We start from the raw sequence: 70,314 nt of genomic DNA on the forward strand, positions 1-70,314 counted from the left end.
TGGAATCAGTGGAAAGAAGCTATTGAAAAAGAGATTGCCTCGCTTTATAAAAGAGAAGTATTCTCGGAAGTGATGTTAACACCTAAAGGCACCTTCCCAGTAGGATACAAATGAGTTTTCGTTCGTAAGCGAAACGAAAACAACGAAGTGGTGAGATATAAAGCAAGGTTAGTAGCACAAGGCTTTACGCAAAAGCCCGACATTGATTATAATGAAACATACTCTCCAGTAATGAGTGACATAACATTTCAATACTTAATTTCACTGGCAGTACAAAATCGTCTATCTTTGCAGTTGATGGACGTAGTAACCGCATATTTATATGGGTCACTGGATTCGGAAATTTATATGAAAGTTCCAGATGGAATAAATATACCGAATCCATCAGCAAATCGTAACATGTATTGTGTAAAATTGAAAAAGTCACTATATGGCTTAAAACAATCAGGGCGAATGTGGTACAATCGCTTAAGTGAATTCCTTTCTCTTAAAGGATACACTAATAATGATGATTGTCCATGTGTGTTCATTAAGAAGTCCTCCACTGGATTTTGTATCATTTCAGTATATGTTGATGACCTCAATATTATTGGAAGCGAAAAAGATATAAATGAAGCACGTCATCATTTAAAGACGGAATTTGAGATGAAGGATTTGGGTCAAACCAAATTTTGTTTAGGTATTCAACTTGAATATTTACCTTCAGGAATTTTTATATATCAATCGGCATATATCCAGAAAGTATTAGAGAAATTCAATATGGATAAAGCATATCCAGTCAAAACTCCTATGGTTGTAAGGTCTCTCGATATGAATAAAGATCCTTTTCGACCAAAGGATGAAGGAGAAGAAATTTTGGGATCTGAATTTCCATATCTCAGTGCTATTGGAGCACTCATGTATCTTGCAAATAATTCCCGGCCGGACATTGCATTTGCAGTGAATTTACTTGCGAGATATAGTGCAGCTCCTACAAAACGCCATTGGACTGGAATTAAGAATATTTTTAGATATCTTAATGGCACGAGAGATCTTGGTCTTTTCTATAGTAGAAGTCAAGACCCTACTTTAATTGGATATACTGATGTTGGTTATTTATCTGATCCCCATAATGTCAGATCACAAACCGGTTTTGTATTTTTACAGGGTGGAACTGCTATCTCTTGGAAATCATCCAAACAAACTTTGGTAGCTACCTCCACTAATCATTCTGAAATTATTGCATTATATGAAGCCTCTAAGGAGTGTACTTGGCTTCGCAGAATGATAAACCACATAACGCAGTCATGTGGCATTGGTTCAATTAACTCACCAACCATTATCTATGAAGATAATGTTGCATGTGTTGTTCAGATGGAAACTGGTTATATAAAAAGTAATATTACAAAACATATTGCTCCAAAATTGTTTTACCCTCATGAGTTACAAAAGGATGGGGAAATAACCATTTTGCAAACTAAGTCATGTGATAATCTTGGTGACTTATTTACAAAGTCATTACCATATTCCACATTTTCGAAATATGTTAAAGGAATAGGTATGAGACGACTTAGAGATTTGCAGGAATCAGGGGGAGTATCACTCTCCAAAATATAACCTAGTTGACATTATATTATACTCTTTTCTTTCTATGGATTTTTCCCTCGATGAGGTTTTACCATATAAAGTTTTTAATGAGGTAATATCAACATAGGACATATGTCATATCATCTATTTTTCCCACAGGGTTTTTACAAGATAATAATAGACATAATAGATTAGAGATTGTTAGTTTATATATTCCAAGTTGATCTTAATAAAATGGATTCGATCAAGGGGGAGTGTTAAGAGTTAATTCAACGGTGATCTCATCCTTATGAAAAGGCACCTGTTCAGGAAAAGGTACAACCGTTCGGCGCCAGGGTGCATGAAGCAAAGGACTCCGGGAAATAGAGATAGTTAGTGATTAGGTGTCTGTTAGAAAATGTGTCTATTAGTGAAAAGTTGTGACTCTTCCTCTCTCTCTGTAATCCACGAAGGGGTACAAAGACACCCTTCACTGTGTATAAATATGTACAAGATCAATGGAAAGTACTACGAGTTTTCACAGAACCGTTTACATTTAATAGTCTTCTCGCGCGATGAGACTGCTTCCTGGCTGGTACAGGATGCACGTGTGAGAGGAGTATCCATTCTATTTATTTTAGAACTTAGAGATTATTGTTTTTAATTTATTTTCGAACGAATCGGAACGAAGTGATATGAATATTTGTTTTGTTATGTAAGTCGAGCACTTATTTTATTTGTTGGAGCCAGAATCTTGGAACGGAGTACCTGCCCAGTGGTTCATTTCGGGCTGATGTACTTCATTTCCGGATGATGTGTGTCAGGTACCACATGGACTCCGATTCTACTCACTCCGTTTCAAATTATAATTCAAGTTATAAGAAAGATTAAGGCCCCGTTTCAATCTCATGAGCTAAACTTTAGCTTCGTGCTAAACTTTAGCTATATGAATTGAAGTGCTAAAGTTTAGTTTCAATTATCACCATTAGCTCTCATGTTTAGATTATAAATGGCTAAAAGTAGCTAAAAAATAGCTGCTAAAGTTTATCTCGCGAGATTGGAACAGGGCCTAAGTTATTCTAATTTATTCAGAGTTAAAAGCATCTCTCTAAATATCTCGTCTCGCAGGATTTTTTTTATAGAATTAGTTAGTAAAGCTTGATATGCTTTACTTTCACTCTAAAAATCAGAAATAACATACAACAATGTAGATTAGAACGGAGAAAATTAGAACTCATTTATATATAATTTATATTAGAATGGAACGGAACGAGTAGCAAAGAGCACATGGGTGGGGTCTGTACGGCTGTACGTATCGGGATTTGTTATTCCTTTATCACTTGTATCCAAGCCTACACTACCACGTGCAGACAATACCATGCCCCGTCCAGGACTTCCGTTTCAGGAGTACACTGGATTCGTTCACAGCGCCGGTGCCACGGCGACGGCGGAGACCATGCTGTCGACGCCGCATACGTTGCTTCCGCGGCACAGGCGGTAGTACCCTTGCTCACCCCACTGCTTTCCCCACGAGTTCTTGATGATCCAGTAGGGGCGGTAGCCCAGCCGCAGCGCCGCGAAGCCGCGCGCGCCGTAGCCGACGAGGAGCACGCCGTGGTTGACCCACGCGCGCGGGCAGATGAGAGGGCACGACACCCCGCCCACGTACGTCTGCATGAACGCCGCGTTGAGCCCCACCGCGAGGGGCCCGCGGCGGACGAGCGCCGCGCGGATCTGGGCCTCGTCGCCGGCCGGCACGGCGGTGAAGTTGGCCACGCGGACGGCGACCTGGGTCGGGTCGAAGCGGCAGGGCCCCGCCGCGCCCGTGTACGGGTACGCGCTCTGCTCCATCAGGCCGCCGGACTCCATCAGGTACGAGTACGCGTTCGTCATCAGCCCGCCGGCGCAGCCGTTGTTGCACTCGTTCTGCGCCACCGCGCTGCACTGGAATGGAACATACAAACCAAACCAAAACAAACCAGCATGCTTCAATCCTTCCACGGACTGGAACAATTCATTCGCGAAGAGAGAAGACGCCGAGAGGCTAGTGACGTGATGCTACGGCACGCACCGTGTGGTCGCAGTCGACCAGCTGCTGCTCGCTGAGGTCGACGAGCTCCCCCGTGGCGAGGAAGTTGGCGCCCTCCACCGCGCCCGTCGTGCTGAACGCCCAGCACGACCCGCACGCGCCCTGCGTCTTGACGCCCGTGACGGCGCCCTTGTCGCGCCAGTCGAAGCTGGCCGGCAGACGGGCCACCTCCTCCTTCGAGGCCGGCGGGGCGGCCGGCACGCCACTCATGAGCCGCTGGACGTCCCCGCCGGCGCGCAGGCCCGTGAGGCGCGCCTCGAACTCCTCCCGCGTGAGGTCGGAGAAGGGCGTGACCCCGTGGCGCGCCGTCGGGTCCAGCGCCTGGTGCGCCGCCGCGCGGGCCAGGTTGGCCGCGAACACGCGCAGCCGACGCGCATACTCCTTGGGCCCGGAGTACCGCCGCCCGTGCCGCCTCACGAACGCTGCGAACTGCGCCTCCGGGAGCAGACCCGGGCCCGCGCCGGCGCGGGTACCTTGCGTCGTCACCTGCCGGATGAATTTGTCGTCGGCGGACGCGCCGGCGAGTAGTGGGAGCAGTAAGAGGAGGACGGCAAGCTGGAGCGCCATGGTTGCGGGATTCTTCGGTGGTCGGTCTGAGGCAGGCATGCGTCGTCAATAAGCGAAGGGAGGAGAGCGAAGTGGCAGCCATGCAGGCGGGAGAGGTGGACGCCTGTCTCCTCGCGGAACGGCGGGCGGCGGCGCACGGCGTCGAGCGACACGTGCGCCGGTGCGCGTGCGCTGTTTCTTTGTCTCTTTGGGTTGGGCGTTTGATAAATTGATATAGAGCAACGAGTGTCGGAACGGCGAGAGCTCATCCATATACGAGTTTAATTAGAGCAACTTCAGCAGTTCTCTAAAATACTTCCTAAATCAATAATTTAGATAGTTAATATAAAAACTATTCTCTAACAGTTCTCTAAATAAACTTTCTAAATTTAACAACATGTCATCTAACCTCATTTTCTCTCTACATTTGACAACCATTTAACAACTCCCTAAACAAAAATATTGACTGCATTATATAGTTTTTGTGACTTATTTTTTATGTGGATAGATACAAAACAAAATTACAACCTATATTTAGAGAACTATTGGATAACTCACATTTTTTACTCCAAAAGTCATTTAACTTCTTAAATATGTGATTTAGAGAACTAAAATTTACGTAACTATTAGAGTTGCTCTTAGTAAGGTCACTTAAAGTACTCTAAATAGACTGAAAGCTTCTACACATACTAAGAGCATCTTCAACAGACTAGCTAAATAGCTTGTCAAGCTAAATTTTAGCTACTTAATAACATAATAGCTCTCCAACAGAGTAGCTATTTAACTTGCTAAGCTATCTGGCTCTCTAAATTAACTCTCTCACTAGCCAAATTTGGCTAGCAACTCTCGCTAGCCAAGCTAAATTGCATTTTGGAGAGTCTGTTGGAATGAGATGTTATATATATAGTTTAATATTTATGAAGAGACAAATAAAGAGTCAAAAATAAAGAGTCTCTTGGAGATGCTCGAATGAAATACATATGCCTAAAGCTCTGTTCCTCGAATGTTTGTCGTCCTCTATTTTATTTTTTAACTAAAGCGCGAAAAATAAATAAAAAGACCGGACAGAATATTACACTAGAACTATTTAACTAGCAAAACTACACAAGCTAAATTAGAGAGCTACCACAACTTAATTATATTGAAACAAAAGTACTTAGCTACACAAGCTAACTAGCACAAGAAAATGCAACTAATAAACTATACAAATATCTAGTTACAAGAGCAACACCATAAGCACATCATATGAATAAAAAATACAAGTTTAATGCTTGATTTACGGGTATCTCATGAGATTTTTGTCATTATGGAAAGTGGCACGAAGGGCTTTGCCAGAACAGAAAAAAGAAAGAGAGGTGTCGGCATAATGGAAATGAAATAGTGTCAGTGTCTTGCTCGAATGGAGATTGTTCACCATTAACAAAGCTAAAACAATATTTTACCTTTCTAGTCTCCTCTATTTTTAATTTTGTGATGCTTTTGAATCTAAGTTCTTGGGACTTTTGGATTTGATAGAAGCATGTAAGGGTGTGTTTGGTATGACTACCCCACTTCAAAAGCACCTCCACTTTAAAACTCTGGGTGGGTGGAGTAACTTTGCTCCTAGATTTTAATTGTGTTCTCATATTGAGTAGCAGTGGCGGATAAATAACTCTAAACTCTACGTGCAGATTGCGTTTTTAGAGTTTTTGGAGCAGCAAAAGAGGTACTCCAAAAAGTTGTACTGTAGGTCTAAAAATATCTTAGAGTTTCCAATTCTAGAGTTAGGTTGTTTAGCTGACTTTTAAAGTTCTGCTCTAGAGTCATGTCAAACATGTCCTAAGAATCATTGCCACCAAATAGAGAAAACCTCGGTTTAAAACTATCTTTTTTTATGTGTGGTTGAAGCGTTAATCTTTTAAAGCTTAAATGTTGTGAACGTCAATAAAATTACATGTCAAGGTATGTGCGTAAAATTTCAGCTTAATTGAAGTTTGTTTAGGTTGATTTTATCTTTTAGGGCTTTGGTTTGGGTTGCTAGCAGTCGGCAGAGCGACGATGCCGATCAAGCAACAATGACAGGGAGGAGCAATAATGCTCGTGCAGCAGCGTGCTCTCTCCTGGGCTGCTCTCCGTTTTGAGTGATTTTCGACTTTAGGGTGTTTGTTTTACGATCTATTTGTTTCTTTATGATCTTATATACATAACAAACTTTTCCAAAAATATCAAATCACCAATTGGTTTTGGTGTTTTAGTTTGGACTCTTTTAATTTATGCTGAAGTAGAGGTATCATTTTTTGGATTTTAATCTGGAGCATCCATGCACTTGTTTTTGATCGATTTGAGTGCTTAGCCGTTGTCGTCGGTCACCACCAAGAATATTCAGGCATTTGCTGGCTGATGAACATCTCATTTGAGAGTTATATAGTTTTAAAAGATTGGAGAATGATTTAGCAAGCAAGCTAAAATTACATTGTGCGAAGAAATTTTATTGGCTCTTATTCATTCCATCTGGTCACCTCATCCATCTTTCAATGGGACAACACCGCGTGTGAATTAAGCCGCAGGTTATTCATCAGCCTTCCAGGACGACAGGGGAGGTGTCTCTGAATCCTTCCAAGTGTTGAGGAAGTCATGGTAGCGATCGCCCTGGACGCCCGCCGACGCGTAAGACTCGAGCTCAGCCATGTCCTGAGGCGTGAGCTCCACCGAAAGCGCCGCCACGTTGCTGTTGAAGTTCTCGACCTTCGTCGTCCCGGGTATGGGGCACACGTCGGCTCCCTGGTGGTGTACCCAGGCCAACGCCAGCTGCGACGGCGTGCACCCCTTCCTCGCCGCCATCGCGTTGACTCTCTCGAATATCACGGCGTTCTTCTCCAGGTTCTCCGGCTGGAATCTGGGCAGCTCCTGAGAATGGTGTTCAGTGTGAAAGGTTAAATCTGTGCTGTGCTGTGGTGCTTACTACTAGAGCTAAAACGGTGCTTGTAGAGAGAGAGAGAGAGAGAGAGAGAGAGAGAGAGAGAGAGAGAGATATGTTAAACCTTGCGGAAATCTTGATCGGACAACTTGTCGACCATCGTAGGACCACTCGACAAGAACCCTCTGCCCAGTGGACTGTAGGCTACTATCCCAATGCCAAGCTCCCTAAGATTTGCCAGAGCACATATGTAAGTAAGTAGATGAACATTGTACTGTAGATACAGCTATGGCTATGGCCATGGAAAGAGAAGACCTGCAGGTCGGGATTATGTCAGCTTCAACATCCCTTGACCAGAGCGACCACTCCAGCTGGACAGCGGAGATTGGGTGAACTGCGTGCGCTCTCCTGATCGTCGACGCCGACGCCTCGGACAGGCCGATGTATTTGATCTTGCCCTCCGCAACTAATTTCTTCAGTTCACCTACCTGTGGCCCGCAGCGCAGCGGATGGATGGATGTCAAAAGCAAGCTTATTACTCATCTGCAGGCTAGGTAAAATTGCACGAAAAGGCAAACGAACTCACCGTGACCTCGATGGGCACCCTGTTGTCGATGCGGTGCTGGTAGTAGAGGTCGATGCAGCCGACGCCGAGGCGCTGGAGGCTGCCCTCGCACGCCGCGCGCACGTACGCGGGATCGCCGCGGATCTCCCAGGCGCCGTCGTCGGCGTCCGCGCGTATGCCGAACTTGGTCGCCAGCTGCACCTTCTCCCGCACCCCGCCTGCCGCCCGGAGCGCCCTGCCGAGGAGGAGCTCGTTGGTGTGGGGGCCGTACACGTCGGAGGTGTCGAGGAGGGTGACGCCGGCGGCGACGGCGTGGTGGATGAGCGCGATCATGTCCGGCTCCGGCTTGGGAGGGCCGTAGTAGGCGGACATGCCCATGCAGCCGAGGCCCTGCGCCGAGACCTCCAGCCCCTGGGAGCCCAGCTTCACGCGCGGCACCACCATGGGAGCAGCGGCCATGCTCTCTCTGTCTCTTGAGTCTTGACCACCTGGGGGCTGGGGAGCTGGAGGTTCTACTTGACTGCTTGAGTGTTGAGTGAAGCGGGGCCTCAGCTCAGTAGCTTTTATATTGCAAGATCGTAGGCCAAAGCCCAAAGGCACGTATGTCACCAGGCGGCTTGCGGCTCCCATGATTGCAGCTATACACTATTGATCAATATCCACCATTAGTGGGGTTGTTGGCAAATAGCCGCCCTTAGCTTGTCCTCATTATTATCACTAATAGATGCATTTTAGATAATGGAAGCTTTATTAATCTTAGACAATTACATCAAGATGATACAATTAAACTATGATTACTTTTGGCTTCTACATCATAATATGTACACAGCCTAAAAAAGAAAAAGAAAAAAGAAAGAGAGAAAAAAAAACATCATTTCAAAAGGAGCTAGCCGCCCTCACAGCAAAGTTTTCAAGACATCCATTCTGCTGCTGCAAACTACAACCACCAGCACACGACGGCTTTCGTTTTGAAAGATGAGATTTCAGTGACATGGTACAATTTCGCCGATGACACACTTCCAGCCTCCAACTTATATGCAGCTGCAGGCGACAATTTCCTGCTTCCACACCTCTGAGGACCCCTTCCCAGTAACCTTCTTCGCTGGTGAGGAGGCTTCCCAGAATTCAGCTCCACTCCACCGATGCTGAGATGGAGGTCCCAGGTCCAAACTCCTAAGCACCTGCAAGTTCAGTTACAAAACACATCGGCCTGCTCTGGAATTCTGCAATGCAAATGAATTATGACTCTCTCTTGAATTCTTCTTCGTGGACTCAGACCGGGATGTCATCAGGAGCAGAAAACTTATGATATAAACAGGTGGACAGAAACATGAATCCTCATGATTAATTTCAAGGAAACAAAAGCATCCTTAACTTTGCAGCACAAACACGATCAATCTCCTGGTCGCTTCAAGGAAACACACGACCCATATCAAAAGAAACACACTTAATGCAAAAACAGACAAGGTCACTTTCGAGGAAAATATAACCCAACTTATAAAGAGAGATCAATATAGAAACACAAACTGCATGATTGGTTGGATGTACCTCCCTAGCATGACTCTCTGCATGCGTCGACTAGCTCTGAGAGCATGTTTGGTTACCTGTATGTACTCGGTTAGACATGCATGCGCAGATGCAACTCACGTATTTGCGGTAGCTTTTTGCATGCATGCGCGGATACGGGCAAGAGTCACGTAGGGGGCGTTTGGTTGCCTTCTCCGGTGGTGCAGCTGCATCTACACATGCAAAAAGTAGTGTTTGTTTGGTTCGTTGTATCGCACGAGACAGGCTAGCACGGAACTTAAAGCGCCGCGAGCCAGGCCCGGCAGAAACGCATCGCGCGGCCGCACGCGCGCGGCCAGGCTCCGCTCAGCCAGCTCTTTACTCGTGCACGCATATCGAGACACGTTTTTAATTGGTTTTTTCATTATATCGTCTAATTAAAAGATTTAATCACCGAACCGATTTCATATCCGCGTTCCTGACATTTTTGCGAACGAAACTAGACCACTCATACTATATATATTTCAAATAAAAAAATTACGTGATTAAGATTAATATATAATTAGTGTATATTAACATGTAATTAGTATCTATTAAGCAATTTACCATATAATAGGTAGGTGCCCGTGCGATGCCACGGAACATAAATTGCGAACCTCCAATGGACTTCATTTGAGACAAGTGATGCCCAAAAAAATGGGGGTAAATTGACACAGCTATCACTTGCATTACTTGCCCTATGCGCGGAAGAATCTGACACAGCTATCACCCATGAAGATTTTCGGTTAACTTGTGGAACCGGACTTCATTTGAGACAAGACAACAATACCAGTGTTGAGCTTGCCACTCGGCCATGGCACACGCGAGAACACGGGATGATCAAGTAAGAACTGAACAGAATGCACTAATACAAAAGGCTGGCTTGCGTTCGCTTCCTTGCTCCACAGGAAGCATAGCTGATATACAAATCGAGAAGCAATTTATGTTCTGTGGCATCGCACGGGCACCTACTTAGTCAACACTTAAGTTCACTGTTTTTTTAAAAATAATAAAGTTCACCAATCAGATTGGTGGGATTTAGAATTGCGGGATTGAATACAGACATTAAGTTCTTTCAGCGCAGCAGGAACTCCCTGAATCCAAGCATGTATACCAATTCTTGGCCCTCCGCACAAGAATCTGCAAGAGGTCCCCAAGAGGTTAGGTTTTATATATCACAAGAGGTGCAAGTTAGATCTAGGGCACATCAAGAGGTGCAGGTTAGATTCCAATACCTTCTAAAAATGCATCTGAAGATAAAATGCATCTGAAGATAAAACAAACCACAATGTATTGCATAATCCACTTGTATTGTGTGGTGATGAAACTAAATGTAAAAATATACTAAACAAAAAGGTGACAAGGTATGTACCTTTTCATCAATTGTTTTGTGTCCTTACAAAGATTTGGGAGTAGAGAACAGACGAAGTGCATCATTAAGTGTCTGAACATCATTTAGGAATTATATCATGATGGAGCAGTAGGCAGGGTTGAACAGTAGCTGATGCTTTGTTACCTGCTAGATATATATTCATCAGTATGCAACACTGGAAAGTGGAAAGACAGGATAAACAACACAAGTGGGCAGACTCAAGCATAAGTTTCACTCTATCCCTATGGTGAGTATGATCAGGGCATTTCATTGAGCATAAAAAGTAGCTTCGATGTGAACGTTTATAGCATAAATCTGAAAGCCTTTTTGTCAAGCTTCTTTTTCAAACTCAATATATATTGGTCTGGCCATAAGCAGATAATAACAATAAGCAGATAATATCATGTTCATTTACATAGAGAAGCTGCAAAATGTAACTTGCACGCCTTGCCATTTTACGACCGGATCATTTTACTGGATAATCAGACAAACGTTTCATAATTAACATATGAACAAAATTACAAAAAATGATATGGCTGAAACGAAACCTCTCAGTCAAGATTTAACAATTAATAAGGGTTTGTAATTTCAGGCTTTTAATCTGTTTAGTGATATAATGATATCTAGTAAGTGTGTGTACCTTGGAAAATCCTGGTCCAACAATAGGATCCTTGTACCAATAGAACATTCCTCCTTGAATATCCAGGCATAAATTGAGAGAAACAAAAATATATGCACATGGTCTACAGACCTCAGGGCACTTCAGTGTTCTTCCCATGGATTGTATTGCTTTATAGAACTTCTTGTGAACCTGAATTCGGATCAACCTTATGTTGCTTTACTGGATGAATTGAACAATTCAAAAATAGAAATGTTGTAACGCTTTCCATATATCTATTGTTTTAAGTAAAGATTTAGAAACTACTGGATTTTTTTAAAATATATATATATATATTAAAGACATGAAAGGATGAGAAGAAGTTTGAGCTTGACATCACATATTCAACGTTCTCCCAACACACATACAACACAGGCTCTGCTTCAGTAGAAATAGAGTTCAGTAGTCGTTTAAGCAAACTGACTAACCAACACAGGATCTGCTTCAGTAGAAAAGCAAAGAGCACACGACCCAAACAAATGGTACCATCGAAGCGATGATACAAAACAATGAGCAGCAGCGAGCCTCAACCTGACAATAGCTTCTTGTCAGGGGATTGAAGCGCGACGAAGCCGAGCTTGGGCTTGGAGTACTTCCTGTACACCGCCTTCTGCTTGCTTTCCAGAGCCAGGGTATGGAAGCTGATAAGCCGCCTAGCGCATTCCCTGCGGTTACGGTTAAAAGCATCATCCTCAGCAACCAACAAGTTACTCCTAGCCAAAGAATTGAAAAGTAATCTACATTGTTTTCAGCACACAGGATTGTTGTGAAATACCTGCAGAGATCGTCAAGCAGCTCTTACGGCGGCAGCTGCCCCCTCGATGAAGACCGGTTCAGTCCCCCGCCACCCGCCATCGTCATCCACCGGCCAGCGCGCCTTCTAAGCGCCTGTTTGTTTGAGATAAGAGTTTGGTTGTGAGCAGTTAGTTCGGAGAAGTTCGTAGGCAGTCGCGGACGATGATGGAGAGGTTGAGCGCCTTAACGACGCGGTCGGAGAAGTCGGGGACGAGGCAGACGAGCGGGGGCCGCGCGAGGGGCGAGTCCCGACTCCCGAGATCCGAAGAGCAAGCATGAGGGAGAGGGGAGGGTGCCGGGATGGAGATCGCGGGGGTGCGGCTGAGGTCGACGCCACGACAACGGCGAGGGTGCAGGGAGGTAATCGCGATCTGCGGGGGCCGGCTGCGGCTCGTGCGGAGGAGGGGGGGGGGCAGGAGGCGGCGGGACGATGGGGTGCTCGCACGGTTGGACGATGGGGGCGGGGCGATGCGTGGGGGTGAGAGTGCGCGCATCGGACGCATCAGACGGCTGAGAGACTCTAAAGTGTATTGGACGGTTGAGATCGTCAGAAGGCAGAACAAGCAGAGGCAGCCTACCCCTTAGAGCCTTAATAGGTAGTATAGATTTTAGCTAGGCGTAAGGTGCACGTGGGAATGAGAATGAGATTTACGGGGAGGGGGTAATGAGAATGGCAGAACATGGAATGGCAGCCGGGAATGAGAATTGGCAGAACACGGAATGGCAGCAAGGAATGGGAATGGGCTTTGCGGGGAGGGGGGAATGAGAAAGACAGTGCGGGGAGGGGGAATGAGAATGACAGAACACAGAATGGCAACCCATGTTTGCCATGTTTCCACTTCGATTCCTAGATCAATAAATACAATGCTAGATTGCTAGTGCTATGAAATTATACTAAATCAAGAGAGAGATGAAAACCTCATACTACAACATAATACAATGGATGTAGGTATCACTCATCGCTATGCTCCTCAACAAAAATCAGCTGGTAGCTGCCGCAGTTAGCTTGTACTTAAGGTATGCTCTGATAAAGGGATCTAGCTCTCCATCCATTACGCCAGTGATGTCCGACGTCTCACACCCTGTCCTGACATCCTTGACGAGCTTGTAGGGGTGGAAGACGTAGTTGCGTATCTGCTGCCCCCACTCTGCCTTCACAATGTCTCCACGGATCTGCTTGATTTCTGATGCACGCTGCTCCAGGGCGATCACCAGCAGCTTCGCTTTGAGCCGGCTGAGGGCCTTTATTTTGTTGGCCAGCTGGCTCCTCTCCTCTGCAAAGTTGGACATTAAAAACAAATGCCAGATTTATCTCATATTACCTGCAGTTACTTTGACTTCTTGATTTCAATTTTCAAAGATATTTCAGACATCCTGGCTACACAAAGTTGTAAATAGCTTTTCTGCAAGAGTGGCAATCCAGCATTGGTAAAAGCTAAGATTTTACCTATCAACTATGGTCACGATTCAGGGGTAGGAAGTTCTGGTACTTTCAGGAGGGCATCAATTAGTTTTTCACATCTTTTGCTTACCACCAATTCATTTACTACTTTTTTTTGCTTTTTTTGTAATCGATTGCCTAAGATCCAATGTACATAGAGAAGACTGAGTATGTGTTGTTCACCACAATGCAAATGCAAACTGGTGTGAAATTATACCTGAGCAGCGAACTGCAATTCCAGTTGGAATATGAACCATGCGAACAGCCGTTTCCACCTTGTTCACGTTCTGGCCTCCTTTACCTCCAGCTCTTGTGAAGCTTATCTCCAGGTCCTCTTCAGGTATGTCCACAGCCATGGATTCCTCTGGTAGAAGAGGCATAACCTCAACACCAGCAAAGCTTGTCTGCATAAAGTAGCACATATAGCAGAAAACTGAAAATTAGAAAGGTACAATATCTTTAACTTAGACAAAATGTTGATAAATTTACAGAATTAGAACAGTGCAATGCAAATATTACCTGCCGAAGCCCTTTAGCATTAAATGGTGATTGACGAACAATCCTGTGTGTCCCTTTCTCGCCAGAGAGATAGCCATAAGCATATCTCCCCTCTAGTTCAACAGTTGCTGATTTTATACCGGCCTGTTCACCAGGTGATTTCTCAACTACTCGTGTCTTATAACGCTGCTTCTCTCCCCATCTTACATACATCCTTAGTAACATGTCAGCCCAATCCTGCATAGATCAAACAATTTTTTTAGTAGGATACAAGCACACAGAGTAAGCAAACAAATGCTTTTAAATGAAAATTTTGGTCATCGACATTCTTTCATGAGGTCAGTACATAACTATATTTTTTCACAACCATGCCAGACAGATCCATATAATTAATAGGTGAGTGCCCGTGCGTTGCAACGGAACCGCTACATTGCAGCCATATACGTGTGTTGCTATGGTTTCTATATATCACATATGTCGATCTTGTTTAAATGGGTGTTGTGGAAAACTGGCAATCATTTTTAAGTAGCAATATACTATATGTTACCATGAAGCACTGGTTTCGTACAACAATAACGAAATGTTATTGTTAAGTAGCAATACCCATAAATTAGCACTAAGATGAACGACAATTGCTCAACTCGGTTTTATCCTGTGAAATAGAATACAACAAAATTACCATTCTAAGCAAACAAAGCTTCAGAGTCCACAATAATATCATCAGTTCACTACTACAGGTGCCATAAGGTAGAAAGCAATAAAGGCTAACACAAAGTTTCAAATCACATGCACTGCATGATAAAAATAAGTTACCGCAAAAACAGATGGTACAAGCATTGTGCCATTGTAGACCTTATATTGGGATAAGAACACAGACTCCTATCTCATCTCATAAGTTAAAGGCTTCATACCGCGAGATAGGAGCAGAGCCCACAAGGGACGCCTTTGCCACTATCTCTTCGGTCACCACCCCTCCGCGGTGGGCGTGAAGACGACATTTGGAAAAGAAATTCAAAACCCGCAATCTGCTCCACAACTAAACACCTAAATAGAAGGGATCTTGTAGCTCCACAATCAGCTAATATGTGCAAGCAGGTTCTTTTGGAAAAGAAATTCAAAACCCAAGAATAACATAGGTTGTTTGCTTAGTACCTCCATCCGGTTTTGACTTTTGTCACAACCAACAAAATGAAGACCATCAATTTCAAGCATGGGAACAAAACAGGGATTGACCTATAATAAATAAATAAATAAATAAAGAAAAGAAACAAGTAATAAGTTCCAAGCATATTATTACAATGCACATAAAAAATAATAACTAATAGGATGTTTATAAACAAAGATTGATGACAAACCCCATATCTATGATGATAACGCTCATCTACATGTGGAGAACTTATGTACCTAAAAGTTCCAATCAATAGTCTACCGGCTGCAGCAGCTTCCCGAGCGAGGTCCGCTCCGCCGTGTCAAGACCACAACCATGGATGCACACATTAACTTTCTATGATTCATTCTTCTGCAGACTCGAAACGTTATCAGTTCCAGCAAAACACTGAAAGAAAGATAGATGTAGCTTTGGCCAACGACAACTCTTGAGGCTCTAGGATAAAGTTCAAGCAATCTCATAAGCAGTACTTGAGCAGTATACAACAACACAAATGCCATGCAACGGAGACAAAAATTAGTCTGCATATACATCCTTATGCTAGTGAAAGACTGATTATCACCTCAACATTAGCATAGTTGATGTGAGAAACCAATATTGATCTAAGCAGCAGCAAGCAAGCTAACAAATCTTGATTGTGTTTGATAGAACAAAAACCTTATTACTATTTTTAAATTTGTTTTCATTCAGTAATCACTTAACCAAAGGACGAATAAAGCTTCAGCACAAATTTTCCTCTCTCAATTTTCATTTTTACCAATTTGTAAAAGGTTGCAGGAACCAGCAGTGTAAATTAACAAGCCACTATAAAGGCATACAAAAGAACTAAATATGGTAACAAGTTAAAGTGTGCAATATCGATGGGGAGATAGCTTAATGTTGTGCAGCTTACATCTGAGAACCCGACCACTCTGCAGTTCCAATCTGCAAAAATAGCTTTACATTATACTCTATATTCAGATAGCACATGAAGTAAAAGCACAGGGCCATAAGAAGATGAGAATGTTGGTATTTTCCTATCAGTCAAAGCAAACATCCTATCAAATATTTCCCTACCAAGCAAAGCAAACATCCTATCAAATCTTTCTCTAATAGGCAAATCAAATATCCTACACATTCCTACATTAGGTTTCAATTACAGAAAAATAATTTGGAGCATCAATTGTGTGAAATATAGTTGTGAGCTCGTTTTTCAAATATCATGATTGTCAACTACAACAGAATGGTTTGTCTAGTTCACCTGTTTGTAACTTACATCAAAGTTCTATTTTCTCTACAGTAGAGTTCGACAAAAAGATTAGAAGATCACTATAAGAAAACAGATAACAAGCACATAGAAAAGTTATATGGACTTAACCATAACTGTTTTGTAGTCATGGTTTCCTAATACACCGCATGCATACATATGCCATGACTACACTATTTTTCTAAAACAAAACAATTAACACAGTTTAGCAAATAAAGGAAACTGTACCTTGAAGGTGCTTCGGTTCTTGATCATCGGATCATCACTAACAAAGCTTCGCAATTGACCTACTATTTAAGGATTTATCTTTTGCAGGTCACATATAGATGGAGATTGCCGCACAAGCGGCGTTAAATTATCTATGCACCAGTTAGGAAGTAGCAGTAACAAGCTTATTGACTCCAGTCTAAAATGTAGGGAAAAAGAAACGATTAGCGACTGGTTGAGGGTCAACAACACATCATTGTATCATCATAAATAAAAAAAATGTGGAGCTCACCTGGAGCTTCTTGATAGCTGAGCCATCCTTGTTAAACTATAACTCATTAGCTGCTTTTACTCTTAAGTTCACCTTCCTTTGAAGGCGCACATTCTTCCCTATTGGAGAAGCCATAAGGCCGACCGTAGAAGTGGTGTGTGCGGTTAGACACATAAATTAGTCGATAAAAAACATATATTACCATCGATTTCAATATCTCATAATTGTGGCATTGACTTGACTGCCAAACAATATAGAAACAGATGAATTCAATATAATTGTGGCTTCAAAAAACATCCACTAAAGGTAGCTTTTAAGAGTATGATAAAACCAAATGGTCAAGGCATAATAATAAGTTTATTCAATGGTTATATCTAACAACAATCGAATTCATCTTAAGAGTATGATAAAACCAAATGGTCAAGACATAACAATAATAACTTTTAAGAGTACGCTGCATGTAAAAATCTAGTGATGCAGTGAATATAACTCACTGCAGGCCACATGTCTCACTACAGATGAAGGCAAACAAAAAAGAAAATTACACCAAGAGAATAAATAATCAAGCATACAAAAATAAAAATAAAGAGACATTAGGGTTTAACTCTCTGCATTGTGATTTAAGTCTGTGATACTTTTAAGTGCTGATCTGAATATAATTCTCTGCAATGTGATTTAAGTCTGTTATACTTTTAAGCGCTGATCTGAGTATAACACTAATCAGGAAAAACTTGTTCTAAATATACCACTGGTCTGAGTATACCACTAATCAAGAAAAACTTGTGTGATACTGCTATGAGTTCGAATGAAGAGACGAGAAAATTACCTGGGAGAGCGCCGAGAAGCCATAGATCGAACAGATGCACGTAAACAGCTAGCAAGAAATGGGAAGTAATCAGTAAAAATGCATTTAAGTCATGGAATGAGTCACTTAAAAGATTTAGTGCTACTGCTATGAGTACATCGCAAGAAAAAATTTAGTGCTGATTTGAATATAACTCACTGCAATGTGATTTAAGTCTCAGATTTTTGAACAGGGCTAGAGTAACTATTCTAGTATTAAATATGCTTACTAATTCACAATTGCACGACACAAATATCAGTAGAATATATATAAAAGGTTTACGTTATTGTTTTTCCCCTTTTAAATTCGAGAGCATGTTTAACTCACATGAAAGAATGAAGGTTTATCTGAGTGAAAAAATTACCTAAGAACATAAATATCAGCTGGTTCATCTATATCCAGCCATTCTTCAATATCCAATTCATTGGGTTGACATACGTCTCAATGTTCCATGTTCCTACACAGATCATGTATTATCAAGACTTTGCGGATTAAATGATAGAACATCACTCCAAACTACAAACTACAGAATAATAAGTAGCATGCTTTTACATATTTCAGCTGGCCAACAAGTAGCAGCTGAGTCTGATTGCTGCTACTGGCATGTCACCACCATATCAGGAATTCCGGATTCAGGAGTAAGTGAGTAGCAGGAATGCGAATTCAGTCCAAAGAAATTATGGGAGAAGAAACGATGTTATTAGACCGACTAAATCTGTATGCATGGTGTCTGTACCAGAGCTCTCTAACGTCAACATACTGGGCACGAAGGATCTCTGATTTCTGCCTTCTATGCCTGCATGGTGCAACCTTCATTTGACTCTCTGAGTGGCAAAGTAGACTACATTAGCATACGTACAGGGCGGCACGTAGGCCAATGAACGACGACCACAATCTAAAAGACACTCCATCCCGTGAGGGAGTTATTATACCAGTCAGGGAGGATACCGCATTACCATTGCTATCAAATGATCAACTACCTTTAACTCTACTATAGTCAGGTGCCCGTATATTGTTACTTCACATCATGCTTGTTAAGACGCATAATTGCATCCATGTTTGCTAGTAGAAACTTCTCCATTTTGAAGTATAGTGAATGGTAGTTGCAATTCTTTAGTATTCGTCAAAATAAATATGCCATGAATTTTTAGATCGAGGGGTTTGTAGACTCACTCATCTTGGTCAATACCAGAGCCATTCATTGCTGGTGTGTGTCACTCTTGGATTGCGCCGACCCATAGATGAAGAAATCTGAGAGTGATATTTTCCTGTGGCGGGAGGCGAGGAACCGGCCACCGTTCCGAGAGGAGGTGACCTTGTTGCTGCGGCTGTCATGGCGTGCTGACGATGAGTAGTGGCACAGGTCCGTCTACGAGGTGGAGCACGTCATGTTATCCTGGAAGGAACATGGCGACATTTGGATTGCAACGACGGGTCGCTCACGAATTTGCAAAGCGATAGGATGGCAGGTCGAGCAATAAGTTGAATATAACTCACTGCATTGTGATTTAAGTCTCAGGTTTTTGAACAGGGCTAGAGTAACTATTCTAGTATTAAATATGCTTACTAATTCATAATTGCACGACTTAAGCATGAGTGTGGACGCCTACGTTAGGGTCTTAAGGAGTAGTAAAGACTTACCTCGACAAAGACAAATTATAATTGTGAGCAGTAGCTCCCCGGATGATAGGCGCACAACACCTGCATGAGGTTTCAGGACTGTACCTGATAGAAATGTATAACGCTGCTATCTAGAGCAGGTGCTAACCTGATAGGGAGTGAGCTGGACAGGAAACTGAAGTTTGTTGAAGCCGGTCACTACTGAGTACTGATGACAGGTATATCATCTCGAAGAATAACAAGGACCAACATGTTTGCCACTACTGAAGCTAGCATATCCTCTGGTCCACTTCAAAGTACCGATGGCTCGCCTTTTCTGCTGAATTATTGCTGCCCGAAGACCCCTGCTTCTTTTTATAGCAATAGCAAAGCAGGGGGAGGCATGACAACACAAACTTCAGAAAACCCTATCTAAACAGAGCAATGGAGAGAGTACCTGGGGTGGAAGAGCAGAAGTCAGCAGACCAAGTTAACCAAGCTGGTCTAGCTGATGAGAGTACCACAGTACCGTGGCTGAAGTTGGGTCTTGATGCGCCAAAAAGTGAAGAAGTCAAGCCTCAAGAGGTGAAACCAGTGGGCACTCCACATAGGACTTTCTCCTGCAACTACTGCATGAGAAAGTTTTTCAGTTTGCAGGCTCTCGGTGGGCACCAGAATGCGCACAAGAGGGGAGGTGTGCAGCAAGAAAGACATACAGACTTCAGATGATGATGGGCCTTCCTCCATCCGCTTCCTTTCTCCATCCTTCGAGAGTGAACTCGCACTCCACGATTCTGAAGGGTCATGGTGAAAGAGCTGCGGTTCCCGTAGCAAGATTCGACGGAGGCCGAATGAGTGGCTGGATGCCTTTTGCAGTTGAAGAACCTGGAGGGTTAGTATGGCCAGGAAGCTTCACAGCAAGTTCAGATGAGTCCAAGAAGCAAATGGAGAAAAATCTTGACCTAACCCTACGTTTGTAAATTAAACTGTAATAAGAAGTAGGTCATCATATGTAAGCATTTTATGATTCGACCAGACGAGGGAAGGCCTGCAGGAGAACCACTCGGGGCTCGACCGGCGGTCACTCGCGGTCTCGCGCAGTCGGCCGTAATTTCACAGCAAAAAAACACAACGGAAGCCAACAAATTTCCCTGCCTCCGCAGCATTTGAGATTGAGAAAAGCCCTAGGTGGAAATTTTGTCAATCAGACTGAAGAACCCTAATTATGTGGCTGCTCTACTGCGGGGCACGAGGAGCAGAGGGGAACCCAGGGAGGTGGAGGCGCCCGCGGGTGTGTGGATGAGGATCTGTCGTCGCGGTTGGGGAAGGTCCTGCGTTGCGCGAGCGTGGGCGAGGAGCAGAGCGCATCGAGCGGCACCACACCGCACCCAACCTCATCCCTGTCACCGTCGGTTGCGCTAGGAGGAGTGGGAGATGAGGAGGTGAGAGGAGGCGGCAACCATGTCACGGTGGAGGCTGGTCGGGGAGGCGAGGACGCGTGGTTGTGGGCGGCTGGGGAGGTGGAGCAGAGGCGGAGGGAGAGGCGGTGAGGGCGCCGAGCGCAGAGACGCCTACGTTAGGGAAGGAGTTGGAGCGGGAGGGGAGTGGAGGAGGTGGTGGAAGTGGTCGCGACGCGCACGGCCCGCAAGCAGAGGCGACGGACGAACGGTGATGATTTGACGCATATAGATGGACGGTGTAGATTGGCTGAAGGCAGAACAGGGGAGGCAGCCTACCCCTTAGAGCCTTAATAGGTAGTATAGATTAGTGTCTATTAATAGATTTTTTAAATTTTTTTAACTCATGCACCATGTACTCATGCAAGCAACCAAACAACATCTCTTGTGAACCAGACTGGCCACATACACACAACCAAACACGCTATACTGCATGCACTCAGCCAGTCCAGTCTGAGCCAGGCTCACTAGATACGAGCCAGGCTCACCCATACAAGTAACCAAACGCCCCCGTATCTGCTGGGTCAGGCTCATGCGAGCACACCTACACAGACACAGTCATCTAATTACACGGAAACTGAATCATTTGTGATCAACACCCTCGACAAACTGATTAAAGACTAAAAACCACAAATTCAAAAGGCCCTGCAAATGCCTGAAAACATTTTACTCAACAGGACATGTCTTTTCAGACATAAACAGCTCACGTTCACACCAGTTAGCTTCTATCCGGAGATTAGATCGCCACCACGTGCCTGGTAAAAAAAACTCCTTGGCCACCCGTACCAAAAGTTAATATCCCTTCACAACCCATCCCTGCAAATCCGCATGCCAGAGGATAGCTCATTTCGAGAGCCAATAGTGCCGGAGAATTAGAGACACATTTCAACATAGTTACTATCACTACCGGAATCGCGTTCTTTGCCGAGTGTCTAAGACACTCGGCAAAGGCTATTTTACACTCGGCAAAAACTTTGCCGAGTGCAACACTCAGCAAATATTTCATCGGCAAAGGGTTCTTTGCCGAGTACTTTTTTTCGGACACTCGGCAAAGACTTTGCCGGGTGTCAAAAAAAGCAAATTAAGAATCAAAAAAATTTAAAAAAAACAGCAAAACATTTTTTAAAATTCTAGGAACAACTCTCCAACCCTACCTATTACCTTACCCGTTGCCTTATCATTTTTCACTATTATTTTGAATCAAACTTATATGTTTTGTAAATGGTGAGATTCGAAACTCGCAACCTCTCTCTCGTGCATTCCCTCCTATACCACTACACTACTACACCAATTATGTCTATATTACGTTTTCATTCCACATGTACTATAACAAATCGAGAGTAATTTGATTATTTAAGGCACTAAATGAGTTCATTTGAAAATGTGACTAACTATAAAGTTGCATAACTTTTTGAGATCTACAAGTTTTATTTTAATAGTTTCTACATCCGAGACCGTTTACAAAATTTGAATTTTAAATTTGAAAACTTCACACGAATTTTTCAATGATAAGATGGTTTCAAATCAAAAAAAATTGTAAAATACAAAGTTTCATTACATTTCAAGACCTACAACTTTTATTTTGGTGGTTTTTCCATCCGAGACAGTTTGAAAAATTCAAATTTCAAAATTCAAACATAGTTTTGCATAACAAGATGATTTCAAACCAAAACATTGTGAACTACAAAGTTTCATAACTCTTCAATACCTACAACTTTCATGTTGGTGGTTTTTTCTTTCGAAGTCGTTTTCAAAATTCAAATTTTAAATTTTTAAAATTTAGACCTAGTTTTCGTTGACAATATGACTTCAAATGAAAAAGTTGTCAACTATAAACTTCTATAACTTCTCAAGATCTACAAAGTTTATTTTGGTTGTTTGGTCATTTGTTTATCTCACATGATGATTTTAACAATATGCACAAATTCTATGTCTCTCTAGTAGTTTCATAAACTACGAGAGAGATATAGGTTTTATGAACAAATTTATTTTTATTTTGTCATATGAAGAAATGATCAATATATAAATTGTACATCATGATGAGTTATACAAATTTGTAGTTGAAAACTTTTTCATTTGAATTAATTTACTACTTTAAAATGTGATTTTTAAATTGTCTTTGCCTAGTGTTGGAGAAAAAACACTCGGCAAAGGGCTCTTTGCCGAGTGTTGTATTTGTGACACTCGGCAAAGAGCCCCTTGCCGAGTGTCAAAAAAAGACAATCAGCAAAGAAACTCTTTGCCGAGTGTCAAAAATAAAACACTCGGCAAAGGGCCTCTTCGCCGAGTGTTTTCTTTTACCGAGGGTTTTTGCGTGGCACTCGGCAAAGAGCTTCTTTGCCGAGTGCCCGAAATAAAACACTCGGCAAAGAATATGACACTCGGCAAAGAGCCAAATTCCGGTAGTGTATAGATAAGGTTTTCGATGATTTTCTTGTTATCGGCCCCGTAGCGCCGACTTGAGTACACAAACAATCCTTGATCTAGTATCCAATAGATCTTTTGTCATGATTTGGAAAATGATGCACTAATAAAATTATAAGATATTCCTCATATATTGTGGCAGACGTCATTCTGATCAAAAGAAATGGTGCTGTTAAACACACCCTCAATGATGGCTTGACCAGGCATGTCATACATATGCTAATGACACACTTATTGTCACCGATGCATTCCTGTTCTAGAGCATCTTTAATAGTTATGTAAAGTTTAGCTCTCTAAAACACCGATTTAATAAGTTGTTAAATAACTTTAGGAGTAAAAAACATGAGTTCTTCAATAGTTCTCTAAATATTGATTATAGTTTTGTTTTGTATCTATGCACATAAAAACAAATAGGTTGCAAATATCAACAATCACCTTCATTACCTACATGATGCAATCAACACTTTTGTTCATGAAGTTGCTAATTGGTTGCCAAATGTAGAGAGAAAATGGAGTTAGATGAGAAGCTGCTAAATTTAGGAAGTTAATTTAGAGAACTGTTGAAGATGAGTTTTTATGTTAACTACCTAAATCATTGATTTAGGAAGTATTTTAGATAACTATTGGAGTTGCTCTTAAATCCTAGTCCCTATTCACGTCGATCCTACCCAGGCTGCCAGCTTCACGGTGCAAGCTGGGAGAGGCATGAGAGGCGGTGGTTTACCCTGTGGCGTATGTAAACTGTTCGAGTCCGCAAACTTAGCGGATACTATGATAGCACCGAAGGTTGCCAATTCGTCAATTCAATCTATAATTTCGTATGCATGGACGTTGATAAGATCCTTAGCACCTTAGGATGGCATAGGCTTAACGTTAATGGCGAGGTTTAAAAGAGGAAAGACTTTAACATATCTGGGACTCCCTCTCTCCCCACGAAACTGAAAAATCAACTCATTCTCCCCTCTGATTTCCAAGACTGACAAATACCTGTCGTCCGGGTGGAGTGGAGTGCAATGCTTCTGAATCCCGCTGACCGTAAAGAGTTGGTTAATACGGTCCTAAGTAAGTTCCCAGCTTATTTATGCCACGTTTGCAACCAAGATTTCCCAAGGGGGCTATCGCTACTGTGGACTCCCGTCGCCGCTCCTCCTTTTGGGCAGGTTTTGACAGTGTCCGTCAGTCAGGTGCTCGCTTCAGGGATCGACCACCACCTTCAGTGTCCGTCAGTCAGGTGCTCGCTTCTGAAAAACCAACGCTGCAAGAGAGGAACTTGCCACCCTCCATCGCTCCATGCACGCACGCCATCAACCTTTCAAGTCAGAACGATTCGAGGGTGAGCCCTCTCATCGACACGAATGGGAACCTGAGCTTCAATATATGCTCTATAATCCTTATCAACCCCCTAGCCCTAGGGTGAAGTTGTTTGTATGGATCCTCCTCGAACTATTTTCTCTATAAAGAAAAGCAAATTATGATACAGAATATATACGAGGCTTTACCCAATCTGATCCGCTTTTATCGCTAGCACGTCTCTATCCTTAGGCTATCCACAACCGTTTCTCCTAAATTTTCCTCCTAAATGTTACTATACAGTCACGTCAGCAAGATTCCCCCCCTATATTCACTCGTCCCGCAACCGTTCCCCCTAAATTTTCCCCTATTTATCCCTCTACTCATTACATATACATTTTCATATAACTAACATAACCAACTTCATTTTGTATTAATTTTATTTATTTTCACACGTCCGGCATTTTGCGCTCGTTTTAAATAAATAAATAAAATATTTATTTGTTTGTTTTGAAATACGGAAAATATGTAATACAACATTTAAGTTAAAAATTAATTTCGTAATTGGATAGTTTACTTCTCAATTGTGGTCCGTCATAACTTTTACAAATATTTGTACGCAATATATGTAACATGCTTATGGTGCAATCATACTCGTTCAGTCGTACACAGGAAGTCACGGTTGTCTTCGAACGAAAGCCATGGTTGGCTTACGTTGAAAGTCATGGTTGGCTTTCAACGTAAGCCACTTGCTTCTCCCTGAAGCCACATTGCTCTCGTCTATATATATGCATTGTTTCTTTTCACATATGTACCCACATACAAGAGTACTTCCACAAGTTAGTCGTTGCTCGAAATGTCTCACAGGCATAGGAACATGATTCTGATTCGAGTGATAGTGACGACGAAACACTTCTGCTTGTCAACCTTCTGACCCTGAACATTGAGGCTAGACGCCATCACCGACGACGCTCCGGTTTACCTCGCCGCGTCATTCGCAGGGATCATTTTGCTGGAGAAAACCTTATCCACCATCACTACTTCGCGCCGAACCCGGTGTATCCACCGCACGTGTTTCGTAGAAGGTACGCACATCATGTTATTATAATAGGTTATGATATTTCCATAGTATTCACCACGATCCTATGTTCATTTCTTTAGGTTTCGCATGAGTAGGCCTCTGTTTCTTCGCATTTTACAAGGACTTCAACAGCAGGATACTTACTTTACACAAAGGGTTGACGCAACAGGCATGCCAGGACTCGGTCCCCTACAAAAAGTATGTGCGGCAATGCGGGTACTTGCATATGGGTTACCTTCTGATGCGGTAGACGAGTACATTCAAATAGGGGAGTCTACAGCTAGGGATTGCCTTCATCATTTTTGTCGCGCAATCATAGCATATTTTAGTGCCTGATATCTACGGACTCCTAATGAAGCTGACATAACCCGCATCATGCACAGTAGCGAGTCAAGGGGTTTTCCTGGAATGTTGGGTTCCATAGATTGCATGCATTGGGAGTGGCGGAACTGTCCTACGTCCTGGTGTGGTCAGTTTTGTGGCAGAAATGGTAGAGCGTCCATGATACTTGAAGCGGTAGCAACATATGATTGGATTTGGCATGCATTTTTTTGGCATGCCAGGGACAAACAATGACGTAAACGTGCTGCACCGATCACCATTATTTGACCCCTTGACAACCGGACGAATGCCACCAGTCAATTACACAGTAAATGGTCATGCTTACAACTTCGGATATTACTTAGCTGATGGTATTTACCCCAACTGGCCTACTTTCGTCAAAGCTATCAGACACCCATATGAGGAAAAGAAAGTTTATTTCACACAGATGCAAGAAAGTTGCCGAAAGGATATTGAGCGTGCATTTGGAGTTCTTCAAGCCCGGTGGGCGGTGCTGCGTGGTCCAGCATATGGTTGGGATCGTAATCGTTTAACTGAGATTATCACAACTTGCATCATCATGCACAATATGATTGTGGAAGACGAAGGGCCTTTTGCTGCTAATATTGATTTCGGAGATAACACTTCAGGCATTGAAGCATCTCAATTAATTGGAGAAGGAAGGGCCTAATGGGTCATTAACCACTTTGATCTTTGTCGCCAAGATAGATCGTGCTCACTCCAAAATGATCTTGTCGAGCATTTGTGGGCTCGACGTGGAAGCATTTAAACTTGTCGTTTCATTGCTACTTAGTTCCAACTTGAAATAAGTAAATGTAATTTGGACTCTCATGTCGTACTTATGGGTCTTCACATTCATAACCTCAATTATATGAATCATGTTTGGCCTCCCTACATCATTATGATGTACATACATAAATATTTTCAACCATGTCCACCATATCATTCTAATGCAGTACATACATAAGATTGTGTACCAATTCACCATAACATTCGCATTGAGTACAAACATCATAAATTGTTCAAAGTAATCCATGACATACAAATGCATCAAATAATCTTGTAACATGTTTGGACGGGCCGACAGATTTATTTTCTATTACAACACGAAACGACATAACAGACAACAATTATGTCCTTCACGACTTATGGTTCCAACTTAAGTACAATGTTCTCAACAAACATGTAACATAATGAACTTAGATAAAAATTGTGAAGTGCTTTTGTGCACCAGGTCCGCGGCTTGCACCAGGTCGACGGCATGTGACAGCACGTTATAAGTTACTCAAAACTAAAAATAAACTGCTGCAGCCGCTTTTTTTGTTCCTTCATCATAATCCATACTTCTGGATCAACATCTCCTTCATTTGTTGAACACATCATATGTAATCTTGTCGGGGACCATAATTAGGGGTACCCTCAAGACGCCTAATTCTCAGCTGGTAACCCCCATCAGCATAAAGCTGCAAAGGCCTGATGGGTGCGATTAAGTCAGGGATCAGTCCGTTCGAGCGACTCGATCATGCCTCGCCCGAGCCTAGCCTCGGACAAGGGTAGCCGACCCCGGAGGAACTCCGTCTCGCCCGAGGCCCCCCTCCAACGGCGGACACATCTCCGGCTCGCCCGAGGCCCTGCCTTCGCTAAGAAGCAACCCTGACTAAATCGCCGCACCGACCGACCGAATCGCAGGAGCATTTAACGCAAAGGTGGCCTGACACCTTTATCCTGACACATGCCCCCCGGCAGAGCCGAAGTGACCGCCGTCACTTTGCCGCTTCACTGACCGGCCTGACAGAAGGACAGCGCCGCCTGCGCCACTCCGACTGCAGCGCCACTTGACAGAGTGAGTCTGACAGGCAGTCAGGTCCCGCCAAAGGCACCATAGGAAGCTCCGCTCCGCCCGACCCCAGGGCTCGGACTCGGGCTCAGAAGACGGCGAACTCCGCTCCGCCCGACCCCAGGGCTCGGACTCGGGCTCAGCCCCAGAAGACGACGAACTCCGCTTCGCCCGACCCCAGGGCTCGGACTCCGCCCTGGCCTCTGTCGAACGACCTCCGCCTCGCCCGACCCAGAGGCTCGGACTCGGCCTCGGCCACGGAAGACAGACTTGACCTCGGCTTCGGAGGAGCCTCCACGACGCCCAACCTAGGGCGCAGGCCAGCCACGTCAACAGGAAGCGCCATCATCACCCTACCCCGAGCTGACTCGGGCCGCAGAGAACAAGACTGGTGTCCCATCTGGCTAGCTCCGCCAGATAGGCAATGATGGCGCCCCGCATGCTCTGTGACGACGGCGGCTCTCAGCTCTCTTATGGAAGCAGGAGGACGTCAGCAAGGACTCAACCGCTCCGACAGCTGTCCCTCCGCCAGGCTCCGTCGCTCCTCCGACGGCCACGACATCACACCAGCTGGGTGCCAAGATCTCTCCGGCTGCCACATCGGCATGTACTTAGGGCGCTAGCTCTCCTCCGCTAGACACGTAGCACTCTGCTACACCCCCATTGTACACCTGGATCCACTCCTTACGCCTATAAAAGGAAGGACCAGGGCCCTCTTAGAGAGGGTTGGCCGCGCGAGGACGAGGACGGGACAGGCGCTCTCTTGGGGCTGCTCGCTTCCCTCACCCGCGTGGACGCTTGTAACCCCCTACTGCAAGCGCACCCGACCTGGGCGCGGGACGAACACGAAGGCCACGGGATTTCCACCTCTCTCACGCCCGTCTCCGGCCACCTCGCTTCCCCCCTTCGCGCTCGCCCACGCGCTCGACCCATCTGGGCTGGGGCACGCAGCGACATTCACTCGTCGGCTTAGGGACCCCTCGGTCTCGAAACGCCGACAGTTGGCGCGCCAGGTAGGGGCCTGCTGCGTGTTGACGAACAGCTTCCCGTCAAGCTCCAGATGGGCAGTCTCCAGCAACCTCTCCGGCCCGGGACGGTGCTCCGTTTCGGGAGTCTTGAGTTCATGTCCTTCGACGGCAGCTACGACATGATACTCCTTCCACCGCCGCGTGACAACGACAATGGCGGCTGACAGCCCGCCCGCCGGCGGCGGGATCAACGACGTCTTCCCCGCGTGGTGGAAGAGAAACATTCGAGCTCGCCCCGTCCTCTCCCCCGCCATCGGAGGTGGAGGCAGGGCGACCAAGGCCAAGCAGGAGGCTGCGCCTCGTCGGCTGTCGAGCGAGTCGACGTCCCCAGCGCTCCAACGGGGGGCGCGCCGGGCGTCGACCTCGCGTTTGAGACGAAGGCGAGCGCCAACTCCCCGCGACACGCCAATCCCAAGCAAGTGGACGACGCCAGTGCGCTCACGGAGAGCTTGCAGGACGTCGCCCTCGTACCTGAGACGGCGGTGCAATCAGTCCCCGACGTGACTATGTCGCTGCTCGCCGACCGAAAGGTACCCACCGATTCCCATCCTACGTCATTTCGACTCAGCCTCAACCCGTCTAGCGACCTTGCTTTGGCGGGCGCTCTCGTAGAGGCGAGTGCAACCCCTCTGGGGTTTCGCATGCGGTCGCCTTGGGACCGGCTGACGGACGTCTCGACCTACGGGCCCTCTGGGTCCGAGGAAGATGACGACCCCAACATCTGTTGGGATTTCTCTGGATTTGGCGACCCCAGTGCCATGCGGGACTTCATGACCGTATGTGACTACTGCCTCTCCGATTGTTCCGACGGTAGTCGCAGCCTCGACGACGAGGACTGCGGCCCAAGCCGCGAATGTTTCCACGTCGAGCTAGGGGATCCCTCCGAAGGCAATCATCTCGGCATGCCGGAGGACGGTGATCTCCCTAGGCCGGTGCCTCGCGCTGACATCCCGCGGGAGCTAGCTGTGGTCCCTGTTCCGGCGGGGGGTCACGACCCACAGCTCGAGCAGGTCCGCGGGGCGCAGGCCAGGCTCGACGAGGGAGCAGGAGCGCTTGAGCCGATCCGCCAGGACGTCGGGCAGGTATGGGTGGGCCAACCCCCGGCCGGAGAAATACGTCACCTGCCCCAGGGTCTCCAGCACCGCGTCGCCGATGGTGTCAGGCTTAGGCCACCACCCGCATCCAGTGGGGTCGGTCAGAACCTGGCTGCAGCAGCGATGCTTCTCCGCGCGATGCCGGAGCCATCAACCACCGAGGGTCGGCGAATCCAGGGAGAGCTCAAGAATCTCCTGGAAGGCGCTGCGGTCCGACGGGCCGAGAGCTCTGCCTCCCGAAGGCAAGGATACCCCTCGGAACCTCATGCCGCGACTTCCCGATTCATGCGGGAAGCCTCGGTCTACACCGGGCGCACGCGCAACACCGCGCCTGCGGCCCCGGGCCACCTCGGCAACGAGCACCATCATCGTGACCGTCGGGCCCACCTCGATGAGAGGGTGCGTCGAGGTTACCACCCCAGGCGTGGGGGACGCTACGACAGCGGGGAGGATGGGAGTCCCTCGCCCGAACCACCCGGTCCGCAGGCCTTCAGTCGGGCCATCCGACGGGCACCATTCCCGACCCGGTTCCGGCCCTCGACTACTATCACAAAGTACTCGAGGGAAACGAGACCGGAACTGTAGCTCGCGGACTACCGCCTGGCCTGCCAACTGGGTGGAACGGACGACGACAACCTCATCATCCGCAACCTCCCCCTGTTCCTCTCCGACACCGCTCGCGCCTGGTTGGAGCACCTGCCTCCGGGGCAGATCTCCAACTGGGATGACTTGGTCCAAGCCTTCGCCGGCAATTTCCAGGGCACGTACGTGCGCCCCGGGAATTCCTGGGACCTCCGAAGCTGCCGGCAGCAGCCGGGAGAGTCTCTCCGGGACTACATCCGGCGATTCTCGAAGCAGCGCACCGAGCTGCCCAACATCACCGACTCGGATGTCATCGGCGCGTTCCTTGCCGGCACCACCTGTCGTGACCTGGTGAGTAAGTTGGGTCGCAAGACCCCCACCAGGGCGAGCGAGCTGATGGACATCGCCACCAAGTTCGCCTCTGGCCAGGAGGCGGTCGAGGCTATCTTCCGAAAGGACAAGCAGCCCCAGGGCCGCCCATCGGAAGATGCTCCCAAGGCGTCTACTCCGTGCGGCGCCAAGAAGAAAGGCAAGAAGAAGTCGCAAGCGAAACGCGACGCCGCCGACGCGGACCTTGTCGCCGCCGCCGAGTACAAGAACCCTCGGAAGCCCCCCGGAGGTGCCAACCTCTTCGACAAGATGCTCAAGGAGCCGTGCCCCTATCATCAGGGGCCCGTCAAGCACACCCTTGAGGAGTGCGTCATGCTTCGGCGCCACTTCCACAGGGCCGAGCCACCCGCGGAGGGTGGCAGGGCCCGCGACGACGACAAGAAGGAAGATCACCAAGCAGGAGAGTTCCCCGAGGTCCGCGACTGCTTCATGATCTACGGTGGGCATGCGGCGAACGCCTCGGCTCGGCATCGCAAGCAAGAGCGCCGGGAGGTCTGCTCGGTGAAGGTGGCGGCGCCAGTCTACCTAGACTGGTCCGACAAGCCCATCACCTTCGACCAAGCTGACCACCCCGACCACGTGCCGAGCCCGGGGAAATACCCGCTCGTCGTCGACCCCATCGTCGGCGACGTCAGACTCACCAAGGTCCTGATGGACGGGGGCAGCTGCCTCAACATCATCTACGCCGAGACCCTCAGGCTCCTGCGCGTCGATCTGTCCTCCGTCTGAGCAGGCGTTGCGCCCTTCCACGGGATCATTCCCGGGAAGCGCGTCCAGCCCCTCGGACGACTCGACCTTCCCGTCTGCTTCGGAACACCCTCCAACTTCCGAAGGGAGACTCTGACGTTCGAGGTGGTCGGGTTCCGAGGAACCTACCACGCGGTACTGGGGAGGCCATGCTACGCGAAGTTTATGGCCGTCCCCAACTACACCTACCTGAAGCTCAAGATGCTGGGCCCCAACGGGGTCATCACCGTCGGCCCCACGTACAAACACGCGTTCGAATGCGACGTGGAGTGCGTGGAGTACGCCGAGGCCCTCGTCGAGTCCGAGGCCCTCATCGCCGACCTGGAAAACCTCTCCAAAGAGGTGCCCGACGTGAAGCGCCATGCCGGCAACTTCGAGCCAGTGGAGACGGTCAAGGCCGTCCCTCTCGACCCCAGTGGCGACACCTCCAAGCAGATTCGGATCGGTTCCGGGCTCGACCCCAAATAGGAAGCAGTGCTCGTCGACTTTCTCCGCGCAAACGCCGACGTCTTTGCGTGGAGTCCCTCGGGCATGCCCGGCATACCGAGGGATGTCGCCGAGCACTCGCTGGATATTCGGGCCGGAGCCCGACCCGTCAAGCAGCCTTTGCGCCGATTCGACGAGGAGAAGCGCAGAGCGATAGGCGAGGAGATCCACAAGCTAATGGCAGCAGGGTTCATCAAAGAGGTATTCCATCCCGAATGGCTTGCCAACCCTGTGCTTGTGAGAAAGAAAGGGGGGAAATGGCGGATGTGTGTAGACTACACTGGTCTCAACAAAGCATGTCTGAAGGTTCCCTACCCTCTGCCTCGCATCGATCAAATCGTGGATTCCACTGCTGGGTGCGAAACCCTGTCTTTCCTCGATGCCTACTCAGGGTATCACCAAATCAGGATGAAAGAGTCCGACCAGCTCGCGACTTCTTTCATCACGCCCTTTGGCATGTACTGCTATGTCACCATGCCGTTCGGTTTGAGGAATGTGGGCGCGACGTACCAGCGGTGCATGAACCATGTGTTCGGCGAACACATCGGTCGCACGGTCGAGGCCTACGTCGATGACATTGTAGTCAAGACAAGGAAAGCTTCCGACCTCCTCTCTGACCTTGAAGTGACATTCCGATGCCTCAAAGCGAAAGGCGTCAAGCTCAATCCCGAGAAGTGTGTCTTCGCGGTGCCCCGGGGCATGCTCTTGGGGTTCATCGTCTCCGAGCGGGGCATCGAAGCCAACCCGGAGAAGATCGCAGCCATCACCAGCATGGGGCCCATCAAGGACTTAAAAGGTGTACAGAGGGTCATGGGATGTCTCGCGGCCCTGAGCCGCTTCATCTCACGCCTCGGCGAAAGAGGTCTGCCTCTGTACCGCCTCTTAAGGAAGACCGAGTGCTTCGCTTGGACCCCTGAGACCGAGGAAGCTCTCGGGAACCTGAAGGCGCTCCTCACAAAGGCACCTATCTTGGTGCCTCCAGCTGATGGAGAAGCCCTCTTGGTCTACGTCACCGCGACCACTCAGGTGGTTAGCGCCGCGATTGTGGTCGAGAGGCAAGAAGAGGGGCATGCATTGCCCGTTCAGAGGCCAGTTTACTTCGTCAGCGAGGTACTCTCCGAGACCAAGATCCGCTACCCACAAGTCCAGAAGCTGCTGTATGCAGTGATCCTGACGAGGCGGAAGTTGCGACACTACTTCGAGTCGCATCCGGTAACTGTGGTGTCATCCTTCCCCCTGGGGGAGATCATCCAGTGCCGAGAGGCCTCGGGCAGGATTGCAAAGTGGGCGATGGAAATCATGGGCGAGACAATCTCGTTCACCCCTCGGAAGGCCATCAAGTCCCAGGTATTGGCGGACTTCGTAGCCGAATGGGTCGACACCCAGCTACCGACGGCTCCGATCCAACCGGAGCTCTGGACCATGTTTTTCGACGGGTCGCTGATGAAGACGGGAGCCGGCGCGGGCCTACTCTTCATCTCGCCCCTCGGGAAACACCTACGCTATGTGCTACGCCTCCATTTCCCGGCGTCCAACAATGTGGCTGAGTACGAGGCTCTGGTCAACGGGTTGCGGATCGCCATCGAGCTAGGGGTCAGGCGCCTCGACGTCCGCGGTGACTCGCAGCTCGTCATCGACCAAGTCATGAAGAACTCCCACTGCCGCGACCCAAAGATGGAGGCCTACTGCGATGAGGTTCGGCGCCTGGAAGACAAGTTCCACGGGCTCGAGCTTAACCACATCGCTCGGCGCTACAACGAGACTACGGACGAGCTGGCAAAAATAGCCTCGGGGCGAACAACGGTTCCCCCAAACGTCTTCTCCCGGGATCTGCATCAACCCTCCGTCAAGATCGACGACTCGCCCGAGCCCGAGGTACCCTCGGCACAGCCCGAGGCACCCTCAGCTCGGCCCGAGGCGCCCTCAGCTCGGCCCGAGGCGCCCTCGGTTCAGCCCGAGGTACCCTCGGCCTCCGAGGGCGAGGCACTGCACGTCGAGGAGGAGCGGAGCGGGGCCACGCCTGATCGAAATTGGCAGACCCCGTACCTGCAATATCTCCGCCAAGGAGAGCTACCCCTCGACCGAGCCGAGGCTCGGCGGGTAGCGCGACGCGCCAAGTCGTTCGTCTTGCTGGGCGATGAGAAGGAGCTCTACCACCGCAGCCCCTCGGGCATCCTCCAGCGATGCATCTCCATCGCCGAAGGTCAGGAACTCCTGCGAGAGATACACTCGGGGGCTTGCGGCCATCACGCAGCGCCTCGAGCCCTTGTCGGGAATGCTTTCCGGCAAGGCTTCTACTGGCCAACGGCGGTGGCTGACGCCACTAGAATTGTCCGCACCTGCGAAGGGTGCCAATTCTATGCGAAGCAGACCCACCTGCCCGCTCAGGCTCTGCAGACGATACCCATCACCTGGCCCTTTGTTGTGTGGGGTCTGGACCTCGTCGGCCCCTTGCAGAAGGCGCCCGGGAGCTACACGCACCTGCTGGTCGCCATCGACAAATTCTCCAAGTGGGTCGAGGTCCGACCTCTGAACAGCATCAGGTCCGAGCAGGCGGTGACGTTCTTCACCAACATCATCCATCGCTTCGGGGTCCCGAACTCCATCATCACCGACAACGGTACCCAGTTCACCGGCAGAAAATTCTTGGACTTCTGCGAGGATCACCACATCCGGGTGGACTGGGCCGCCGTGGCTCATCCCATGTCGAATGGGCAAGTAGAGCGTGCCAACGGCATGATTCTACAAGGGCTCAAGCCTCGGATTTACAACGACCTCAACAAGTTCGGCAAACGATGGATGAAGGAACTCCCCTTGGTGGTCTGGAGCCTGAGGACAACGCCGAGCCGAGCCACGGGTTTCACGCCGTTCTTCCTAGTCTACGGGGCCGAGGCCGTCTTGCCCACTGACCTGGAATACGGCTCCCCGAGGACGAGGGCCTACAGCGATCAAAGCAACCAAGTTAGCCGAGAAGACTCGCTAGACCAGCTGGAAGAAGCTCGGGACAAGGCCTTACTACACTCGGCGCGGTACCAGCAGTCCCTGCGACGCTACCACGCCGGAGGGGTCCGGCCCCGAGACCTCCAGGTGGGCGACCTAGTGCTTCGGCTGCGGCAAGACGCCCGAGGGAGGCACAAGCTCACGCCCCCCTGGGAGGGGCCCTTCGTCATCGCCAAAGTTCTGAAGCCCGAAACGTACAAGCTGGCCAACAGTCAAGGTGAGGTCTACGGCAACGCTTGGAACATCCAACAGCTACGTCGCTTCTACCCTTAAGATGTTTTCAAAGTTGTTCATATACCTCGCACCCACGCAAAGTTTAGTCATCAAGGAAGGGTCGGCCTCGCCTCGGCAAAGCCCGACCCTGCCTCGGGGGCTAAAAGGGGGGGAACCCCCTCTGCGTCGAAATTTTCCTCGAAAAAAGATTTCTTCTGCCAGAATATCTTTCGTGCTTTCTGACTACTTCGAAAAGTGGATCCTGAAAACGACGGAGTACACGTAAGCAGCCAAGGCTGACCGAGCCGAGGGACTCCTACGCCTCCGGGATACGGATACCTCACTCATCACCTTCTGCGATAAGTAACTCGCGCTCGGATAAAGTGATTCCGCGGACCGAACAAGTCTTCACGTTCGGAAGCTCTTCTGCCGAAGCGATCCTTCGAGCCTTCTCGACTGAGTCGGTGACAGGGCCTCATGGACGGGTGAAAGTACGCGTAAGCGGCAAGGCCGACCGAGCCGAGGGACTCCCACGCCTCCGGGATACGGATACCTCACTCATCACCTTCCGCGAGAAGCAACTCTCGCTCGCACAAACATCCCTGTTACCGACAAAAAAGTCCAGATACTCGAAATAAGAGGAAAAGAGACGCAGCTTTACAACGCAGCAAGGGTGTGTGTTCTGGCCTCGGCGGCCGCGGAAGGCACACGCTACAAGATAATCTGATCCTGCAGGCTCGGGCCTTGACGCTGGAAGGGGGCGGCAGCACCCTCGGCATCGACGACAACTTCGGCGAGGTTCGACCTAGCCTCGAATGGCGACGCGGTCCGAAGACCTCCACTCCGAAGGACGACGTCATCGCCACGCCCGGACCATCGCTGCCAGGGTCTTCTCCGGGAATCCGGTCCGAGTAGGCGGCTCGGCCGGTCACCTCTGGGGCCTCGGCCAACCATCTTCCAAGGGCGCCAGCCCGACCCGAGGCCTCGGCTGGTCAACTCCGGCGTCGGTCCCGCTAGCGGACAACCCGGCTAGGCTCCGACCAACCAGGTTTTCATTTTCGAGCCAACTCCGCCTCTGTTCATGCTGATATCGCTACCCCTGGCCTCGGCTCGTCGAAGAGCGGCCAAGGGGTCCCTTTAACTAAGCTAGAGGAGCCTCAGACAACAAGGCCGACCGAGCCGAGGGACTCCTACGCCTCCGGGATACGGATACCTCACTCGTCACCTTGACACGGGGTGACTCATGCTTGGTGAAGCGGTTCAGATAATCAACAGGCGAGTCTTAGTGCTCGAAAATGAGGAAAAAACACGACTCCGTGCCAAAATTACATACATGTTCAGGCCTCGACAGCCATAATGAACAAAAACACTGGCATTCAAAGTGCCATTACAAACGGAACTCCGGTTCCCCATCCGCAGGTACGAACAACCCCACTCCATGGGGGAAGGCCTGCGGAGCAACAGAAGACCGACGAACGTCGCGCCGTCACCTGCTCCAGCAGCGGCGACGACGACGACTTCTGCTCCGGGGGGCCGAACAGCGGCAGCACTGACCTCAGGGCGGGTGCTGCTGCTAGGAGGCCCCCGCCCATGCCCAAACTTGTGAGGCAAGGACGGGCAGAAGGCCGTAGAGTTGGAGGTCGGTCCGTGGGCGGCCCTGGCTATCTCGTCGGCGGAGGAACCTCTTCCAGCTGCCGTGGCAGACGCCGGCGCCGCGAGCGGCTCCGAAGCCACTCGCGTCCGAAAGCCAGGCACGCTGCAGCTGCCAGTGCCACGGACAACAACCGCCCTTCCCCCCCAATCACTGAGGGAAGGAGCGGGCCGCCGCCCACGCAGGGGCCGACCCCAACTCGGCACTCTCCCCTCCCCAGCCCTGGTGATGAAAATCCTTGAGGCTGAGGGAGGGGTAGAGGCTGCAGCCCGGCTCGCTTTCCCCCACCATCAAGCTGGAGGTCACCATCTTGGGTGACCACCGGTGGAGGGGTGCAGCCGGGCTGCATGATGAAAATCCTTGAAGCCGAACGATGGCTGAGAGGTACCAACTCCCACGGAGTTGCGTTCCTCCAACGATGAGGCGAAAAGACGGCGGGTACCCCCCATCCGGGGGCTTGGAAGGTGGAGAGACGCGATGCATAATGGAGCGAGAAGACGTGGTCGCCTTCCGAAAGGGGTCACCCTCCTTTTAAAGGCAACTCTCCCTACTTGCACCCCCAACCGTCACGGGCTGAGTCTTCTCCAACACGCTCCAAGGCCCTCCCCTGCGGCGCGGGGGCTGGGTCCCGCATGTCATGCAAGCCGGTTCAGAGCAGAAGAAGCCAAACCGTCGCGCGTGGTGCACACGACCGCCCGGCGGTTACAAGTGACCCTCCACTTTTGCCCAGACCAACGGGCGAAAGAGGCGGGCAGCCATGCAGGCGGCATGCAACCGCGCCAAGTGGACGCGCTTCTCCGACTCCCAACGCGCCCAGCTTGGAGGCCCAGGCCCACGCGTCATGCAACCGGCGCGCCGGGTGCCGCATGCAAGCAACTGCACCGCCACTTGCGCCACCGTCGCGTCTCCTGGATTGCGGAACCAATACCGTGACTTGAGGCGACCCAGCGCACGACCCAGTAGCGCCAGCCTGGCGCGGCGGTCAATGCGACCGAAAGTGGGCCGGCAGTAATGACGATGGCAGGCGAGCGGGAGCAGCGGTCACGTCGTCAGCCAAGCTCACGTCCCATCCGGGGGCAGCAAGAGAACCTCCTCTCACGGCGTGAAGACAACGCGCCCGTGATCCGTTCCTCGAACGGCTCGCGCACGCGCGACGGCCGCCCCGCCAACCACTCGCCCCGTCGCATTAACTCCGCGGCAGGACAGGCGGCGTTTCTGGCAGGAAGAGCGGGCGACGCTTCGCCTCCGCCGTAATAACCGCGCCAAAAAAGGTACGCCACGTCGTTCGATTTTGTATCCTTTTCATTTTTTCCTCTTTCTCTATCTCTTGCAACAGGGACCGGGAAAGGGGGATACCCCAAAAAGGGTCCTTCCCCGTGAAGGAACCGGGCTCCGAGCCTCCCTACTGATCAGAGGTTCGAAGGCTGGCCCCCCGAGGGGTTCAACAGCCGCCTCAGATCGCGTGGGCCCTACACCCACTACTGGTCAGAGGTTCGAAGGCCGGCCCCCCGAAGGGTTCCACGGCCGCCTCAGGCTACTCGGGCTCCGCGCCCATTACTGATCAGGGGTTCGAAGGCTGGCCCCCGAAGGGTTCACAGCCGCCTCAGACGCCGAGCGAGGGATGACCAGGGGTACGTTCGATACATAACCAAGGCTCGGGCTGCGCTCCCGAGGTACCCTAGGACATTTCCGAGACCAGTGGGAGCGATCTTGTAACGGAATCCCATCAGAGGGAGGCATCGAGCCCTCGGACCCCGTCGCCAGGGGACCGGGTCCGGCAGATCACCCGCAGGTACTTTTGGGCGTGCCTCTGGGCCCCTAGCCGACCCCTAACGAACGGGGCACGGACGTCCACTCGGATTACCCGCTTGCAGCTCACCGGAGACACCATGTTCGGCGCCCATCGAGGGCAACATGGCGCTTTCCCCCCTCCTCCTTGCGGAAAGGCGACGCAGGGGCGTATGTAAAAAGCCGAGTCTGTCCCTGATCGCCCTCTCGCCCTGTGCGGAGGCTCGGGGGCTGCTCTCGCAAACCTGGCTCCGGCCGAACCGTTGACAGCGTCAACATACCAGCCCGAGAACTTGGGCCCCGACCGTGCACCTGGGCTACGGCCAGTTCACATGAGGGAACAACCAGACCAGCCGGGGCATTACGCGAGGCATTAAGACCTCGAAGGAGTGAAACCACTCCTCCGAGGCCTCGGGGGCTACACCCGGCGGGTGCGCTCGCGTGCACCCCCCGGAACAAAATGCAACCGAGAAAGGCTGGTCCCCTTGCAAAAAAGTGCGACGAAAGCCTCCAAGCGAGTGCTAACACTCCCTTCGAGGCTCGGGGGCTACTGTCGGGGACCATAATTAGGGGTACCCTCAAGACGCCTAATTCTCAGCTGGTAACCCCCATCAGCATAAAGCTGCAAAGGCCTGATGGGTGCGATTAAGTCAGGGATCAGTCCATTCGAGCGACTCGATCATGCCTCGCCCGAGCCTAGCCTCGGACAAGGGTAGCCGACCCCGGAGGAACTCCGTCTCGCCCGAGGCCCCACTCCAACGGCGGACACATCTCCGGCTCGCCCGAGGCCCTGCCTTCGCTAAGAAGCAACCCTGACTAAATCGCCGCACCGACCGACTGAATCGCAGGAGCATTTAACGCAAAGGTGGCCTGACACCTTTATCCTGACACACGCCCCCCGGCAGAGCCGAAGTGACCACCGTCACTTCGCCGCTTCACTGACCGGCCTGACAGAAGGACAGCGCCGCCTGCGCCACTCCGACTGCAGCGCCACTTGACAGAGTGAGACTGACAGGCAGTCAGGTCCCGCCAAAGGCACCATAGGAAGCTCCGCTCCGCCCGACCCCAGGGCTCGGACTCGGGCTAAGTCCCGGAAGACGGCGAACTCCGCTCCGCCCGACCCCAGGGCTCGGACACGGGCTAAGTCCCGGAAGACGGCGAACTCCGCTCCGCCCGACCCTAGGGCTCGGACTCGGGCTAAGTCCCGGAAGACGGCGAACTCCGCTCCGCCCGACCCCAGGGCTCGGACTCGGGCTCAGAAGACGGCGAACTCCGCTCCGCCCGACCCCAGGGCTCGGACTCGGGCTCAGCCCCAGAAGACGATGAACTCCGCTTCGCCCGACCCCAGGGCTCGGACTCCGCCCTGGCCTCTGCCGAACGACCTCCGCCTCGCCCGACCCAGAGGCTCGGACTCGGCCACGGAAGACAGACTCGACCTCGGCTTCGGAGGAGCCTCCACGACGCCCAACCTAGGGCGCAGGCCAGCCACGTCAACAGGAAGCGCCATCATCACCCTACCCCGAGCTGACTCGGGCCGCAGAGAACAAGACTGGTGTCCCATCTGGCTAGCTCCGCCAGATAGGCAATGATGGCGCCCCGCATGCTCTGTGACGACGGCGGCTCTCAGCTCTCTTACGGAAGCAGGAGGTCGTCAGCAAGGATTAAACCGCTCCGACAGCTGTCCCTCCGCCAGGCTCCGTCGCTCCTCCGACGGCCACGACATCACACCAGCTAGGTGCCAAGATCTCTCCGGCTGCCACATCGGCATGTACTTAGGGCGCTAGCTCTCCCTCGCTAGACACGTAGCACTCTGCTACACCCCCATTGTACACCTGGATCCACTCCTTACGCCTATAAAAGGAAGGACCAGGGCCCTCTTAGAGAGGGTTGGCCGCGCGGGGACGAGGACGGGACAGGCGCTCTCTTGGGGCCGCTCGCTTCCCTCACCCGCGTGGACGCTTGTAACCCCCTACTGCAAGCGCACCCGACTGGGCGCGGGACGAACACGAAGGCCGCGGGATTTCCACCTCTCTCACGCCCGTCTCTGGCCACCTCGCTTCCCCCCTTCGCGCTCGCCCACGCGCTCGACCCATCTGGGCTGGGGCACGCAGCGACATTCACTCGTCGGCTTAGGGACCCCCAGTCTCGAAACGCCGACAAATCTTGATTGGGCCGATTCTAGTTCTTGAAGTTTCAATTCCCTTTGACGGATTATTACCTTTTGTGCTTCCAATTCCAACCTCTTTTTCTCTATTTCCCTGTCTTCTTCTGAGCACTTTTCTTTCTTTCACACTTATCAATTGACCTCTGGATTTGTTTTTCTGTCATTTCTTGCAAACGGCTTAAGTATTCTGTAGATGAGGAAGATGCACCTTTCTTTCTCTCTGATTTACTGTAATCACGACCCCTGGGCCGTTTTCCTGTCAAACCAGCAGAACCACTACCAGTTTCTTGTGGCTCAACAAATGGAGTACCTGAAGATCCAATAGATTTTGCATTTAATCCTCGGAAGGAATGTCCTTGACAGATACTCTCCCATTTCGGTTCCCCTTCAGTTGATGCCAACAATGCATATAATGGAATGGTTTGTTCTCCTCATGTGCAAACAATGTTGCCGCCTTCGAAGTCTGCAAAAATATTTGTTCAATTAGATAATTCGAACAACAAGTATACAATTATAAATTATGAACATGAATTAAACTCTGTTCAAGTATGCCTAACCTTGTCGTCATCAGTTAAGCCACTTTGTTTCTCTCGTAGAACTCTTGCGTAGTAGCCAGAGAACTTACTGACATCTGCTCTAATCTTGTCCCATCTGCTGCTAAGTGCTCTGTTTAGTCTACAAGGGAACTACCCCCTTTGTTCGTTTTATCTTTTTTCAATTCGAGCCCAAAGCCCCTCCCTCCTTTGTCCAGTGTGCACAATAGGGTCACTGCTAATTTGCAACCATGTAGTGCAAAGGAGAAGGTCTTCAGGACCAGTAAAGTTTTGTTCCTTCGACTTTGAGAGCACCTAGAGGGGGGGTGAATAGGTGATCCTGTGAAACTTAAACTTATAGCCACAAAAACTTGTTAAGTGTTAGCACAATAATCGCCAAGTGGCTAGAGAGAAGTCTCAACAAAACACAATACCACAAAAGATCAAACACAGAGATGACACAGTGGTTTATCCCGTGGTTCGGCCAAGACCAACGCTTGCCTACTCCACGTTGTGGCGTCCCAACGGACGAGGGTTGCAATCAACCCCTCTCAAGCGGTCCAAAGACCAACTTGAATACCACAGTGTTTTGCTTTGCCTTTCAATATCCCGTTTGCGAGGAATCTCCACAACTTGGAGCCTCTCGCCCTTACACTTGAGATTCAAAAAGAAATACAGAGTAAGGGAGGGATTAGCAACACACACAAATCCACAGCAAAATGTGCACACACACGGCCAAGAATCGAGCTCAAGACACTATCTCAAAGTTCTCACTAGAACGGAGCTCGAATCACTGAGAATGACAAACGAATGCGCAGAGACTGAGTGTGGATGATCGAGAATGCTCTAAGGTTGCTTCGTATTCTCCTCCATGCGCCTAGGGGTCCCTTTTATAGCCCCAAGGCAGCTAGGAGCCGTTGAGAGCAAATCTGGAAGGCCAATCTTGCCTTCTGTCGTCGGGTGCACCGGACAGTCCGGTGCACACCGGACACTGTCCGGTGCCCGATTTCTTTCCTTAAACGGTGCAGTCGACCGTTGCAGAACTGGGCGCCGTTGGCGCACCGGACATGTTCGGTGCACACCGGACAGTCCGGTGCCCCCTTCCGACCGTTGGCCCGGCCACGTGTCGCGCGCAGATTCCGCGACCGACCGTTGGCTCACCGGACAGTCCGGTGCACACCGGACAGTCCGGTGAATTTTAGCCGTACGCCGTCGACGAATTCCCGAGAGCGGCTACTTCATGCCGGGTCAGCCTGGCGCACCGGACACTGTCCGGTGCACCACCGGACAGTCCGGTGTGCCAGACTGAGCTGAGTCTTGGCTGTACACAGCCAAGTCTTTTTCACTTCTTTTCTTTTCTTCTTCTTTCTGTTTCTAACACTTAGACAAGTATATTAGTACACAAAACCAATGTACTAAGGCTTAGAAACATACCTTTACTCTTGATTTGCACTTTGTCCATCCATGAGCATAAATTCACATTTAAGCACTTGTGTTGGCACTCAATCACCAAAATACTTAGAAATGGCCCAAGGGCACATTTCCCTTTCAATCTCCCCCTTTTTGGTGATTTATGCCAACACAACATAAAGTAACTAGAACAAGTGCAAAATCACTTCAAATAAAACTCAAATTTATTTTGATTCAATTTTTGGCATATATGGATCATCCTTTGCCACCACTTGGTTTGTTTTTGCAAATCAGACTCAAATCTCTATCTCTAAGTCAAACACACATGTTGAAGCATAAAGAGAGTCATTCCAAAAGAGATTGATCAAAGATTTCAAAAACTCCCCCTATTTCCTATAATCAACATTTCTCCCCACAAGAGGCCAACTTTTGACAAAAGAGACAATGCAAGAGTTTTGACAAAACAAAAAGCTCTATTTTACTATTTTCAAAATTTCTCAAGTGATAGCTGATCCATTTATTGCTTTGGCCTTTATTTTCTCCCCCTTTGGCATCAAGCACCAAAACGGGATCAATCTTGGCCCTATAACCTCATTGCCTCACCAAAATCTTCAATTAAGAGCAAATGGCAATAAGAGTTCATGAGATGAACTTGGAATAAGTTACCCTCTCATCGGAGTGCAGTGGAAGTCTTTCATGGTCCAAGTCCACCTTTTCCCTTTTAATTCTCCTTCGAGACTAAATCAAGCAAACTCAAGCATATGGTTAGTCTCAAAGGGTCAAGTTGTAACACAACTCCCCCTAAATATGTGCATCACTTACACAAGGACTTGTGAGGTCCAGGAAGTGTTTGTACAACTTGAGTACCACAATAAACAACACAATGCAGAATGAACATGATCAAAGGCATAAACACATGTATGCTACAATTCAATCCAAGTTCCGCGAATCTAAGACATTTAGCTCACTGCGCAGCCTGCAAAAGGTCTTCTCATCTAGAGGCTTGGTAAAGATATCGGCTAGCTGGTTCTCGGTGCTAACATGAAACACTTCGATATCTCCCTTTTGCTGGTGGTCTCTCAAAAAGTGATGCCGGATGTCTATGTGCTTTGTGCGGCTGTGTTCAACAGGATTTTCCGCCATGCGAATAGCACTCTCATTGTCACAAAGGAGTGGGACTTTGCTCAGATTGTAGCCAAAGTCCCGGAGGGTTTGCCTCATCCAAAGTAGTTGCGCGCAACACTGTCCTGCGGCAACGTACTCGGCCTCAGCGGTGGATAGGGCAACGGAAGTTTGTTTCTTAGAATTCCACGACACCAGGGACCTTCCTAAGAATTGGCACGTCCCCGATGTACTCTTCCTATCGACCTTACATCCAGCATAGTCGGAATCTGAGTATCCGATTAAGTCAATGGTAGACCCCTTTGGATACCAGATCCCGAAGCAAGGCGTAGCAACTAAATATCTAAGAATTCGCTTCACCGCCACTAAGTGACACTCCTTAGGATCGGATTGAAATCTAGCACACATGCATACGCTAAGCATAATATCCGGTCTACTAGCACATAAGTAAAGTAACGATCCTATCATTGACCGGTATGCCTTTTGATCAACGGACTTACCTCCTTTGTTGAGATCAGTGTGTCCATCGGTCCCCATCGGAGTCTTTGCGGGCTTAGCGTCCTTCATCCCAAACCGCTTCAGCAGGTCTTGCGTGTACTTCGTTTGAGAGATGAAGGTGCCGTCCTTGAGTTGCTTCACTTGGAATCCAAGGAAGTAGTTCAACTCGCCCATCATTGACATCTCAAATTTCTACGTCATCACCCTGCTAAACTCTTCACAAGACTTTTTATTAGTAGAACCAAATATTATGTCATCGACATAAATTTGGCATACAAACAAATCACCATCACAAGTCTTAGTGAAAAGAGTTGGATCGGCTTTCCCAACCTTGAAAGCATTAGCAATTAAGAAATCTCTAAGGCATTCATACCATGCTCTTGGGGCTTGCTTAAGTCCATAGAGCGCCTTAGAGAGCTTACACACGTGGTCGGGGTACCGTTCATCCTCGAAGCCAGGGGGTTGCTCCACGTACACCTCCTCTTTTATTGGCCCATTGAGGAACGCGCTCTTCACATCCATTTGGAACAACCTGAAAGAATGGTGAGCGGCATATGCTAGCAAGATACGAATTGATTCTAGCCTAGCCACAGGAGCAAACGTCTCCTCAAAGTCCAAACCTGCGACTTGGGCATAACCTTTTGCCACAAGTCGAGCCTTGTTCCTCGTCACCACTCCGTGCTCATCTTGTTTGTTGCGGAACACCCACTTGGTTCCCACAACATTTTGCTTAGGACGAGGCACCAGCGTCCAAACTTCATTCCTCTTGAAGTTGTTGAGCTCCTCTTGCATGGCCAACACCCAGTACGGATCTAGCAAGGCCTCTTCTACCCTGAAAGGCTCAATAGAAGAGACAAAGGAGTAATGTTCACAAAAATTAACTAATCGAGATCGAGTAGTTACTCCCTTGCTAATGTCGCCCAAAATTTGGTCGACGGGATGATCCCTTTGAATCACCGCTCGAACTTGGGTTGGAGGTGCCGGTTACGCTTCTTCCTCCATCACGTGATCATCTTGTGCTCCCCCTTGATCACACGCCTCCTTTTGATGAACCTGTTCATCGTCTTGAGTTGGGGGATGCACCGATGTTGAGGAAGAAGGTTGATCTCGTTCATCTTGTTCCTGTGGCCGCACTTCTCCAATCGCCATGGTTCTTATAGCGGCCGTCGGAACATCTTCTTCATCTACATCATCACAATCAACAACTTACTCTCTTGGAGAGCCATTAGTCTCATCAAATACAACGTCGCTAGAGACTTCAACCAAACCCGATGATTTGTTGAAGACTCTATACGCCTTTGTATTTGAGTCATAACCTAACAAAAACCCTTCTACAGCTTTGGGAGCAAACTTAGAATTTCTACCCTTCTTTACTAGAATGTAGCACTTGCTCCCAAATACACGAAAGTAAGATACATTGGGTTTGTTACCGGTTAGTAGCTCATACGAAGTCTTCTTGAGGAGGCGATGAAGGTAGACCCTGTTGATGGCGTGGCAAGCCGTGTTCACGGCTTCCGACCAAAAACGCTCGGGGGTCTTGAATTCTCCAAGCATCGTCCTCGCCATATCGATTAGCGTCCTGTTCTTCCTCTCTACCACACCATTTTGCTATGGTGTGTAGGGAGCGGAGAATTCGTGCTTGATCCCTTCCTCCTCAAGGAACTCCTCCACTTGAAGGTTCTTGAACTCGGACCCGTTGTCGCTCCTTATCTTCTTTACTTTGAGCTCAAACTCATTTTGAGCTCTCCTAAGGAAGCGCTTGAGGGTCCCTTGGGTTTCAGACTTATCCTGCAAAAAGAACACCCAAGTGAAGCGGGAAAAGTCATCAACAATAACTAAACCATACTTACTTCCTCTTATGCTTAGATAGGCGACGGGTCCGAAGAGGTCCATATGCAGCAGCTCCAGAGGTCTTGAGATGGTCATCACATTCTTGCTGTGATGTGCTCCTCCCACTTGTTTACCTGCTTGACAAGCTGCGCAAGGTCTATCTTTTTCGAATTGCACGTTAGTAAAACCTATCACGTGTTCTCCCTTTAGAAGCTTGTGAAGGTTCTTCATCCCCACATGTGCTAAGCGGCGATGCCACAGCCAGCCCATGCTAGTCTTAGCTATTAAGCATGCATCTAGACCAGCCTCTTCTTTTGCAAAATCAACTAAATAAAGTTTGCCGTCTAATACACCCTTAAAAGCTAGTGAGCCATCACTTCTTCTAAAGACAGACACATCTACATTTGTAAATAGACAGTTATATCCCATATTGCATAGTTGACTAACCGATAGCAAATTATATCCAAGAGACTCTACTAAAAACACATTAGAGATAGAGTGCTCATTAGAAATTGCAATTTTACCTAACCCTTTTACCTTGCCTTGATTCCCATCACCGAATATAATTGAATCTTGGGAATCATTATTCTTGACGTAGGAGGTGAACATCTTCTTCTCCCCCGTCATATGGTTTGTGCATCCGCTGTCGATAATCCAGCTTGAGCCCCCGGATGCATAAACCTGCAAGGCAAATTTAGGCTTGGGTCTTAGGTACCCAACTCATGTTGGGTCCTACAAGGTTAGTGCAAATATCCTTAGGGACCCAAATGCAAGTTTTGTCTCCCTTGCATTTTGCCCCTAACTTCCTAGCAACTATTTTCCTATCCTTTCTACAAATAGCAAAGGAAGCATTTAAAGCATGATAAATTGTAGAGGGTTCATTCATTACTTTCCTAGGAACATTATGAACAACATTTCTCCTACCAACATTTCTATCATGCACATAGGAAGAACTGGAAGCAAACATGTCATGAGAATCAAAAGCATCATATGCATTACAATTCCTATAAGCATTTATAGATTGTCTCCTATCATGGTACATAAACGCATGGTTCTTTTGCACACTACTAGCCATAGGGGCCTTCCCTTTCTCCTTGGCGGGAATGGGAGCCTTATGGCTTGTTAAGTTCTTGGCTTCTCTCTTGAAGCCAAGTCCATCCTTAATTGAGGGGTGTCTACCAATTGTGTAGGCATCCCTTGCAAATTTTAGCTTATCAAAATTACTCTTGCTAGTCTTAAGTTGAGCATTAAGACTAGCCAATTCATCATTAAGTTTGGAAATTGAAACTAGGTGTTCACTACAAGCATCAATGTCAAAATCTTTACACCTAGTACAAATTATAACATGTTCTACACAAGAATTAGATTTATTTGCTACTTCTAATTTAGCATTTAAATTATTGTTAATACCTTGTAAAGTAGAAATGGTTTCATGACAAGTAGATAATTCACAAGAAAGCATTTCATTTCTCTTAATCTCTAAAGCAAGTGATTTTTGTGCTTCTACAACCTTATCATGTTCTTCATATAAAAGATCCTCTTGTTTTTCTAATAGCCTATTCTTATCATTCAAGGCATCAATGAGTTCATTTATCTTATCTATCTTAGATCTATCTAAGCCCTTGAATAAGCATGAATAGTCTATGTCATCATCATCACTAGACTCATTATCACTAGAAGAAGCATAAGTGGAGTCTCGAGTACTCACCTTCTTCTCCCTTGCCATAAGGCATGTGTGACGCTCGTTGGGGAAGAGGGATGACTTGTTGAAGGCGGTGGCGGCGAGTCCTTCATTGTCAGAGTCGGAAGAGGAGCAGTCCAAATCCCACTCCTTTCCGATATGTGCCTCGCCCTTGGCCTTCTTGTAATGCTTCTTCTTCTCCCTTTTGTTCCCCTTTTCCTGGTCACTTTCATTATCGGGACAGTTAGCAATGAAATGACCAATCTTACCACATTTGAAGCATGAGCGCTTCTCCTTTGTCTTGGTCTTGCTTGGCTGTCCCTTGCGACCCTTAAGCGTCGTCTTGAATCTCTTGATGATGAGGGCCATTTCTTCATCATTAAGTCCGGCGGCCTCAATTTGTGCTACCCTGCTGGGTAACGCCTCCTTGCTCCTTGTTGCCTTGAGAGCAACGGGTTGAGGCTCATTAATTGGACCGTTTAGAGCATCGTCCACGTACCTCGCTTCCTTGATCATCATTCGCCCGCTTACGAATTTTCCAAGGATTTCTTCGGGCGACATTTTGGTGTACCTGGGATTCTCACGAATGTTATTCACCAAATGAGGATCAAGAACGGTAAAGGACCTTAGCATCAATCGGACGACGTCGTGGTCCGTCCATCGTGTGCTTCCGTAGCTCCTTATTTTGTTGATAAGGGTCTTGAGCCGGTTGTATGTTTGTGTCGGCTCCTCGCCCCTTATCATCGCGAATCGTCCAAGATCTCCCTCCACCAACTCCATCTTGGTGAGTAAGGTGACGTCGTTTCCCTCATGTGAAATCTTGAGGGTGTCCCAGATCTGCTTGGCGTTATCCAAGCCACTCACTTTGTGATATTCATCCCTGCACAATGATGCTAGAAGAACAGTAGTAGCTTGTGCATTCTTATGAATTTGCTCACTAATGAACATGGGACTATCCGAACTATCAAAGTGCATTCCATTTTCTACAATCTCCCATATACTAGGATGGAGAGAGAACAAGTGACTACGCATTTTGTGACTCCAAAATCCGTAGTCCTCTCCATCAAAATGAGGAGGTTTACCAAGTGGAATAGATAATAAATGAGCATTTGCACTTTGAGGAATACGAGAGTAATCAAAGGAAAAGTTCGAATTGACCGTTTTCTTTTTCTCGTGGTCGTCGTCGTCATCCTTTTGAGAAGAAGAAGATTCGTCGCTGTCGTAGTAGACGATCTCCTTGATGCGCCTTGTCTTCTTCTTCTTCCCGTCTTTGCGCTTGTGGCTTGAGCCCAAGTCGGTAGACTTGTCATTCTTCGGCTCGTTGAAGATAGACTCCTTCTCGTTGTTGTCGACCACCATCCCCTTTCCCTTAGGATCCATTTCTTCGGGCGATTAGTCCCTTCTTGAAGAGAACGGCTCTGATACCAATTGAGAGCACCTAGAGGGGGGGTGAATAGGTGATCCTGTGAAACTTAAACTTATAGCCACAAAAACTTGTTAAGTGTTAGCACAATAATCGCCAAGTGGCTAGAGAGAAGTCTCAACAAAACACAATACCACAAAAGATCAAACACAGAGATGACACAGTGGTTTATCCCGTGGTTCGGCCAAGACCAACGCTTGCCTACTCCACGTTGTGGCGTCCCAACGGACGAGGGTTGCAATCAACCCCTCTCAAGCGGTCCAAAGACCAACTTGAATACCACGGTGTTTTGCTTTGCCTTTCAATATCCCGTTTGCGAGGAATCTCCACAACTTGGAGCCTCTCGCCCTTACACTTGAGATTCACAAAGAAATACGGAGTAAGGGAGGGATTAGCAACACACACAAATCCACAGCAAAATGTGCACACACACGGCCAAGAATCGAGCTCAAGACACTATCTCAAAGTTCTCACTAGAACGGAGCTCGAATCACTGAGAATGACAAACGAATGCGCAGAGACTGAGTGTGGATGATCGAGAATGCTCTAAGGTTGCTTCGTATTCTCCTCCATGCGCCTAGGGGTCCCTTTTATAGCCCCAAGGCAGCTAGGAGCCGTTGAGAGCAAATCTGGAAGGCCAATCTTGCCTTCTGTCGTCGGGTGCACCGGACAGTCCGGTGCACACCGGACACTGTCCGGTGCCCGATTTCTTTCCTTAAACGGTGCAGTCGACCGTTGCAGATCTGGGCGCCGTTGGCGCACCGGACATGTCCGGTGCACACCGGACAGTCCGGTGCCCCCTTCCGACCGTTGGCCCGGCCACGTGTCGCGCGCAGATTCCGCGATCGACCGTTGGCTCACCGGACAGTCCGGTGCACACCGGACAGTCCGGTGAATTTTAGCCGTACGCCGTCGACGAATTCCCGAGAGCGGCTACTTCACGCCGGGTCAGCCTGGCGCACCGGACACTGTCCGGTGCACCACCGGACAGTCCGGTGTGCCAGACTGAGCTGAGTCTTGGCTGTACACAGCCAAGTCTTTTTCACTTCTTTTCTTTTCTTCTTCTTTCTGTTTCTAACACTTAGACAAGTATATTAGTACACAAAACCAATGTACTAAGGCTTAGAAACATACCTTTACTCTTGATTTGCACTTTGTCCATCCATGAGCATAAATTCACATTTAAGCACTTGTGTTGGCACTCAATCACCAAAATACTTAGAAATGGCCCAAGGGCACATTTCCCTTTCAGACTTCTTATGTTTCTGAACAGGAGCTGCATTCTTTTCTAGACTATTGATGTCATGAACACTATGTTCAGCATCTGAGTCAAGGTTTACAGGTAATGAAGGTATAGTATTCGAACCCTGCAATGGTGTACTAGTATTTGAAGGAGGATAGGACTCAGCAAATGGATTTCCTTCAACTGAACCGAGTGGATTCCTGACAAAGTTCATGTAATGATTCCAATACACTATAGATTGTGAGGCAGGAATCATGGTTGATTGGGAAGTAGAATTTCCAGTCTGAATGGGAGCCCACATTGTAGTTGGACCTTGAGCAGGATTAGGAAAATTGAGGTTTACCATCATGTTGTAATCCATTGGAGGCTGCTGCATGAAGCCCATAGGCCATATAGGGGGTGGAGGGGGATATTGCTGGGCACTTGAGGTATTTGACATCGGCTGCGAAGATGTGGCATTGTTTGCTGGGTCCATTCTAGTATATGTCTAGATGGCAGCTATTTAGTGAAATCGTGTAAACTCAAAGCAATCGACATAAGTAGGTAAACATAAGAACAGAGGAAGCCTTTATAGCAGGACAATAATAATTAAACGTAGTCATGAACTGTCTCAGTACGAACAGTAGCACAAGAACACACCAGACTGGACATAGTAGACATAAACGACAATAGCTTACATCATTGTAGCTTATGGTCACTAGGTAGCACTTAGACATAGACATAGATGACAACAGATATTGTCGTTTACAAGCACACAACCTAACAGTTGGCGCCTGTACACGACTACTTAGAAGTTCAAAAGGATGTCATCTAACTACAACTGGAATACATGGCTAATAAATATTCCAGTAGCTATTACGTGTAGACCTATCAGAATCGCTGAAGTACCACTCATCACTGACATCGGGGCAGTAGAACTCCTCTTCATCAACAGATGGTTCAGTAACAGTTGGAGGGGTCGACGGAGATGTAGGTTCAACACTTAAGTCATCCCCATCGTACTTAACAATTTCTGGAAATGCTTGCACTTTTGCCTCTAAGGCATCTTGCTGTAGCAATTCTAGTTTATCTTTGATGGCAAACAAGGTTCTAACTACGATCTCTTCATCATGCATGTGGTCTAAAGCATGATCTACTAAACCACGCAGTGATTTTGTGGCATCCTCAGCACAGTCTACAAGGACTTTGAGCAAAGCCTTCATGTTTTGTTATGTCGAGGATGCCATGATCAAATGTGCTGCAAACAATTAATAAATAAGTAACAACTGCATAGCCTTAGAAAGCATATAGGCATCATGGAATGAATAAGTGGCAAAGAACTAGAACAAATATTGTAGGCAGAGACATGTAACAAAAATGAAAGAATGCCATAAATTGAGAGGAGGAACATAAAGAACATACTGGAAGCATGACTGATATTGTACAGAATAATAAGGCCAATGTATGAGCCTCAACATTCAAAATTATGTAGTACATGGAAACACAGATATATGTCACATACTGATGTTCATTGTTAACAGGCTTATATTAGTCAATAATAGGAAGACAAGTTGTACTTCTCATGATGTACTGATGAACTATATGATCAAATGCGCTGCAAACATTTAATATAAGAAGTAACATGTGGCAACCCTTATAAAGCATAAAGACACATTCAAAGAATAAATTTGCCAAAAACAATAACAAACTTGTAGGCACTGACATGTATTGATAAATAAAGCATGAACATTAAAAACTTAATGAAACGTAAGCCAAGTGTATGGCACAGAACTTGAAATAAAATTAGTACATGCACATACATATCAAACATATATTGTACTGAGTAAGGAATATTTGAAGTCCTGAAGATGACTTATCTATTGTGGGTGAAACACATGATGAGGCAGAGAATCATATTACAAAGTAAATGAACATGTCATGAATTGTAATGAAGAAGAAACAACATAAATGTATTGCATGCAACCACACAGAATTGTGACATACTGAAGGTGTAAGTTGAATGCCATATATTGATCATGTACATATGAACTATACGAACACCAAACATATGGTGTACCATGCATTGGTAAGAAAGGGTCACAAACCTCATAAACGATACAAATACAAATTGTAAAGTAAATTAATACCTGCTTGAGTTTACTCAACTTCACTGGCACAATGGACTTATCAAGTATAGAATGACCATTACTTAGGCAGGGGTAAGGTTACGCAACAAACAGTTTGAAAACCTTGTTTGGACTGGCAAGTAGGGATCAAATGATGTGGGACTATAGTACACAGTTTACAGCACCTACAAAGATTAAGCCAAAATGTAGGGTTCCAAGTTGTTGCGAATGGCCAGAGCAATCAGTCTAGGTTTGGCCATCCCAGCGGTGGCTAAAGACAAAGGTTGTTCTAGCGGGTGGTAACTCCGATGAACAAAACCCTAACACGTACACAGGTGACACTACAAGTGTGGATCTGGTTAAACTCGTATGGGGTCGGCAAATTAAACTTGGGTTATTGAAGAAAACGAGAGGTGTTCGAAAACATTCGTGAAACATGTAAGGATAATATAGAAGACGAAGGTGGTACCTGAAGAAGGGAAGATTTGGCCCGCAACACGACGAATCGAAGCGTCTACGTCGGGATCAGAGGTAGGCGTCGATGGTCGGAGACGGAATCGAACGAATCGGTCGCGACGAACCTCGGCGGAAGCGGATTTGACCCCCCTTCGTTTTCGCTCGTGAACGGGACTGCGTGCTCACGACGTCGACTTCGTCTTCTGCACACCCGACCGGGGCCGGTGCGGACTCCACCTGCTGATGGCAGATCCGCCGCCGCGTCGCCGGGAAAAATCGCCCTTCCGCGGACGCGTCGAGACGGAGCGAGGTGGAGCGAGAAGTTTCCGGTGTCTGGCGCGGGCGGCTCCTTCCACGCGAAGCAGGCGAGGGGGCGTCCACAGTGACCCCCTGCATCTGGCGTGAGAGAGAAGAGTGTCGGGAGGAAGAGGAGAGGATAGCGCGCGTCGCTGCGGGAGGAAGGGGGCACTGTATCCCCTATACGATGAACAGTATAAGGGGAAGGGGAGGGGAATGGGCATGCAATTGCAGTCAGTCTTAGGCTATCTGCAGCGCTCGACGCTACCGCCCCCCTCCCCTTGCATGTCGGCTGTAGGGGGCACCCTACGGCCGCAGCGGTGCCCCCTACAGCGCCCCCTACACGTCAGCCCCCTTCTCTCTCCCTCCAGATCTAGCGTGTCACTGTTCATCACCCTAAACACTATGTTGTGGGTCCACGAGTAATTGTTAGTAGATAAAAAATTGATAGTTGGTATAGAAAATGATATTTTATAGTAGTAGTGGGGTATAGGGGGAGTATTTTGGGGGAACCGCTGCGGGAGATGAAAAAATAAGGGAGAAAATAGGAAGGGAAAAGTGATATAGGAAGAAAAATTTAGAGGTAACGGTTGCGGATAGCCTTAGTTCGCTACCTACGCGCGGTGTAGACACCCGGCGCCATCTGGCCGGTGGAGTTAGGTCCGTGGACACGGTCCATGGACGGCCAACGCTCCGACCTTGTCGGCGTTTCGAGACCGGGGGGTCCCTAAGCCGACGAGTGAATGTCGATGCGTGCCCCAGCCCAGATGGGTCGAGCGCGTGGGCGAGCGCGAAGGGGGGAAGCGAGGTGGCCGGAGACAGGCGTGAGAGAGGTGGAAATCCTGCGGCCTTCGTGTTCGTCCCGCGCCCAGGTCGGGTGCGCTTGCAGTAGGGGGTTACAAGCGTCCACGCGGGTGAGGGAAGTGAGCGGCCCCAAGAGAGCGCCTGTCCCGTCCTCGTCCCCGCGCGGCCAACCCTCTCTAAGAGGGCCCTTGTCCTTCCTTTTATAGGCATAAGGAGAGGATCCAGGTGTACAATGGGGGTGTAGCAGAGTGCTACGTGTCTAGCGGGGGAGAGCTAGCGCCCTAAGTACACGCCGATGTGGCAGCCGGAGAGATCTTGGCACCCAGCTGGTGTGATGTCGTGGCCGTCGGAGGAGCGACGGAGCCTGGTGGAGGGACAGCTGTCGGAGCGGTTGAGTCCTTGCTGACGTCCTCCTGCTTCCGTAAGAGAGCTGAGAGCCGCCGTCGTCACAGAGCACGCGGGGCGCCATCATTGCCTATCTGGCGGAGCTAGCCAGATGGGACGCCGGTCTTGTTCTCTGCAGCCCGAGTCGGCTCGGGGTAGGGTGATGATGGCGCTTCCTGTTGACGTGGTTGGCCTGCGCCCTAGGTTGGGCGTCGTGGAGGCTCCTCCGAAGCCGAGGTCAAGTCTGTCTTCCATGGCCGAGGCCGAGTCCGAGCCCCTGGGTCGGGCGAGGCGGAGGTCGTTCGACAGAGGCCAGGGCGGAGTCCGAGCCCTGGGGTCGGGCGAAGCGGAGTTCATCGTCTTCTGGGGCTGAGCCCGAGTCCGAGCCCCTGGGTCGGGCAAGGCGGAGGTCGTTCGGCGGAGTCCGAGCCCTGGGGTCGGGCGAAGCGGAGTTCGTCGTCTTCTGGGGCTGAGCCCGAGTCCGAGCCCTGGGGTCGGGCGGAGCGGAGTTCGCCGTCTTCCGGGACTTAGCCCGAGTTCGAGCCCTGAGGTCGGGCGGAGCGGAGTTCGCCGTCTTCCGGGACTTAGCCCGAGTCCGAGCCCTGGGGTCGGGCGGAGCGGAGTTCACCGTCTTCCGGGACTTAGCCCGAGTCCGAGCCCTGGGGTCAGGCGGAGCGGAGTTCGCCGTCTTCCGGGACTTAGCCCGAGTCCGAGCCCTGGGTCGGGCGGAGCGGAGCTTCCTATGGTGCATTTGGCAGGGCCTGGCTGCCTGTCAGTCTCACTCTGTCAAGTGGCACTGCAGTCGGAGTGGCGCAGGCGGCGCTGTCCTTTTGTCAGGCCGGTCAGTGGAGCGGCGAAGTGACGGCGGTCACTTCGGCTCTGCCGGGGGGCGTGTGTCAGGATAAAGGTGTCAGGCCACCTTTGCGTTAAATGCTCCTGCGATTCGGTCGGTCGGTGTGGCGATTTAGTCAGGGTTGCTTCTTAGCGAAGGCAGGGCCTCGGGCGAGCCGGAGATGTGTCTGCCGTTGGAGGGGGGCCTCGGGCGAGACGGAAATCCTCTGGGGTCGGCTGCCCCTGTCCGAGGCTAGGCTCGGGCGAGGCATGATCGAGTCGCTCGAATGGACTGATCCCTGACTTAATCGCACCCATCAGGCCTTTGCAGCTTTATGCTGATGGGGGTTACCAGCTGAGAATTTGGCGTCTTGAGGGTACCCCTAATTATGGTCCCCGACAGTAGCCCCCGAGCCTCGAAGGGAGTGTTAGCACTCGCTTGGAGGCTTTCGTCGCACTTTTTTGCAAGGGGACCAGCCTTTCTCGGTTGCATTTTGTTCCGGTGGGTGCGCGCGAGCGCACCCACCGGGTGTAGCCCCCGAGGCCTCGGAGGAGTGGTTTCACTCCTTCGAGGTCTTAATGCCTTGCGTAATGCTTCGGCTGGTCTGGTTGTTCCCTCATGCGAACTGGTCGTAGCCCGGGTGCACGGTCGGGGCCCAAGTTCTCGGGCTGGTATGTTGACGCTGTCAACGGTTCGGCCGGAGCCGGGTTTGCGAGAGCAGCCCCCGAGCCTCCGCACAGGGCGAGAAGACGATCAGGGACAGACTCGGCTTTTTACATACGCCCCTGCGTCGCCTTTCCACAAGGAGGAGGAGGGGAAAGCGCCATGTTACCCTCGATGGGCGCCGAACATGGTGTCTCCGGTGAGCTGCAAGCGGGTAATCCGAGTGGACGTCTGTGCCCCGTTCGTTAGGGGTCGGCTGGGGGCCCAGAGGCACGCCCAAAAGTACCTGTGGGTGATCTGCCGGACCCGGTCCCTTGGCGACGGGGTCCGAGGGCTCGATGCCTCCCTCCGATGGGATTCCGTTACAAGATCGCTCCCGCTGGTCTCGGAAATGTCCTAGGGTACCTCGGGAGCGCAGCCCGAGCCTTGGTTATGTATCGAACGTACCCCTGGTCATCCCTCGCTCGACGTCTGAGGCGGTTGTGAACCCTTCGGGGGCCAGCCTTCGAACCCCTGATCAGTAATGGGCGCGGAGCCCGGGTAGCCTGAGGCGGCCGTGGAACCCTTCGGGGGGCCGGCCTTCGAACCTCTGACCAGTAGTGGGTGTAGGGCCCACGCGATCTAAGGCGGCTGTTGAAACCCTTCGGGGGGCCAGCCTTGGAACCTCTGATCAGTAGGGAGGCTCGGAGCCTGGTTCCTTCACGGGGAAGGACCCTTTTCGGGGTATCCCCCTTTCCCGGTCCCTGTTGCAAGAGATAGAGAAAGAGGAAAAAACGGAAAAGGGTACAAAATCGAACGACGCGGCGTACCTTTTTTGGCGCGGTTATTACGGCGAAGGCGAAGCGTCGCCCGCCTCTCCTGCCAGAAGCGCCGCCTGTCCTGCCGCGAAGTTAATGCGACGGGGCGAGTTGTTGGCAGGGCGGTCGTTGCGCGTGCGCGAGCCGCTCGAGGACGGATCACGGGCGCGTTGTCTTCACGACGTGAGAGGGGGTTCTCTTGCTGCCCCCGGATGGGACGTGAGCTTGGCTGACGACGTGACCGCTGCTCCCGCCCGCCTGCCTCCGTCATTACTGCCGGCCCACTTTCGGTCGCATTGACCGCCGCGTCAGGCTGGCGCTGCTGGGTCGTGTGCCTAGTCGCCTCGAGTCGCGGTATTGGTTCCGCAACCGAAGAGGCGCGGTGGTGGCGCAAGTGGCGGTGCAGTTGCTCGCATGCAGCATCCGGCGCGCCGGTTGCATGACGCGTGGGCCTAGGCCTCCAGGCTGGGCGCGTTGGGAGTCGGAGAGACGCGTCCACTTGGCGCGGTTGCATGCCGCCTGCATGGCTGCCCGCCTCTTTCGCCCGTTGGTCTGGGCAAAAGTGGGGGGTTACTTGTAACCGCTGGGCGGTTGTGTGCACCACGCGCGGCGGTTTGGCTTCTTCTGCTCTGAGCCGGTTTGCATGACATGCGGGACCCAGCCCCCGCGTCGTAGGGGAGGGCCTTGGAGCGTGTTGGAGAAGACTCAGCCCGTGACGGCTGGGGGCGCGAGTAGGGAGAGTTGCCTTTAAAAGGAGGGCGACCCCTTTCGGAAGGCGACCGTGTCTTCTCGCTCCCTTATGCATCGCGTCTCTTCACCTTCCAAGCCCCCGGATGGGGGATACCCGCCGTCTTTTCGCCTCATCGTTGGAGGAACGCAACTCCGTGGGAGTTGGTACCTTTCAGCCATCGTTCGGCTTCAAGGATTTTCATCATGCAGCCCGGCTGCACCCCTCCACCGGCGGTCACCCAAGTTGGTGAACTCCAGCTTGATGGTGGGGGAAAGCGAGCCGGGCTGCGGCCTCTACCCCTCCCTCAGCCTCAAGGATTTTCATCACCAGGGCTGGGGAGGGGAGAGTGCCGAGTTAGGGTCGGCCCCTGCGTGGGCGGCGGCCCGCTCCTTCCCTCAGTGATCGGGGGGAAGGGCGGTTGTTGTCTGCGGCGCTGGCAGCTGCCGCGTGCCTGGCTCTCGGGCGCGAGCGGCTTCGGAGCCGCTCGCGGCGCCGGCGTCTGCCACGGCAGCTTGAAGAGGTTCTTCCGCCGGCGAGATAGCCAGGGCCGCCCACGGACCGACCTCCAACTCTACGGCCTTCTGCTCGTCCTTGCCTCACGAGTTTGGGCATGGGCGGGGGCCTCCTGGCAGCAGCATCCGCCCTGAGGTCAGTGCTGCCGCTGTTCGGCCCCCCGGAGCAGAAGTCGTCGTCGTCGCCGCTGCTGGAGCGGGTGACGGCGCGCCGTTCGTCGGTCTTCTGTTGCTCCGCAGGCCTTCCCCCATGGAGTGGGGTTGTTCGTACCTGCGGAGGGGGAACCGGAGTTCCGTTTGTAATGGCACTTTGAATGCCAGTGTTTTTGTTCATTATGGCTGTCGAGGCCTGAACATGTATGTAATTTTGGCACGGAGCCGTGTTTTTCCTCATTTTCGAGCACTAAGACTCGCCTGTTGATTATCTGAATCGCTTCACCAAGCATGAGTCGCCCCGTGTCAAGGTGACGAGTGAGGTATCCGTATCCCGGAGGCGTAGGAGTCCCTCGGCTCGGTCGGCCTTGTTGTCTGAGGCTCCTCTAGCTTAGTTAAAGGGACCCCTTGGCCGCTCTTCGACGAGCCGAGGCCAGGGGTAGCGATATCAGCATGAACAGAGGCGGAGTTGGCTCGAAAATGAAAACCTGGTTGGCCGGAGCCTAGCCGGGTTGTCCGTTAGCGGGACCGACGCCGGAGTTGACCAGCCGAGGCCTCGGGTCGGGCTGGCGCCCTTGGAAGATGGTTGGCCGAGGCCCCAGAGGTGACCGGCCGAGCCGCCTGCTCGGGCCGGATTCCCGGAGAAGACCCTGGCGGCGATGGCCTGGGCGTGGCAATGACGTCGTCCTTCGGAGTGGAGGTCTTCGGACCGCGTCACCGTCCGAGGCTAGGTCGAACCTCGCCGAAGTTGTTGTCGGTGCCGAGGGTGCTGCCGCCCCCTTCCAGTGTCAAGGCCCGAGCCTGCAGGATCAGATTGTCTTGTAGCGTGTGCCTTCTGTGGCCGCCGAGGCCAGAACACACACCCTCGCTGTGTTGTAAAGCTGCGTCTCCTTTCCTCTTGTTTCGAGTATCTGGACTTTTTTGTCATAACAGGGATGTTTGTGCGAGCGAGAGTTGCTTCTCGCGGAAGGTGATGAGTGAGGTATCCGTATCCCGGAGGCGTGGGAGTCCCTCGGCTCGGTCGGCCTTGCCACTTACGCGCACTTTCACCCGTCCATGAGGCCCTGTCACCGACTCGGTCGAGAAGGCTCGAAGGATCGCTTCGGCAGAAGAGCTTCCGAACGTGAAGACTTGTTCGGTCCGCGGAATCACTTTATCCGAGCGCGAGTTACTTATCGCAGAAGGTGATGAGTGAGGTATCCGTATCCCGGAGGCATAGGAGTCCCTCGGCTCGGTCAGCCTTGGCTGCTTACGTGTACTCCGTCGTTTTCAGGATCCACTTTTCGAAGTAGTCAGAAAGCACGAAAGATATTCTGGCAGAAGAGACCTTTTTTCGAGGAAAATTTCGACGCAGAGGGGGTTCCCCCTCTTTTAGCCCCCGAGGGAGGGTCGGGCTTTGCCGAGGCGAGGCCGACCCTTCCTTGATGACTAAACTTTGCGTGGGTGCGAGGTATATGAACAACTTTGAAAACATCTTAAGGGTAGAAGCGACGTAGCTGTTGGATGTTCCAAGCGTTGCCGTAGACCTCGCCTTGACTGTTGGCCAGCTTGTACGTTTCGGGCTTCAGAACCTTGGCGATGACGAAGGGCCCCTCCTAGGGGGGCGTGAGCTTGTGCCTCCCTCGGGCGTCTTGCCGCAGCCGAAGCACCAGGTCGCCCACCTGGAGGTCTCGGGGCCGGACCCCTCGGGCGTGGTAGCGTCGCAGGGACTGCTGGTACCGCGCCGAGTGTAGTAAGGCCTTGTCCCGAGCTTCTTCCAGCTGGTCCAGCGAGTCTTCTCGGCTAACTTGGTTGCTTTGATCGCTGTAGGCCCTCGTCCTCGGGGAGCCGTATTCCAGGTCAGTGGGCAAGACGGCCTCGTCCCCGTAGACCAGGAAGAACGACGTGAAACCCGTGGCTCGGCTCGGCGTTGTCCTCAGGCTCCAGACCACCGAGGGGAGTTCCTTCATCCATCGCTTGCCGAACTTGTTGAGGTCGTTGTAAATCCGAGGCTTGAGCCCTTGTAGAATCATGCCGTTGGCACGCTCTACTTGCCCGTTCGACATGGGATGAGCCACGGCGGCCCAGTCCACCCGGATGTGGTGATCCTCGCAGAAGTCCAAGAATTTTCTGCTGGTGAACTGGGTACCGTTGTCGGCGATGATGGAGTTCGGGACCCCGAAGCGATGGATGATGTTGGTGAAGAACGTCACCACCTGCTCGGACCTGATGCTGTTCAGAGGTCGGACCTCGACCCACTTGGAGAATTTGTCGATGGCGACCAGCAGGTGCGTGTAGCCCCCGGGCACCTTCTGCAAGGGGCCGACGAGGTCCAGACCCCACACAGCAAAAAGGCCAGGTGATGGGTATCGTCTGCAGAGCCTGAGCGGGCAGGTGGGTCTGCTTCGCATAGAATTGGCACCCTTCGCAGGTGAGGACAATTCTAGTGGCGTCAGCCACCGCCGTTGGCCAGTAGAAGCCTTGCCGGAAAGCATTCCCGACAAGGGCTCGAGGCGCTGCGTGATGGCCGCAAGCCCCCGAGTGTATCTCTTGCAGGAGTTCCTGACCTTCGGTGATGGAGATGCATCGCTGGAGGATGCCCGAGGGGCTGCGGTGGTAGAGCTCCTTCTCATCGCCCAGCAAGACGAACGATTTGGCGCGTCGCGCTACCCACCGAGCCTCGGCTCGGTCGAGGGGCAGCTCTCCTTGGCGGAGATATTGCAGGTACGGGGTCTGCCAATTTCGATCAGGCGTGGCCCCGCCCCGCTCCTCCTCGACGTGCAGTGCCTCGCCCTCGGAGGCCGAGGGTACCTCGGGCTGAACCGAGGGCGCCTCGGGCCGAGCTGAGGGTGCCTCGGGCTGTGCCGAGGGTACCTCGGGCTCGGGCGAGTCGTCGATCTTGGCGGAGGGTTGATGCAGATCCCGGGAGAAGACGTCCGGGGGAACCGTTGTTCGCCCCGAGGCTATTTTTGCTAGCTCGTCCGCAGTCTCGTTGTAGCGCCGAGCGATGTGGTTAAGCCCGAGCTCGTAGAACTTGTCTTCCAGGCGCCGAACCTCATCGCAGTAGGCCTCCATCTTCAGGTCGCGGCAGTGGGAGTTCTTCATGACTTGGTCGATGACGAGCTGCGAGTCGCCGTGGGCGTCGAGGCGCCTGACCCCTAGCTCAATGGCGATCCGCAACCCGTTGACCAGAGCCTCGTACTCAGCCACATTGTTGGACGCCGGGAAATTGAGGCGTAGCACATAGCGTAGGTGTTTCCCGAGGGGCGAGATGAAGAGTAGGCCCGCGCCGGCTCCCGTCTTCATCAGCGACCCGTCGAAAAACATGGTCCAGAGCTCCGGTTGGATCGGAGCCGTCGGTAGCTAGGTGTCGACCCATTCGGCTACGAAGTCCGCCAATACCTGGGACTTGATGGCCTTCCGAGGGGCGAACGAGATTGTCTCGCCCATGATTTCCACTGCCCACTTTGCAATCCTGCCCGAGGCCTCTCGGCACTGGATGATCTCCTCCAGGGGGAAGGATGACACCACAGTTACCGGATGCGACTCGAAGTAGTGTCGCAACTTCCGCCTCGTCAGGATCACCGCATACAGCAGCTTCTAGACTTGTGGGTAGCGGATCTTGGTCTCGGAGAGTACCTCGCTGACGAAGTAAACTGGCCTCTGAACGGGCAATGCATGCCCCTCTTCTTGCCTCTCGACCACGATCGCGGCGCTAACCACCTGAGTGGTCGCGGCGACGTAGACCAAGAGGGCTTCTCCGTCAGCTGGAGGCACCAAGATAGGCGCCTTTGTGAGGAGCGCCTTCAGGTTCCCGAGAGCTTCCTCGGCCTCAGGGGTCCAAGCGAAACACTCGACCTTCCTTAAGAGGCGGTACAGAGGCAGACCTCTTTCGCCGAGGCGTGAGATGAAGCGGCTCAGGGCCGCGAGACATCCCATGACCCTCTGTACGACTGTACGCCTTTTAAGTCCTTGATGGGCCCCATGCTGGTGATGGCTGCGATCTTCTCCGGGTTGGCTTCGATGCCCCGCTCGGAGACGATGAACCCCAAGAGCATGCCCCGGGGCACCCCGAAGACACACTTCTCGGGATTGAGCTTGACGCCTTTCGCTTTGAGGCATCGGAATGTCACTTCAAGGTCGGAGAGGAGGTCGGAAGCCTTCCTTGTCTTGACTACGATGTCATCGACGTAGGCCTCGACCGTGCGACCGATGTGTTCGCCGAACACATGGTTCATGCACCGCTGATACGTCGCGCCCGCATTCCTCAAACCGAACGGCATGGTGACATAGCAGTACATGCCGAAGGGCGTGATGAAAGAAGTCGCGAGCTGGTCGGACTCTTTCATCCTGATTTGGTGATACCCTGAGTAGGCGTCGAGGAAAGACAGGGTTTCGCACCCAGCAGTGGAATCCACGATTTGATCGATGCGAGGCAGAGGGTAGGGAACCTTCGGACATGCTTTGTTGAGACCAGTGTAGTCTACACACATCCGCCATTTCCCCCCTTTCTTTCTCACAAGCACAGGGTTGGCAAGCCATTCGGGATGGAATACCTCTTTGATGAACCCTGCTGCCATTAGCTTGTGGATCTCCTCGCCTATCACTCTGCGCTTCTCCTCGTCGAATCGGCGCAGAGGCTGCTTGACGGGTCGGGCTCCGGCCCGAATATCCAGCGAGTGCTCGGCGACATCCCTCGGAATGCTGGGCATGTCCGAGGGACTCCACGCAAAGACGTCGGCGTTTGCGCGGAGAAAGTCGACGAGCACTGCTTCCTATTTGGGGTCGAGCCCGGAACCGATCCGGATCTGCTTGGAGGTGTCGCCACTAGGGTCGAGAGGGACGACCTTGACCGTCTCCACTGGCTCAAAGTTGCCGGCATGGCGCTTCACGTCGGGCACCTCTTTGGAGAGGCTTTCCAGGTCGGCGATGAGGGCCTCGGACTCGGCGAGGGCCTCGGCGTACTCCACGCACTCCACATCGCATTCGAACGCGTGTTTGTACGTGGGGCCGACGGTGATGACCCCGTTGGGGCCCGGCATCTTGAGCTTCAGATAGGTGTAGTTGGGGACGGCCATGAACTTCGCGTAGCATGGCCTCCCAGTACCGCGTGGTAGGTTCCTCGGAACCCGACCACCTCGAACGTCAGAGTCTCCCTTCGGAAGTTGGAGGGCGTTCCGAAGCAGACGGGAAGGTCGAGTCATCCGAGGGGCTGGACGCGCTTCCCGGGAATGATCCCGTGGAAGGGCGCAGCGCCTGCTCGGACGGAGGACAAATCGACGCGCAGGAGCCTGAGGGTCTCGGCGTAGATGATGTTGAGGCAGCTGCCCCCGTCCATCAGGACCTTGGTGAGCCTGACGTCGCCGACGATGGGGTCGACGACGAGCGGGTATTTCCCCGGGCTCGGCACGTGGTCGGGGTGGTCAGCTTGGTCGAAGGTGATGGGCTTGTCGGACCAGTCTAGGTAGACTGGCGCCACCACCTTCACCGAACAGACCTCCCGGCGCTCTTGCTTGCGATGCCGAGCCGAGGCATTCGCCGCATGCCCACCGTAGATCATGAAGCAGTCGCGGACCTCGGGGAACTCTCCTGCTTGGTGATCTTCCTTCTTGTCGTCGTCGCGGGCCCTGCCACCCTCCGCGGGTGGCCCGGCCCTGTGGAAGTGGCGCCGAAGCATGACGCACTCCTCAAGGGTGTGCTTGATGGGCCCCTGATGATAGGGGCACGGCTCCTTGAGCACCTTGTCGAAGAGGTTGGCACCTCCGGGGGGCTTCCGAGGGTTCTTGTACTCGGTGCCTCGGCGGCGGCGACAAGGTCCGCGTCGGCGGCGTTGCGTTTCGCTTGCGACTTCTTCTTGCCTTTCTTCTTGGCGCCGCGCGGAGTAGACGCCTCGGGAGCATCTTCTGATGGGCGGCCCTGGGGCTGCTTGTCCTTTCGGAAGATGGCCTCGACCGCCTCCTGGCCAGAGGCGAACTTGGTGGCGATGTCCATCAGCTCGCTCGCCCTGGTGGGGGTCTTGCGACCCAACTTACTCACCAGGTCACGGCAGGTGGTGCCGGCAAGGAACGCGTCGATGACATCCGAGTCGGTGATGTTGGGCAGCTCGGTGCGCTGCTTCGAGAATCGCCGGATGTAGTCCCGGAGAGACTCTTCCGGCTGCTGCCGGTAGCTTCGGAGGTCCCAGGAATTCCCGGGGCGCACGTATGTGCCCTGGAAGTTGCCGGCGAAGGCTTGGACCAAGTCATCCCAGTTGGAGATCTGCCCCGGAGGCAGGTGCTCCAACCAGGCACGAGCGGTGTCGGAGAGGAACAGGGGGAGGTTGCGGATGATGAGGTTGTCGTCGTCCGTTCCACCCAGTTGGCAGGCCAGGCGGTAGTCCGCGAGCCACAGTTCCGGTCTCGTTTCCCCCGAGTACTTTGTGATAGTAGTCGGGGGTCGGAACCGGGTCGGGAACGGTGCCCGTCGGATGGCCAGACTGAAGGCCCGCGGATCGGGTGGTTCGGGCGAGGGACTCTGATCCTCCCCGATGTCGTAGCGTCCCCCACGCCTGGGGTGGTAACCTCGGCGCACCCTCTCGTCGAGGTGGGCCCGTCGGTCGCGATGATGGTGCTCGTTGCCGAGGTGGCCCGGGGCCGCAGGCGCGATGTTGCGCGTGCGCCCGGTGTAGACCGAGGCTTCCCGCATGAATCGGGAAGTCGCGGCATGAGGTTCCGAGGGGTATCCCTGCCTTCGGGAGGCAGAGCTCCCGGCCCGTCGGACCGCAGCGCCTTCCAAGAGATTCTTGAGCTCTCCCTGGATTCGCCGACCCTCGGTGGTTGATGGCTCCGGCATCGCACGGAGAAGCATCGCTGCTGCCGCCAGGTTCTGACCGACCCCACTGGATGCGGGTGGCGGCCTGACCCTGACGTCGTTGGCGACGCGGTGCTGGAGACCCTGGGGCAGGTGACGTGTTTCTCCGGCCGGGGGTTGGCCCGCCCATACTTGCCCGACGTCCCGGCGGATCGGCTCAAGCGCTCCTGCTCCCTCGTCGAGCCTGGCCTGCGCCCCGCGGACCTGCTCGAGCTGTGGGTCATGACCCCCCGCCGGAACGAGGACCACAGCTAGCTCCCGCGGGATGTCAGCGCGAGGCACCGGCCTAGGGAGATCACCGTCCTCCGGCATGCCGAAATGATTGCCTTCGGAGGGATCCCCTAGCTCGACGTGGAAACATTCGCGGCTTGGGCCGCAGTCCTCGTCGTCGAGGCTGCGGCTACCGTCGGAACAGTCGGAGAGGCAGTAGTCACATGCGGTCATGAAGTCCCGCATGGCACTGGGGTTGCCAAATCCAGAGAAATCCCAACAGATGTTGGGGTCGTCATCTTCCTCGGACCCAGAAGGCCCGTAGGTAGAGACGTCCGTCAGCCAGTCCCAAGGCGACCGCATGCGAAACCCCAGAGGGGTTGCACTCGCCTCTACGAGAGCGCCCGCCAAAGCAAGGTCGCTAGGCGGGTTGATGCTGAGTCGATATGACGTAGGATGGGAATCGGTGGGTACCTTTCGGTCGACGAGCAGCGACATAGTCACGTCGGGGACTGATTGCACCGTCGTCTCAGGTACGAGGGCGACGTCCTGCAAGCTCTCCGCGAGCGCACTGGCGTCGTCCGCTTGCTCGGGGTTGGCGTGTCGCGGGGAAACGGCGCTCGCCTTCGTCTCAAACGCGAGGTCGACGCCCGACGCGCCCCCCGTTGGAGCGCTGGGGACGTCGACTCGCTCGACAGCCGACGAGGCGCGGCCTCCCGCTTGGCCTTGGTTGCCCCGCCTCCTCCTCCGTTGGCGGGGGAGAGGACGGGGCGAGCTCGAATGTTGTTCTTCCACCACGCGGGGAAGACGTCGTCGATTCCGCCGCCGGCGGGCGGGCTGTCGGCCGCCATTGTCGTTGTCGCGCGGCGGTGGAAGGAGTATCATGTCGTAGCTGCCGTCGAAGGACATGAACTCAAGACTCCCGAAACGGAGCACCGTCCCGGGCCGGAGAGGTTGCTGGAGACTGCCCATCTGGAGCTTGACGGGTAGCTGTTCGTCAACACGCAGCAGGCCCCTACCTGGCGCGCCAACTGTCGGCGTTTCGAGACCGGGGGGTCCCTAAGCCGACGAGTGAAGGTCGTTGTGTGCCCCAGCCCAGATGGGTCGAGCGCGTGGGCGAGCGCGAAGGGGGGAAGCGAGGTGGCCGGAGACGGGCGTGAGAGAGGTGGAAATCCCGCGGCCTTTGTGTTCGTCCCGCGCCCAGGTCGGGTGCGCTTGCAGTAGGGGGTTACAAGCGTCCACGCGGGTGAGGGAAGCGAGCGGCCCCAAGAGAGCGCCTGTCCCGTCCTCGTCCCCGCGCGGCCAACCCTCTCTAAGAGAGCCCTGGTCCTTCCTTTTATAGGCGTAAGGAGAGGATCCAGGTGTACAATGGGGGTGTAGCAGAGTGCTACGTGTCTAGCGGGGGAGAGCTAGCGCCCTAAGTACACGCCGATGTGGCAGCCGGAGAGATCTTGGCACCCAGCTGGTGTGATGTCGTGGCCGTCGGAGGAGCGACGGAGCCTGGTGGAGGGACAGCTGTCGGAGCGGTTGAGTCCTTGCTGACGTCCTCCTGCTTCCGTAAGAGAGCTGAGAGCCGCCGTCGTCACAGAGCACGTGGGGCGCCATCATTGCCTATCTGGCGGAGCTAGCCAGATGGGACGCCGGTCTTGTTCTCTGCGGCCCTCGTCGGCTCGGGGTAGGGTGATGATGGCGCTTCCTGTTGACGTGGTTGGCCTGTGCCCTAGGTTGGGCGTCGTGGAGGCTCCTCCGAAGCCGAGGTCAAGTCTGTCTTCCGTGGCCGAGGCCGAGTCCGAGCCCCTGGGTCGGGCGAGGCGGAGGTCGTTCGGCAGAGGCCAGGGCGGAGTCCGAGCCCTGGGGTCGGGCGAAGCGGAGTTCGTCGTCTTCTGGGGCTGAGCCCGAGTCCGAGCCCCTGGGTCGGGCAAGGCGGAGGTCGTTCGGCGGAGTCCGAGCCCTGGGGTCGGGCGAAGCGGAGTTCGTCGTCTTCTGGGGCTGAGCCCGAGTCCGAGCCCTGGGGTCGGGCGGAGCGGAGTTCGCCGTCTTCCGGGACTTAGCCCGAGTCCGAGCCCTGGGGTCGGGCGGAGCGGAGTTCGCCGTCTTCCGGGACTTAGCCCGTGTCCGGGCCCTGGGGTCGGGCGGAGCGGAGTTCGCCGTCTTCCGAGACTTAGCCCGAGTCCGAGCCCTGGGTCGGGCGGAGCGGAGCTTCCTATGGTGCCTTTGGCAGGGCCTGGCTGCCTGTCGGTCTCACTCTGTCAAGTGGCACTGCAGTCGGAGTGGCGCAGGCGGCGCTGTCTGTCGGTGTTTTGGGTCCGACCGCACACCCGGGGTTGCCCCTCAAGGTGCTTTTAGGAGTAGGACGGTGTCGACGACTGTAGCAAAATGGTTCGTGCCGATCGCACGAGGGACAATGGACAAGATTTGCAGGTTCGGGTCGCTTAGAAGTGCGTAACACCCTACGTCCTGGTGAGTATATGAGCGTGGTTACAAGAGGATTCTCTGGATAGAGGGCGTGGAGAGTTTTTGTGAGTGGCTCAGTAGAACAGGGTCGATCGATCTGAAGGGGTGCCCCCTAGGCCTTATATACTCGGCCGTGGAGCAGTACATGTGATACGATAACAACAAGTAGCTAAAAGATAGTGAACCTCTTGAGTTTATCCCTACGTAACCTTCGCCGACTTATCCTCGCATGGCTCTGTTGCATGAGGGCTTCAGCGCGGGAAAGTCGGGTCTCTGTTGTGATCCATTCGTTCGACGTTGTGGGCCGCCTGTGTTTGCACTAATCAGTCTCACGTCTCCTTTGTTGGCTGTCTCTCCCTAGGCCCACGAAAGAATGACCTTACGAATTATTGGGCCCTTGGGCCGTTCGTGAGGCCTTTTACTTCTTTAGTGGACCCAGGGGATATCTATCCCCCACAAGCCCCCGATCTTTGGGTTGATTTAGAGGTAATCAACTCAAAGATCCAAGGTCCAAAAAATGATTCCTTGCTGTCTTCTCTGGTTTTGATCACTCGTCCGACCAAAGTTCGGCTTTGTGCTTGTGCCTTAGAGGTCGGCATTTTGGATTGTAAGACTCCGGAATTCATTGGGTGCACCGGGGGTGCACCCAATGGGTGTAGCCCCCGACCTTTGAGTAGATTTTAGAAGATAATCTACTCGAAGGTCTTCTTCCAAAGGTTATCTTCATTCGTACTCTTGCATTTCGGTTAAGGATTAGTCTTTTTGATCTTGCCCTACGCCTTAGAAGTCGGCGCTATACCGGTTTAGAATAATATTCCATGGGGTGCACCGGAGGTGCACCCAATGGGTGCAGCCCCCGACCTTCAAATGGATTTTTTAAGGATAATCCATTCGAAGGTCTTCCTTTCACTTGCGAAAACTGGCATGAGGCTATTTTGCATTATGCTTTGGAGGTCAGCATTATGTCATCAATATTTTGCTGCCCAGGTCAGCGTATATTTTGTCTTTAGCAGCCGAGTTTGCAATCCATCCATATCTTGCTAGGTAGTGCAATTTATTTGCTTCTGCGATTGATTGGACGTTTGACGGACGTTCTCTGTCTAGTCTTCACGTCGCTTCTGTCGGCCATATCTTGTACTTTGCTGGTTATATTTGGCTTTCCTCTGATCCTTACTGATATCTCATTTTTGTCTTGAGGTATTCACTGCATGCTCTGCACAGATGTGACCGTTTGAAAAATATACCGATAATTCCTAGGCGTCCCCCCCCCAATGGGTGTGGGCAAGGGACGGCTTGGTACGCCGAGTGTTTTAGCCAGTTGCCTCTGAGTAGTAATGCGATGGGACGGCTAGTGTAATCATATCCTTCGCGCTGTTGACTGGAGTCCCAATGGGTGTAGTGTTGCATGAAACGGCGTCCGCCGTCTGACGTGTCTTCGGGTGGGTGGAAGTGCTTATTGAATGCCTTGCGACTGTTCAGTGACCGCGGTTAGAAGTGAGCGGTTGCCTTTCCCTTCTATAAATAACCCCTTTGCTTCTCTGGTTTCTTCACATCTCTTCGCTGCTCCTTACTGCCTCTTCCCTTTCTTCTCTCCCAAAGCTTTAACCATGGGCAAGAACAACAAGCGCAAGCGTGAGCCGACTCCTCCATCGGAGGAGTTTGGTGATTCAGAGTACTCGGAGGAGGAGTTCTCCTCCGAGCCCGAGGGGTCTCCGGCTCCCGTCTCTCCCCCGGCGTCGTCCGATGACTCGGACGACTCCCAGGGGATAGCCGCGGAGGTCTGGACATACATCCGGGCCGTCGAGCGCGCCGGGCTCGAAGGCTCGGATGAGTCGGAGTACTCCTCGGATGAGGAGGACTCGGACGGCGGCGACGAGGGTGAAGACGACGACGACGACGACGACGATGATGACGACGACGGCGACGGCAGCGGCAGAGGCGGCGGCGACGGCAGGGACAGCACCAAGGGCAGCAGCAGGGGCAGCACCAAGGGCAGCAGCGGCGGCAGCGGGGACAGTACCAGGGGCAGCAGCAGGGGCAGCACCAAGGGCGGCGGCGGCGGCAGGGGCAGGGCCAGTGGCTAGGTGCCACTGGTCTTCTTAGATATTAGTATAGTTTAGTATAGCTAAAATAATGTAGTAGTAATTAGTATAATTTAGTAGTAGTAGTAGTGTAGAGTAGTATAATGTAGTTTAGTAGTAGTAGTAATGTAGAGTAGAATTAGGGAAGTACCAACTCATAAAGAGTTGGTTTGTAAGCTCGTCAACTTCCCTTTAATGAAGATTGTCGTTTATCCCCTCTTTTTGATGACTTGTCACTGCTTTTGCTGAATGTTGAAACGATTCTTTTGATATAGTAGAAACAGCGCCGAGCGATAGTGAAGATTGACATCAGCGTTTTAGAAGTAACACTGAGCAATCGAACACAAGACCAGCGTTTTAGAGGCAATACCGAATGATAGAAGGTCGGCATCGGCATTTTAGAAGTAAT

General features: G+C 51.3%; 3 protein-coding genes and 1 pseudogene across 14 annotated transcripts; 1 reads left to right on the forward strand and 3 right to left on the reverse strand.

The window, feature by feature from the left end:
* Positions 1–2,769: 2,769 nt before the first annotated feature.
* On the reverse strand, positions 2,770–4,354 carry LOC107305675 (uncharacterized). The gene is made up of 2 exons (NM_001320765.1): positions 3,617–4,354; positions 2,770–3,489 (listed from the first exon to the last, which is right to left on the reverse strand). Exons 1-2 carry the CDS (start codon positions 4,238–4,240, stop codon positions 2,968–2,970), a joined length of 1,146 nt encoding a protein of 381 aa, NP_001307694.1. The 5' UTR covers positions 4,241–4,354; the 3' UTR covers positions 2,770–2,967.
* Positions 4,355–6,585: 2,231 nt separating this feature from the next.
* LOC100383880 (uncharacterized) lies at positions 6,586–8,114 on the reverse strand. Its single transcript, NM_001176508.1, has 4 exons — positions 7,663–8,114; positions 7,392–7,564; positions 7,201–7,303; positions 6,586–7,066 (listed from the first exon to the last, which is right to left on the reverse strand). Exons 1-4 carry the CDS (start codon positions 8,098–8,100, stop codon positions 6,728–6,730), a joined length of 1,053 nt encoding a protein of 350 aa, NP_001169979.1. The 5' UTR covers positions 8,101–8,114; the 3' UTR covers positions 6,586–6,727.
* A 4,745-nt stretch (positions 8,115–12,859) lies between these two features.
* LOC109939392 (peptide chain release factor PrfB1, chloroplastic) lies at positions 12,860–19,850 on the reverse strand. Of its 12 annotated transcripts, none has more exons than XM_023301692.2 (13): positions 19,743–19,850; positions 19,328–19,656; positions 18,860–19,055; positions 18,051–18,143; positions 17,669–17,716; positions 16,864–16,961; positions 16,593–16,770; positions 16,011–16,042; positions 15,103–15,183; positions 14,862–15,009; positions 13,972–14,187; positions 13,670–13,856; positions 12,860–13,285 (listed from the first exon to the last, which is right to left on the reverse strand). In XM_023301692.2, exons 7-13 carry the CDS (start codon positions 16,617–16,619, stop codon positions 12,993–12,995), a joined length of 984 nt encoding a protein of 327 aa, XP_023157460.1. In that variant the 5' UTR covers positions 16,620–16,770; positions 16,864–16,961; positions 17,669–17,716; positions 18,051–18,143; positions 18,860–19,055; positions 19,328–19,656; positions 19,743–19,850; the 3' UTR covers positions 12,860–12,992. The 12 variants fall into 12 exon arrangements, with proteins under 12 accessions (XP_023157460.1, XP_023157459.1, XP_035821340.1 ...); XM_023301691.2 differs by having other exon boundaries at positions 18,860–19,082; XM_035965447.1 differs by adding an exon at positions 15,355–15,469 and having other exon boundaries at positions 18,860–19,656.
* LOC109944073 (zinc finger protein 4-like) lies at positions 19,730–20,300 on the forward strand (annotated as a pseudogene).
* The last annotated feature ends 50,014 nt before the right edge of the window (positions 20,301–70,314 follow it).

This window comes from Zea mays, chromosome 2 (genome assembly GCF_902167145.1).
Source record: "Zea mays cultivar B73 chromosome 2, Zm-B73-REFERENCE-NAM-5.0, whole genome shotgun sequence".
Lineage (NCBI taxonomy): Eukaryota > Viridiplantae > Streptophyta > Magnoliopsida > Poales > Poaceae > Zea > Zea mays.

Coding starts and splice junctions, on each gene's coding strand:
- LOC107305675 (NM_001320765.1), bottom strand. CDS start 4,240: ATGCCTGCCTCAGACCGACCACCGAAGAATCCCGCAACCATGGCGCTC. Junction 3,490..3,616: donor TGGTCGACTGCGACCACACG/GTGCGTGCCGTA, acceptor GTTCCATTCCAG/TGCAGCGCGGTGGCGCAGAA.
- LOC100383880 (NM_001176508.1), bottom strand. CDS start 8,100: ATGGCCGCTGCTCCCATGGTGGTGCCGCGCGTGAAGCTGGGCTCCCAG. Junction 7,565..7,662: donor GGGTGCCCATCGAGGTCACG/GTGAGTTCGTTT, acceptor TGCGGGCCACAG/GTAGGTGAACTGAAGAAATT. Junction 7,304..7,391: donor GACATAATCCCGACCTGCAG/GTCTTCTCTTTC, acceptor GGCAAATCTTAG/GGAGCTTGGCATTGGGATAG.
- LOC109939392 (XM_023301692.2), bottom strand. CDS start 16,619: ATGATCAAGAACCGAAGCACCTTCAAG. Junction 15,010..15,102: donor AAAGTCAAAACCGGATGGAG/GTACTAAGCAAA, acceptor TGGAGCTACAAG/ATCCCTTCTATTTAGGTGTT. Junction 14,188..14,861: donor GGCTCTGCTCCTATCTCGCG/GTATGAAGCCTT, acceptor TGATCTATGCAG/GATTGGGCTGACATGTTACT.